The sequence below is a fragment of the Lepisosteus oculatus genome, chromosome 18, assembly GCF_040954835.1.
Source record: "Lepisosteus oculatus isolate fLepOcu1 chromosome 18, fLepOcu1.hap2, whole genome shotgun sequence".
Classification (NCBI taxonomy): domain Eukaryota; kingdom Metazoa; phylum Chordata; class Actinopteri; order Semionotiformes; family Lepisosteidae; genus Lepisosteus; species Lepisosteus oculatus.
In genome coordinates this window covers 15,240,964-15,313,052 of record NC_090713.1, presented here as the reverse complement: position 1 = coordinate 15,313,052, position 72,089 = coordinate 15,240,964, and the positions used below count along the sequence as shown (strand labels likewise).

The window sequence follows — 72,089 nt, the reverse complement described above, 5'->3', positions numbered from 1 at the left end:
CCACAGCCTTCTGCTTGCTCTCCTGATGAGCTTGTTCAGCCTGTTAGAATCCACTGCTCTAATCCCAGAGCCCCAGCATACCACCGCATAGAAAATGGCGCTCGCTACCACCAACTGATAGAACATATGTAGCATCTTACTACACACATTGAAGAACCTGAGCCTCCTCAAGAAGTAAAGTCAGCTCTGATCCTTCTTGTAAATAATCTCGATGTTCTTAGACCATTCCAGTCTATCATCGATGTGCACTCCCAGGTACTTGTATGAATCCACCATCTCCACGCCACTCCCATGGATGTAGACAGGAGTAGGTTTGACCTTTTTCCTCCTGAAATCTACCACTAGTTCCTTTGTCTTTGTTATATTCAATTGCAGGTGGTTCTCCCCACACCACTCCACAAAGCTGCTGACCAGTCCTCTGTACTCTTCCTCCTGCCAACATTTGATACATCCCACAATTGCAGAGTCATCTGATAACTTCAGCAGGTGGAATGACTTTGAGTTGTACTTAAAGTCTGAAGTATAGAGGGTGAAGAGGAACAGAGAAAGAACCATCCCCTGAGGAGCCCCTGTGTTACTCACTACCTGTTTAGACACAAAGTTCTGAAGTCTCACAGACTGTGGTCTGCCTGTCAGGTAGTCAGTGATCCACGAGATCATGGAGGCACCGACTTGCATCTCCTCCAGCTTCCTCCTTAGAAGTAAGGGCTGGATAGTATTGAAGGCACTGGAGAAATCGAAAAACATAATCCTTAGGGTGTTGCCAGCCCTGTCCAGCTGTGAGTAGGCCCTTTGCAGCATCATGTAGATGATTGCATCCTCCACACCAACACTGGGCTGGTAGGCGAACTGTAGGGTGTCCAGTGATGAGCTAACCAGGGGTCTTGGGTGGGATAAGACCAGCCTCTCCAGTGTCTTCATGACGTGAGAAGTCAGCGCAACTGGTCTGGAGTCATTGAGGGCAGAGGGGGGCCCTTTCTTTGGTACCGGTACCATGCATGATGTCTTCCAGAGTACAGGGACTTTCTCCAAGTGCAGGATCAGGTTGAACAGTAGCTGGAGCACTCCGCTCAGCTGATCAGCACAAGCCCTCAGAACTCTTGGACAGACGTCATCTGGTCCTGTGGTCTTACCCTGGTGCAGCCTCTTCAGCTCCCTCTTCACCTGGTCAGCCGTGATGGTCAGCCTGGCCTGGGGGATGGTGCTCATAGCACTTTCAGTGCTGCAGGTTGGAGAGTGGCAGCTGTGGGGGATGGGGGGGGTGAGTAGCTGTTGGGGGTTGTAGCTGTAGGCGGCCATGTTTGTGGGGGGATGGAGGAGGTGTTGGGCAGTCGTAGCTGTGAAGGGTTAGGAAGCGTGTGGCTGTGGGGGGATTGGTGTGATTTGATTCAGAGGGCCCTGAATCAAACCTGTTAAAAAACTGGTTCAACTCGTTGGTCATCTCCAGGTTCCCCTCCATTGCACCAACAGCCTGTTCGAAGCCAGTGATCTCTCTAATGCTGCTCCATACATCCCTCACCCTATTCCTTTGCAGCTTGTCCTCTACCTTCCTCCTGTAGGCGTCCTTGCTCTCTCTTAACTTCTGCTTTAGTTCCCTCTGTGCACGCTTGACCTCTTTCTTATCCCCCCTCCTAAAGGCTCTCTTCTTGTCATTAAGAAGAGCCTTCAGGTCACTGGTGATCCAGGGTTTGTTATTAGAAAAGCAATGTACGTCTTTGGTGGGGATGGTGTTGTCAACATAGAACTTAATGTAGTCAGTGACACAGTCCACCATGCTGTCTATGTCGTCCCCATGTGGTTCGCACAGCACATCCCAGTCAGTAGCCTCCAAAGCACCACGTAGATCCTCCATAGCCTCCTGAGACCATCTTTTTACAGTCCTCATTGTTGCAGGTTGGCGCTGGACAATAGGCATGTATAATGGTGTAAGCAGGACAAGGTTGTGATCTGATCTGCCAAGGGGGGGAAGGGCTGTGGAATTATATGCATCCTTAGCATTGGCATATAATAAGTCCAGTGTTTTGTTTTCTCTGGTCAGGCACTTAACTAACTGGTGGAAAGTAGTTTTACAGAGTTTTATATAATGGGAAAAATGTTCCTCCTGGTTGAAACTATCGATGTCTATTCACAGATGTATGCGGAAGGGTATTCACATATCTTTCAGACAATATGGAAAACAATAAAAAGTATACAAATTTAAGGCTATAGTATATAGTCAAAAGTGTGAAATTTGAATCAAGGGATATTATTTTAAATCTGTATAACATTGGTGAGACTTAATTAAGAATCTTACAATTTTGGCCACCACATTATAAAACATGTGTTGCTTCTCTGGAATCAGTCCAGAGAAGTGAAAACAGATCTATTCTAGGATTTAAAAGAATCTCATAATCTGACACGCTGCAAGAATTGAACATTTTTAGTCTTGAGCAAGAGTCTTGGGTGCTGTGAGATGTGAAACAGCCCTGTATGAATAATCTTTGCTTTGATTTTTTGTATAATTTCACATCTGTTATGATATATATAAATTGTACTATATTTCCAACATTGTCTGCATAACTTACAATAAAATACTACATAAGTTATTTCAGAAATGTTTTTTATTTTAATTTTCTGTCTTATTAAAAAAATGTATTGTACAGACCTACAGATGCAGCTAAGTGGAATGTGCAAGGTTTAACGCGGTGAGCGAGGAGTCAAGAAGAACAGCACTGTGTCACAATGTTTATATATTTTTAATCATCTGATTCACTTCTCTGTAAAACTGCCAGGTTAATTCATGGTTGCCAGACAAATTGTTAAAGTATTAAATCTCTGTTATTAAAATATTATTAATTTAAAACCTGGTATGTCCACATTCTAGATGATTAAAGATGGCCCAGCACCTTTTTTTATTTTTACACAGTGTTTAAAATGGAACAGGAAGTAGTTCCTTCACAGCATGTAGTTTTTATATGTCAATGATATGAGGTGAATACATTAACAAAATGACTACATATCCCTATGTGCCACACACATTAAAGAATCACATGAGCTCATTATCCAAGGATATCCATACAGTAAAGTATAGTACATCAACCACATCAGAGTACCGATTAGCTTCATTCTTGCAGGCTACTTACATGCACTCACACCAGTGTTTTGCAAGCGATTGTTTAAATTATACTATATAAATGTTTAGAGCAGAGCATACTGTACAGTACCTCAATGGCAAATTCTGATATTAACAATTTAAATATACTGATGTAAATATAGTGCAAATTTACATTAGCTACAATGTAACTTACTGTACAGTATTCAACAGTCATTCAAGTCAGTACTCATTATTTTAATCTGGCCTTTGTTTTGTTTTTTGTATGTTTACTTGCTTTTAAATACATTATGATACTGTATGGCTTTAATGACACTGCAGTGTTTATATAATACATATTTTATTATCAAAATCTAAAACAAAATTATCTTTCATGATTTCTAGGTTACAAACTTTCTGCATACTGAGTAATAAACAAAATGATAATCCTATAAAACAGGGGAGTGAGACGATATTACGTTATATGGTACAGAGACATATTGTACAGTATATTATTGCACATATCGTTGTGGTGACAATATGGTAACAACAATCTATCTCAACAATGTAATCATTGTATTTAATGAAATTGTTTGTCGCTATTACAGTACACATTGCACTAATGGGTTAAGAACTTACTGCCAACAAAGTATAAAACAGTGTGTACGTGACTCAAGAGTAATATCAAATTTATAGAATGATTTCCAGAATCAAACTCTTACACTAGTTAAAGTTTGTCTGTACTACTATTTATTGTTTAGTCAACTGTGTTGTTTTTGTAACTGCCATGTGTATTTGGATTTGCTTAACTTTTCTTAATTTGTCTTTTTTTTTAGTTTGAGAGAGGAGTTAATATAGACACACTGACAGTGCTGAAGTTACATAGATTGAGGGCTAAATACACACAGACTTCGGGGTTAATACAGATATCTGAGTGAGCAGAAACCCTTGACAAACCTGTTTGAAAATTCACTTAATTCTTGCACAAAACTGTGTAGTATAAGTGTTCACACAGGTAAATCATATTTTAAGTGACAGACATGGGAAAATGAAATATAGGCAGAATGAAATAATTTTTCCTCTGAAAACTGCATTGTGAACAATGTTTCTATCTTCTATGGAAAAGGTGTGTCAGTGTAAAAATATAAAAAGCTTGTTTGGACAGATTCCAAAATGAAATATTTCTGTCAACTATGTGCACCAAACCTATTCCTGATACATTTCCAGAAAACTCTTCACTTCTTCATTACTTTTCCATCTACTATTCTCTTTGTCATTTTTGTTGTTCATTGTAAAATGCAAATGGCCTAATTTTCATGTTTTCTGTTGCAACCTTCATGTTAAAACAAACCCCAAACCAAACAGATTTAAATGGGTTCCTAGTGCTTGAGGAAAAAAAGTTTTTATTTTTTCCAGAAGGACTGGACGGTAGTCAGAGATCATCTTTTGTAGGACAAACTTGGTAGCAAACTCTAGAGCTAACATGGGTGATAATCTGTAAAGTCCTCCCTCTCTTCTGTGGCAGTAGTGAAGGTCATGGCCCAGTGATCTCTCCCAGTATTTCAGAGATGTTGGAGCAGATACCAACATACCCCTGCTCCCATAATGCTGCTGGGGGAATAGGGGCAGATGCTGTCCTGATACAATTTTGTTCTACTGCTCCAGGAAATATAGGGGTAAATGATAGAGTTCATGTGATGTCTTTCCATTTACTTTTGAGAATATACAGTATGGGGTGAGGCTATTCCTTCACTTCGTTGGCATTGCAAGATAGGAATAGCAGCTCATCATCACCCAGCTCCTCTGGAGATTTGAGCCAGGGCATTTTGTCATCAGTTTCTGGTCTTATTCTGGTCCCTCCAGGGACTCAGAGACCTCTTGGCCCTCTTGGACACTCTAGACACCACATCTGCTTCTTTTGATGCTCATGACCTTGCTCAGCTTGTGAGCTACTAATTTCCCCATTCAGAAATTTGACTATTGTGACTCTACACCAATTTCTTCTTTACAACAGTGAAAATAATTTAGAGAGTTTAGCCTACATTCAGTTTTAACATTCTGTGCTGCTCTTTACCAGTAAAATATAATGAGATTCTTGCCTCATTTTGTTTTATCAGTCAAGCTTTGTGTCAACTCTGCTCTGCATCTTTGGGAATCAAATAGAAAAGTTTCTGAAGGTCTAACTCATTTCTGTCTGCCACTGGGTCAACTACTGTTTAGCAAAACCCTCGAATGTTTAGCCAGAATTGAATATCACCCCAAGGCTTTTCAATTTAGACTAAAGCTCAAGTTCAGAACCATCTACAGATAGGGTTACAGGATTAGTTTTACGATGTTCATGGGGGGTGCCACTAAGCATGACTTAAGTCTTGTCACAAGAAACACATTTTCAGGCCAAAGTCTCACTGGCTGAGAGCATGTGCACCTGTTTTTCTTACTTCTTGTCTTCAACACAAATAGTAACAGGATACACAGTTGCAGTTGAATGCAGTCTGGGTGCTGATGTCTGGCCAGTATGTACGTTTCAGACATTCTGCTCTCAAACAGAGGTAAAAGGTGGAAATTAAAAGCATTTAAGTACAGTCATGGCAAGAACAAAGAGCACTGAGGTGAATCAGCTTTAAGAGAAACAGCCCTACTGTAAGTGAAGTACAACTGCATGATTTTGGCTCATTGCAAATCTGTGCAAAGTTGATCAGTTATGGGTATCTGCAAGTAAAAAAAATGAATGTGTAAAAATGCACAATATTTTATAAGATACAGACTACATTAAATTGTTTGAACAAAAATATAACACTCTTTTGGTAAGACTAAACGTTTTTGTTAAAATCTTTGACTCCTGCATCACTCACATCTGCACATACTCTAGGTATTCCTTTCAACAGACATAGAGGTGTATCTCTGTCTGGTTCACAATGCATTAAGTTGTAGAGTTAATGCATTGAATGCTGTTTGTTGGGTAAACAGCATGCACTGAAAGGTTCAGTGGAGTGAATATCTGGGGACTTCACTTTCAATCCTGTAGATTTCCTTTTCTCACTAAATAGATCATATCAGGCTTTTGTTTGGGGCTATTGATTTACAGTATTGAAAAACAGACCATGTCATCCATAATCCTAGTGACATGTGTACTGAAACTCTCAGGAGACTCAATATCCATCCATCCACCCATTTAAAAGTGCTTTATCCAATACAGAGTCACAGAGAAGCCAGATCCCAGCAAGCAACATATACAAGCCTGGATACTGTATACCCTGGAATGGACACCAATCCATCACAGAGCACATACAGACACGGACACAGATACACACACATCAGGGCCCATTTCCCAGCAGTAAATAAACCTACCAGTATGTCTTTGAACACTGGGAGGAAAGCAGAGTGCCAAAAGGGAACCCATGTGAATGTGGGGGAACAAACAAACCCCTGGCAGATAGCACTTCAGGTCTGGAACTGAATCCAGGGCCATCGTGCTGATCTCATCTCGAATTATATTTTATAGGCAGTTCCCATTCCTATGAATGAAATATACAGTACTTAAAGATAGAATTAATAGGCTAAAGAAGAGTCACTGCAGTATGCTTGGAATTGTATGTATGCTTTTTCTATCCTTGTTTTCACTCAGGAATTATAAGTATCTGATTCCTTGTATCTGATTTCTGTGGAGTTTTACTGTACATGTGGTGGCCAGTAGGGATGAAGGTGTACAGTATATATAGTGAAAAGCTTAGAGAATTGCTTTCTTTGATTTGCAACTAAATATCTATGGTTCCGTTTATCATTTCACAACTTAAATCACATTATGTATATTTATGTAAAGCATATAAGACACCTATGTGCTTCATATAAAAAAGGCCTGCATATTATTATAGGCATCAATCTGTACGTACAGTAATGTACTCTCAACAGATGTAAAATACACTTGAACTTACTTTTCTGTCTATTCTCTTCGGTAGATGCTAGATAGAGGTACATTTTGAGGACAGCAAATAGATGAAAATACAGTGGTATTCTTTCAGTTGCTTTTTAATAGAAAAATGCTGCCTAATTGAAATTATCTATTAATTGAGTGAGAAAATAAACTTAAAAAAATAATAATTTCCTTGAAAAACTATATAAATTTCCAACCCAAAGCTATTTACAGTTTAGAGGCTATGTGGCTGTGGATTCTTTAAAACCTGATTACAGCTTTATATGAAGGATTTTGTCTTACTCTTACTTTCACTCTAAACTATGACTGTACTGTGTGTTTCCTTTTCTGCTTGTGAGCATTGTGTCCACTCTAGTACAATGCTTTTAGTTTTGAAAATAGCTCTCATGAAAGGCATTGTTTTTTTTTAAAATAGGAAATTGACATTACCATGATGAAAGGCACAGGCAAGTTTCGAACCAAGAATATTAAAATCGCTGGCTGTGCTGTCACAGCCCTGGAGCTGCCATTAAATGGAGATGCACTTGGATTCTACATATTGATGACAGAGGATGTCAGCAAGGTAGGTCCTGCCCTTCTAATAATAAATACACACTCTAAGGTAAATACTGATGTGAAGGGAATCATAAAATACAGTATTCTTACTATATTTTGTCTACACAAGTAAATAGAAATTACATCATATAATTCAAAGGTTTTACTAATGCATCATAATTTATACAATAATACTATAGCTATAATACTATTAGCTATAAAATACTGTACAGGACTGACAGTTTGCTCAGTGGCAACCATATGTCCACTCTGGTCTCAGAAAGGAGATCATTAGACCCATCTGATTTTAGTAGCTTGAAGGACAAAGCTCATTATCTCCAGTGCTTGTGCTTTCTCTTCTTGATCTCACCTTTCATGGATCTCTTCTTGATCTCGCTTACTTTATCCTAAGTAAAATCAGACTGAGTTCCATAGTCTCCTTCCTTATGGGCAGTGTTATGGAATCTGGAGGCAGTTCAGTGCAATTCATACTCAATTCTAAATAACAAAGGAGCTGAAATGATTGATTGTAATTTCAAGCAATGCTTCCACTTAAGGAATTCAAATTAGTTGGATATGGTTTCATATACATCAGTTATATAGAACAATCATGTTAATGTAGGTCCTTCATGGTAGTCAGGTCAGAAAAGTGTTTTGGTTTGACAAATAAAGATTTGATACTTTATGTGAAACGTGACTTTTTTGTATTTGTACCACCATTTTGAAAATATTTTTTCAGTGCCATCAGGTAATTTATCGTACATTTTCATGTTATAGCTGCAAACAGTTGAGAAACACCTTCATGAAATCAACCTGGAAGAGGTCCTGAAGGCGTCTGTGCAAGAGATGCAGGTCAAAATGCCACACTTTATAGCTGAGACCGATTTAGTGTGCCAGCTGACTACTAATCATGTGGACATTGGGAAAACGTTTACACGTAAGTCATTAGAGCATCATCATTTTCTTTCATGTGGAAATGTTGAGAGACTGCAGTCCTATTCTAGGACTTTCAATACTTCATTGTACTTAGCTTGAATGAGCTGTGCACATTCACAATCCCACCCGGTACTGTATTCATAAATGCCTAAATAATCACTTTTCACCTTTTGAAGGTTGTAGTGATGTACAGTATTGGGGAAATGTCTGATTTTGTATTCAGATTGGTCATTTAATATTTTTTATGAACTATTCATTTTAACACTATATTTATTAAATATGTGAATAAATGAATATTAGGATTTACATTATGTTACATTATGTGTTTCTGGCCATAATAATTTGTAGTAAGATTGAAGGTGTGTGAAACGGAGTGTGTATGAAGACAGTAGTGTAGTGAAAAGGGAAACACGCAACAATATACTGTACATCCCTGCGATAGAAGGCACAGTGAGCACATTCCTTCAGAGTACAACTTTAGTCAGCTTGCCTGCATCCTCTAGTGGGAACTAGAAATCTGGTGTCTATGGCCTTACTTGTACATGCATCCCATGAGATATCAAACTTTGCAATTACTGTCTATGTTATATTTATGATAGGTACAGATTAATAATGTTTATTCTGCATTTAATTTTCATTCATTTATGTTTCCTCAGCTGCTCCTGGTCCACAGTACAAGCCAAAAGTGACAACAGGTGTCAAAATAAGTGTTACACCCTCTGGAATAATTTGTGAATCTGCGTCAGCGGGAGAAAATATTCCCATAGATTCACAGGTAACAATGCAGACACTTCAAAGTCTCACAATGCAACGTTTATCCAGCATCACAATCAATCGTTCATTTGTTTTCATAGTGGGTGTGAACAGAGTGCCTCTGAAACCTGGAGACCCCAGTGTTATTCCCATTTTTATTGGTCGCTGTGAAGATCCTACAAAAGAGCCTCTTACAGTGAGGCTTGTTGTTCCACTGGATGACAAAGTACTGGAATAAATGAATCCTGCTGGATTCTGTTCTATCCATTCAATTGGATAAATTAAAGCAACTGTCAATGATTTTAATGGATAGCCTTCAAACAACCTTTTCATAATTTGGAACCAGGTGAAGGTTTATATAGTTTAACAAATTAAGTTTTGCTTGGTAATACTGTATGAATAATCATCAAAGTGGCTGAAAATAAAATGATTTTGAATAGGGAAGATGATTTTTATATAATGGACTCGATTTAATCAGATATATTCCAGGTGTTTGTTCATTCTGTGCCTGCCTTTTCTTTTAAATTGTAAATTAAAAGCCTGTTGCTGTGCTGTAATAAATTCTTTATATTCTTTCATCTGCTTTTTTTAGAATTTCTTAAACATAATGCTTTAAAGCATGCAAAAAAAAACAACACTTCCCTCATCCCACGAATATTACCATAATCTCTGTGCAGACCAACTGAAAAATCTGGTGTCAGAGAGCAAGTTTCACTAGTGATTTAGCAAGAGTGTCTCATGATAAGGAATAATAACAAAAAAAGCAACTGCAGAGAACTGTAGCCTAACCCTACAGGTACAGGGAGCAAGATGGAAACCCTGGATGGGATGCTACTCTATTCTGGAGCAATATTTTTCAATCACAAATATACTGGGATGGAAATTTAGAGACAACAATTGATTTAGATAGCAAGGGAGTATAAGAGCACACTGGATGGATCATATGACAGAACCAAGCTGGTCCTGACATTTCCGATCTGGAAATATTTTCTACAGTAAATTGCACAAATACAGTTGCAGCTATCTACTGTATAATGCATGTCAAATTTCACATTAACGGTAACTAGACCGTATTACACTACAGTTTGGGCTAGTGTGCTACAACCTGCCTTTCACTGCTTGATAGGTGGATCTTGTGTTGTAATGTTAGTTGTGAAATAGTGAAATAGAAGCTTCATTTAATCTATGTTTTTATTAGTCTTGTTGTAACAGAAAAAATAAGGTTCTGGATCCCAGGATGAAGTTAAACAGATGAGTTTATTGCATGCAAGGAACAATAAAGCCGAAGTCTTGTTTCCTGCAAGAAACAACAAAACCAAAGTATTGTTCAAGGTGCTGGTACAAACTTTAGGTTTATATAGTCCTTCCTTGCTGCATCGGATGTCATTCATTCTTATAGTAAAGAGGGGGTCATGGTATTTTGCCAGTTAAGAGATCCTGGCCAAATGGTCAGTTTAAGATTACACCCCCAGGGGGTTCTTAGCTCGCATCTGGAATCCTTATCAGTTAACCCCCTTTCCTGCCATAAACTCCAGCTTGTTGTTTAGAAGTCTAATCTTCATGCAGAAAGGACTTAAAATGAACCCTGTCTTCACATCTTACTTCAGTCTAATAATCATACAGTATGTCTTTAAAATATGGCAGATTGTATATGCTATATAAAGATATAAAATACATACCACCATTCGAAGGACTTCTTTCATATATTAGGAACACTAACCATGCTCTCCAGCTTTTAGACAACTACCATCTTTGAGGGCACAGAATGTTTCATTTTCACCATGAACATCAATCTCTGCACACTGTCATTTCCCACAATGATAGCCCTTAAGCACACAAATAGCGACTCCTGGACAATCACATTCCACTGGTACTTCCTTACCACCCCAATAAACTTTCTTTTCTCAGGACCATTAATGATGACCTCCCCATCTTACAAGATGATCCCTCCACTGCAACCCTCATGTGCACACAGAGAGGTTTCAGAACTCCTATTGCAGAAAGAAATCTGAAACAAAAAATATCCTTAAACTTGGATCCACAGTGACTAAGGTGTCAATTTTGAATCTGAGATTGTAGCTAAATTGTGTAAACTGTCAGGGGTCAAATCACATACTACACCTTATCACCTGGAGGGAATTGTCATGGAAGCCAGGTCTGACTCCTGTGTAGTGCACAGTTAAGGACCCTATGCATGACGGTATAATCCAGAAGGGTATGGAGAAGGACATCAGTGAAGATACAGCAGGGTCAGGATGGGATGACAGACAGGGTGAAGGTGACCAAGTCCAAAGGGGTCCAAAAAGGGGTTATCAGGGCACAGTCTGTTGTCAAGAGACTGGGAGATCCATCTGGGAATGGAGACAGTTAAAATCCCTGGGAAAGGGAACCAAGACCAGCAACACAGTACTAAAACCTTAACGGGACCAGGCGCTCCGAGCCCCGGACTCAGAAGGCCAGGACGCCAGGGTGAAGCCTATGCTGTCAGGTCACTCCTGGACCCACTGGTAGGCGGGTTTCCGGGAGTCTGTCTTTCAATGCTGAGCCAGGACCTGTGGAGACGCTAGGCTTTCAACCAAAATTCAAACAAGACACACCACTAAATAATAGAAGCTAATCTTAACAGAAAAGGGTAGGAGTGCCCTCTAGAGGAGGGATGTGGAACAGGAATCCACTGGATATGTTCAATAAGATATTGCTGGATCTTCTGGAAGCACACAGTGAAAGACAGAGCACTGGCAAAAATTTGCCACATGCTCTTGTCTACACTTATAATTGTACTCGTAATGAAGCAACCGAGGAGACATCCTTTCTTTCAACGTTTGGTATGCAACCTTGGTTTCCTATTGATCTCTGTTTTGGAATCATTCCAGAGGGACACAATCCCAAAACTTGTTATGTGCAGGATTTGAAAAACAGCCTTAAATATGCCTATAATCTTGTCTCCAAACTTGCAGAGAAAAGACATTTAATGAATAAGAGGCGTTGTGATGCCAAAGTAACCAGTTCTACCATTGACATGGGTTAACAGGTGTACGTATGAAATGTGGGCCTTAGAAAGCAGCTCGAGAGTGCTGTGCTGAGCCAACAGTGTAAATTGTGGTGAAAAGCCCAATAAAGATATTTCACTTTGTGGTGAGCCTTGAGGATTGAGATGTTCTAAATAGGGAACTTTTGCTTCCCTGTAGATTCTTACCAGTGAACCTGGATACTAAAGAGCAGCCAGAAACTCAGGGCTCGTGTCAGTTAGAAGGGGAGTTTATGTCTGCAAATGAAGAAGACACCTAACCTAGTAGTGTTAGCACCTAGTAGTGCTAACCTTCAGACTCTTAATCAATATGCACCTGAGTTCTTCATGGGTTATCAAGACATATCCATGACTCAGGAGGTGGAGTATTACAGCCTATAGCCATATCACTCTGCAACTCATAACTGAAAACCCCCTCAAGCTAAGCAGGTGTGAGCCTGGTCAGTACCTGGATGGGAGACCTCCTGTGGAAAACTATGGTTGCTGCTGGAGGAGGTGTTAGTGGGGCCAGCATGGGATGTTTTGTGTGGAGTGTCCAGAAAAGCGCTATATAAGTATTAGCAATTATTATTATTATGATGATAGTTAATTCCAAGGAAGAAAAATCCAGTGGAGCAACTCTTACTGAAGATCAAGTCCCCTACTCTAGTAGGCGCAGTCACATAATCGCATACCTTGCTGATTATTAAATTGGTTATAGTGATGGTTTGGGCAATAGATTGATGTTTTCAACTGTTGCAAAATAATATTGGTATTATATCAATTGGGGAACAAGCACAACAAATCACAGCAGCTCAGTCACTGAGGAGTGCCCAGTGCTCGAGATGAATAGCTAACAGTAACTCTCCCAAATTCCTTAAACTCTCTCCTGTCACCTGAATGTACACACCTAAATTATCTTCTCCCGTATTGGTGTTGGGTCAAGACAGAGGACTCATTGGAGTATTAGTCATCTTTTCTGTGGAGATTAGAAACAGAAAGGAAATTGACAGACTACCAGATTATTGTTTACATTTTGTAAATAAGATTAGAGATTATTGAGTGGAAGGTGGATACCTTGACTATTTCTTCATCAGGAATTATTTGAAAGTAAAAGAATGATGCTGTTGAACTGAATTGGGGGAAATATATATTTGAGGCTGTATGCAATATACAAACACAAAGCTGCAGGTTGTACTGTATGTGTTTCATTCTGCATCGTGAGTAGGCTTGTTCTTAAAGAGTGTGTAATAAAATACATACAAGTAATTGTGTACGTTTACTTTTACATATTGTGAAACGTAAGCTTTGAAACAAGGCGCAAATACTTAATCATATAGTTGTGCTGACGTTCTATAAGCTCCAGTCTGAAGAAATTATTTTTGGATTTTTCTTTGGACTTAAGGTGGTATATATATATCTGACCTTGAAATAAAGTTCTCTTAGTTATCATTTACATCAACAGCTGTGTCACCAGTTTTGAGCGGGGTTACATATAAACTCTAAAGCTTCATCCCTTAATGTTTATGCAACACGTGTAGATCCAATAAACAAATTAAATATGAGCTGCTTTTACATTAATGAGTTTATTAATTGTGTAAATATACTGATGGCAAAAAGAAACACAACACCTTCCCCTCCACACACTAGCCCTCCATTAGGTTTTGTTCTCCAAACACAAAATATTTGATCAAATTAAATTAACACACAGAATGTTTTACAGTAAGCTTTTCAGATATAAATACAGATATTTGCTGTAGATGTTTATTACATGTCCTAAGGGTTTATTTTTTTAAATAAAATATGATAATAATTTTTATTCTTTCCATTTTATCTCCCCGAATAATTTTAAATAGTACCTTTTCTGATTGTAAACTGACATCTATTCAATTTAATTTAGTTTCGGCACACAATCACACACAAAGCCAATTTTCCCAGAAGCCCCTCACAGGAAACCCATGCAACATGAAGAACATACAGACTCCACACAGATAGCACCTGAGGACTTGAATTAAACCCCAGCAATGCTAATGAATGTGCCTGCCCTTATATTGTAATATTAACTATCAAAAATGTTTTTCTGTATATTATATTATAAAATTTATAATACATTTTAAATTTAAATTCACTTAAAATTTTAAGAATCTTGAAATTCTATAAAAGTAGTTAGGAAACCATGTTTTTGCCTTTTTTCTACTTTTTGCGTGGGAATTCACACAAATTCACATTTAATACATATATTGTCTTAAATTCGTAGTGAGGGTTATTTTTACTGATTTCAATAGGTTCAGAGTGGTAGAACGAATGAGCTCTATATAGGACTTTCTTATATTGTTGCAGGCTATCAGTCCATGCTGACTTGAATAGTAGACCAGTAGACCTCCATTTGCACTCTCGTTTGCGGCACTCTTTTTTAAGGGATCATGTGGGATCATTATACCATGGAGAGTGTATAGTGGCTTTAACTACCTTAGTGTTTAACGGGGCAATTTCATCAAGGGCCTGTCTGACCACTGTATTATAGTTACAGATGCAGCCATTCAAAACGCGTGGGGTATTTCACGATACACCACAGTGGGCGTGTCGCATGAAAACGCAGTATCACGCGGTGTAACGCGTCATTTGACGTCATGCCGGAAAGTATCTGGCATCACCTTGTAAAACCGCCAGGAGGAGCCAATAAAGCTTAACCTCTCATGTACAGCATTTGAGCTTTTAAATTTAAACTGTGTATTACAGCATGTTAATCATCAGTCATTAAAAAGTTGGTATATTTTATGAAAGCAAGATTGCTCAGTTGGACAAAAGTACACAACCTACCTTTATCAGAAATATTTATGCATCAAAGCCTTTACTGAAGATATTACTAATTGTATTAATAATGAATGACTTTGGACAAGCTGTAAACTCAAAGTATTACTCTGGTCCACATTCTTTCTAACCTTCATTTTAAACGGAAATACTTTTATTTTTTTCTTTGACAAACACCACTAGATTTTGTTGACCTAACTAACAGGACATTAGCTAGCCAATATGTTAAAGGAATTAATGACATTTTTTGCTAATTTCTTTAGCACATTTGTAGAAGCACTTGGAATCTGTCCAAGCCCTACTTTGTCAGGCATTTTCTTTTACTGTAACGGACATAAAAACTCCCTTGCAATGTCTAACAACGAAAATTATTTAAACTGCAACGCATCATTCAACCAGAGCACAAAATATCACAAGGATCCTCAAGAGCACAGCAAAGACTGTATTAAAAGATACTTGTATAAGATACATGAAAATCCAAGCTTTTTTATCTACACTTTCTTTTCCGTATACCAGAGATTATGGTACCACTTCAGAAGGGTGTCAGCCAGTCAGATTCCAGGAATCGGTACTTTAAAGAAAAAATACACACCAGTATTCCATTTCTCCCTAAACATTTTAAGCATCGAAGTCTTTAACTAACATGTGAAATAGCAGGTATAAAAAGTGGTAGTTTTAAGCTTTTCTGCTAATATAATATGGAATCGCGTATCTAAAGAAATTAATAACGATATAATTATATTCATATACTGCAACGCAGTAGTACATGCTGTACAACGTCTGTTGATTCTGTATGTGTAGGGCTGTTTCACTGTTTCTTATGTGACCTTTGCTGGTGGTACTGTGGTCTATGTTCCTGCCTTGTAAACCAGAAATTGTGTGTTCAAATCCAGCCCATCCTGTGTCTCTTCTCTTAAACAAAAAGTTGTTCTCTTTTCTCTTTGGTTTCTGTCAAAGTGCAATGAAACCTTTAATTTGATTCTTATGGATGCCCGGTCCCGCCAGGGATTTAAAAAAAACATGCAATCACATATCTAAAGAAATATGTAACAGTATGACTATGTTCATGCACAAATAGTAGCATGTGACACTTAGACTTGACTTTTTTTAGGGTAGACTTGACTTTATTGCCATGAGATATACAATATATTGTCATTATATAACCTTATGTTTATTAATCTTCCTTGTTATGCACAGTGGGAATGGTAATGTAATGGGAATTAATTTAATCAAAGAGATCTCTCTGGGTGGGGCGCGGGACAGCCGGCAGGCAGGCGGTGGGTGACAGAGAAGAAAAGAAAGGCAGCTTTTAACTCTGCAAGTCTGAGTTTTTGTGTCCGTCATCGTTACACTATCATTCTTTCCATCGAAAACCTGTTCATATATGACCTTTCAGAACACCTATCTGTTTTCTTCCTAGCACAATTTATGAGCACTCTGTGATTAAATTAATTCTCATTACATTATCATTCTCACTGTGCATAACAAGGAAGATTAATAAACATAAAGTTGTTTAATGACAAACTATTGTTTATCTCATGGCTAGATAGTAAAGTCTAGCCAAAAAGAGAAAACATCGACTTTATTTAAACTCCAGCGAAAGTATTAATTACCATACTTTTATGGTACATGACTTTGCTAAAATGTATTTAAAAATAAAAATGATTACGCTTTGAGTGGAGTGTCCAGATAAAGTGCTATATTAGTGTAAGCAATTAATTAATTAAATTACAAATGCCAGCGGAGAGAGAGAGAGAGACACAGCTTTTCATTGTCAAAAAGTAATTGTTTTTTAATTTGTCAGCACCCAGACAAACGCAAACGCGTTTTAAATAAAATGCTTTATTCATTCTTAATCAGACTCACATTCCCGAATGTCCCCCCCCGCCCCGCCCCGCCCCGCCCCGCCCTGCCCCACTCAACAATCCTAGGAAGAACATAAAACAGCCTGTTAATAAAATGGTTACAATTTTGTTCGGTCAGTTATTTCTCCCAGAATTTGTAAATCGCATTGATCAGTTCTTGCTTTGTGCTGGCTTTAGCTCGATGACATTGGAACACAGCGACTCAGACACCCATTGAATGGAAAGGGACACTTTAATTTTTTGTACGGCTGGCACAGCACCCCACCACACCCATGCGCCAGCAGAGAGAGAGAGACACACACACACCGGTTTTCACTGTCAAAAAGAAATTGTTTTTTTTACTTTTGTACCATTTTGTTTTTTACATTCCTCTTGTTTAACAGGAATGTTTTGTTTCTGGACATACTGTTAGACTAGGGGAAAAGAGCGCCTCCTTCTTCGAAGTATTTCGTTGATTCGATCACAAATTCTTTTCCAGTCGCACAAAGTAAGTGTTGAGATTCTCCGATTCACCATGCTACTAATGGTTTCTCGGAGATTGCAAAGCATGGCACTTTTGCCTCTGGACCCATCGAAATTTACCGATGTGGTCCACGCCCAGTAAATTTCAAAAGCCACAGGATTTCGAAACACGAGAGAGACAGAGACACACACAGTTTTTCATTGTCAAAAAGTAATTGTTTTTTACTTTGTCAGCACCCAGACAAACGCAAATGCGTTTTTAATAAAATGCTTTTATTCCTTCTTTATCAGACTCACATTCCCGAATGTCTCCCGCCCCGGTCAACAATCCACATCTCTCCCCTTTTTACAAAATGACATTGTTGAAAACTGTTCCAGAGCAACTGTTGTTTCATCGGTGAAAAGTACATCATGAAATGTCTCCCCCTGTTCAATCCATTGGAGCACTTGTTTGAGTCTTTCCTCTTTGTTTTTTACCCTTATAATGGGGCATGTGTTGTTTTTTTTTTGTATCTCCATCGAAGCCTTCTGCGCACTCTTCTTATCGATGTCAGACTAACGCAAATACTGTACAATGTCTCGTGTTGACTTCCCGTTTCTTTTCATCTTCATTATTTGGTGTGAGATAGTCTTCATGATTTGGCCACAGTCCGTCTCCTTACCAAAGCGATTCAGTGGTGCAGCTTGAAGTCTGTACCTGTATACACATATCTTGATTTAAATACTTTTATTTTTTCACAATCTGGCAATGCCAGACAGAATTCACATTCGCTGCAGCCAAATGGCCTTGCAGATCAGAAAATCAAGGATCGCAACAATTATTGCCCGGGTCCTCAATGGGATAGCTTTAACGTGCTAATGCGTTGGTTTAACAGTCCGGGTGTGGCAAGCTTCTAATGTCTCCCGACTTCCGGGAAAGGAACTTGTCTTTCATTGGAAGACAATGAACACATTCTAACCGTACATGAGAATATACAGATGCAGCCATTCAAAACGGGTGGGGTATTTCGTGGTATACCTCGGTGGCGTGTCGCATCAAAACGCGGTATCACCCGGTGTATCGCATCATTTAACGTCATGCCGGAAAGTATCCGGAATCACCTTGTAAAACCGCCAGGTGGAGCCAATACAGCTTAACCTCTCATGTACAGCATTTAAGCTTTTAAATTTAAACTGTGTATTACAGCATGTTAATCATCAGTCATTAAGAAGTTGGTATATTTTATGAAAGTACGATTGCTCAGTTGGACAAAAGTGCACAACCTACCTTTATCATAAATATTTTAATGATGCAGAAATATTTTATGCATAAAAGCCTTTACCGAAGATATTACTATAGTATTAATAACAGCCTGGACTCCTGTGATGGTCAGAGTGAAGTCAGTCCCAGATCCTCTGCCACTGAAACGCTCTGGGATCCCAGTCTGACATAGTTGCTGCATAAATCAGGAATTTATTAGTTTCTCCAACTTTCTTTTGGTACCAGGCTAGGAATCTGTTATTGTATAGTGCTGCACTGGTCTTACAGTTCACAGTGACTGTCTGTCCAGGGAGAACAGATTTCATTGCTGGAGTCTGAGTCACAGTTACCTGTCCTCTGGATTCTGCAAATGAGAAAGTAGTAAATATCATTAAAATATCATTAAAAATTTAATTGATTTCCTGTTTTATACAAAACATTTCATTTTTACCTATAGTTGTAAACTACGTTCATCAAATATTTCAGACCCATTCCTACCTCGAGCAGAGACTAGGAGTGTCCAGATGAAAATAGTGATGAAGGTCATTGTTGCTGTGGGTTGTGTTTCCCTGAAGGGCAGCTCTCAGTCTTGAAGTGTTAAACTCACAGGGCTATAAACACTCCCAGAGCATGTACTGCCAATGCAAAGTGTCTTTTCTATGCAAATTGTCTTCCTGGCTTTAGCAGCACTTGTAGCCAGTCAGTGCTGGAAACACAGGCTTGGTGGTGTTTGTTGTGACAGAAAAAGATTAACAGTTTAGCATGAACACTCCCAGAACCGCAGGACTAGACAGAGAGCAGCTCTATAAGGAAACGAGAATGAGACACAATCAGCTGAGACCTTTTTCCATTCAGCATAGCATGAATGGATTGGGGTGTTGAGAGTTTGGTTAAATCAGCACTTGGCTCTGTGTGTTTAGACACATTACTGGTGGAGGTGATACCATGTTTAACAGAGACTGAAGTTTGCAAATACACAGTTTGTATTTCATATTCTACAGCTATTGGAATATTAATAAACAGCTATTACTTAAAATCACATTTTACTTAAGCTAAACACTTACAGTAAATACAGGCTTTTTGTTTAATTAGGGCTGCACAGTTTATGACTCAGACAGAGGTTCGATCTGTCTTCCCTTGGCTGGCTAAGGGCTGAATTCTCTAAAACGTGAGATTGCATAATTGATTTTTAGTGCTTTCAACACAGAAGCTGTCAAAAATACTCATGTCCAGACTGACTCTGTCTATCATTGTCGTGAAAAGAGCATGTTTATAAAGGGCTGTGCCTCAGACCTCTTTAGAGATTCATCAGCCTTACTCTGCTGACCACACTCAGCTGAGAACCTCATCCACCCCTGTCAACCCTTCACTTGCGACCCCAAGTGGTTTAGTCCTATATCTACAGTCTCTCCACAGTTTCCTATTGCCAACTAGGGACTCTATGTCACAAACCATCGTTCCACTTATACTATAGTTAACTAGCTATTGAAGTTAATTGGCCAGTTTTGAACGTAGTGGGCACCACCATTAGCATTGTCAACTCTAAGCTCTAAGATCATACAAATACTGATCTCTGGGTTTACATCAGAAACATTTAGGCACACACTGCTCTCTGGGTTTACATTATGTACACTTAGACACAGTCTGAGATACAGTATATCAGCTATATCACCCTGTAACTCCTGGAAGAGAAGAAGGTTACTGCTGGAAAGGTGAAAATTGGACCAGTAGGGGGAGCTAACTCTGTGGTCTGTGTGGGTCCTAATGCCCCAGTATAGTGACAGTCAACATATACTGTACAAAGGAGCCGTTCTTCGGATGAGACCTTAACAAGGTGCTGACTCTCTATGGTCATTAAAAATCTCAGCGTGTTTATTGAAAAGAGTAGGGGTGTTACCCCTGGCATCCTACCTAAATTTCCCATGTCCTCTACTCATCATGGCCTCCTCCTGGGACACTTTGGCTGCTGTTGCATCATCCAGGTGAGGCTACACTTTGGTGGCGGTGGAGGGGAGTCCCCATTCCCTGTAAAGCTCTTTGAGTGTCAAGAGAAGAGCCGTATAAATTAAATATTAATGAAAATGGAGGTGGACCTTGTCAGGCAGCTCCAATCCCCCTAGGGAAATCTGCAACACAACATTGTGTCCTGATATTGTCATGCCCTCTTCATCTGGAGGGCGCTCCTACTCTGTCCTGTCCCTAGTTCCCTGTACTTTGCTTGTCCATCCGCTGTGTCTTTGTCTGGGGCTATATATTTCTGGGTCACACTTTCCTCCTCACACAGCATTGAGGTTTAGAATTTCTTGAGACTCGCCTAGCACCAGGTCGCTCCATGTCCGTGGCCTGAGGGCATAGGTTTCTATATAGCATTTCCTGGACAGCTGAACCCGGGCTAAACCCTGTTCCGCCACTACGCATAGGGTCTTTTTTCACTTTGGGCAGAAGAGACCAAAGACTATACTCCTCATGGAATTGACAGTCTTGTCTCTTTGTGTTCAGATACAGCAAGATTACTGTATGCAAACAGAAACAAACATAATCTAAAAGTAAACTAGCAGTCAGCAGTGTCTTTCAATTACATGACTTGCAGACAGAGACAGAGAAGTCTTAGCTCCTGCCAATGACTCTAAAACTGCACCAGAAGGTATCACTACTGTGTCTCCTAGTATGTAAATGCAGGTAACTAGATAACTAGCTACTGTAAGTGCCTGTATAGTGTTAAATAACAACAGCTCCTTCTAGATACAGTCAGAAGAACATAAAAACATGTTACAAACTATAAGAGGATGTTTGACTCATCTATCTCAGTTCACAAATGAAGCATTTGTGCTGAAATCAGTATAGTTAAAGTGCTAATAATTAATTATTAAGTGTAAAACAAAAAAAACACTGAAAGTTTAAATTATGTAAATAAGTGTTAAATGAATTGTTCCAAATATTTTACCATATGCTGTTTGATTTTTTTATTTCGTAATCCGGTGAACAGCAGTGTAAGTTTATGACTCCAAGCACAGACTAGCCTGGTATCGAAGATGCCAGGCTGAAGATGCAACAGATTGTTACTGTCAGAGTTACCATGAGCTCAATAATAGCTGTCTCTCCCTCCAGTGTTACACACATAGAAATAACTCCCTCAGCAGGTCAGCTGCGACCTGAAGCTGAGGCTGAAAGTAATGACACTGTCACGATTATAGTTCCCCCTCCTTAAGGGTGCTCCAGCCCTTTCACTTAAGACTTTATTCTATGCACCTGCTCCCTATTCCCAGCCCACCTTAAAAGCCAGGCGCTGACGCTCATCCGGGTTCTGCATCTGATTTCCATATCGTGCGAGTCCGGGACCTGGAAGCGCCTGGTCCCGTTAAGGTTTTAATCTCTGTTCCTGTTCCCGTTCCTGTTCCCCGTCCGCCGGTTCCGACCCGGCCTTCATGGTTTTTAATTCCTTCTTCTAATGGATCTTCTGGTTTTGGACTTTCTCGTGTGTTTTTGGATACTCTAAGGATTACTCTTTGGGATTGTTCGCCTCGGCCACACCTCCCCCGTGCACCAGCGCAACTTGGACACGACCCCCTGTCTTCAGCCCCGTATTCCTGCATGACGTTTCCCAGTGTTTCCCCACTCCGTCGGATTGTGTCGTACGCATAGGGTCCGGAAAGAACTGTTCGTTACAGACACAGGACATAGCCCATGGAGGAGCTCAGCTTTTTGTTTAGAAGTAGTCTGAAATGGTGGCAAGTAGAGGTGTTCTCAACAACTTGGAAATTAAAATATTATAATATTCATTTAGATTTAAATTGTAGGATCATACAGATATGTCTGTGCTGAGGAAAAGATGAAGGGAAATAAAATATTTTTCTCATGTTGAAGTAAAAACTGATAATAACCAAACCAATATATTGTGACAGGTTAAAGAATAGAAGTAAACAGGCCTTCGTTGTACCTTTTTCACATCATATCACAACTCTTTCAATAATTGCTTGTCCAATTTAGGGCTTCTGTGGCCCAGAGCTTATCCTGCAAAGCACCGGGCACATGGTGGGATACACACTGGTGGAGAAGGGGGTTTTCATTTGCTGTTACAATTAGAAATTGTAACAACAAATTGCAAGAGGATTTGTGTCACGATCGTCATCCCTCCTCTAAAGGGCGCTCCGACCCTTTCCTATTTTAGTTCATTATGTGCAGCTGTCCATGTTTTCCTTGTTATTATTTAAAGCCTGGCACTCCCACTATTCCACGCTCTGCATTGGAATACGTACGCCCAGAAGCCCGCATACCAGCGGATCATGGAGGGACCCAACGGCATAGGCTTCATCAGGCATCCTGACCTGCTGAGTCCAGGGCTCGGAGCACCTGGCCTCATTACTGTTTTTATCCTCCTGAATCCCTGTCACTATTCCTGTTCCAGATCCCATTCCGGTTTTAATCTTGTCTGTCTCGGATTGGATCTCCCAGCTCCTGGACCCTGGACTGTGACCCGATTTCCCCTTTGGACTGCCTTAGGACTTGTCATCAGATCACAGCCGTCACGCCCCCCCGTCTGCCATCCCGTCCTGCTCTTGCTGTGTTTCCCTTGAGGTCTTATTCCAGTCACTTCCGGATTATAGCGTCTGCATAGGGTCTAAAGTACGCACTACCTGGGAGTCAGGACCAGCTCCCGTGACAATTTGACGACTTTTAGAAACCAATCAAACATCATAATTTACAGTCTCATGCAGGAATTCCGAATAAACAACATACAGTTTATTAATACAGTATTATCAATACGTGCATAACAAACAAGCGTAACAAAATACATCTGAGAAATGATCTGCTGTGATATGAATGACTGATTACAAGGGGATTACAAAGAAAAGAGTTAATAATTTCAGAGTTAAAATATGCAGAGATGATAATGTTTTACAGTCTAGCTCGTAGGTTGTATCAGTCTCGTAAAACTAAATCATATTCATATTCTCAGACACAAGTGAATATGCATTAACTATCATGAACTAAACATCAAATGTGTGTTTGGAATAATAGCACACCTCTTGAGAATTATGATGTGAATAATGATATTTTACTTTGGTCTTTTAAAGCAGTTTGTGCACAGTTTTCTCTCTAGATATCTGCAAGGTAGGCAACAGAGGAACTTAGGTCATTCCGTGTTATAGTTTTTATTCAGTGTGTGCTTGGATATTCTGGATGTCGACAAAGAGTCTAGCTGTCTGATTTTGTTGATCGTCGAAGATAGCGTTGGGTTTACAAACAGAATATTTCTTCTGTTTCAGGAAGAATATCTTGGAATTCTGCACTTTACTGACACACTCTCTCAGCCTGGCTTCTCTGAGAAAAGTTTAAGTCCTGACTCGGACTGCTTGCAGTCCCATGGTTGAAAATTCAGTTTGCCAGTTTAGATGAAGAGATTGAGTCAGTGAGTTAACCAATGGAAAATGACTTGAGTTACAGTTTTGTAGTATCGCATCAGAAGTTGGTGATTGTCTGAGATGCCATCAGGTATACCACTAGGGCCCACCTTAAAGGTCACTCATCGGTGGATCTTCCTTTGGGTGATTGAACGTGCCCTGTGACTTTAAAGATCAGATCCAGATGTACCTATGGCTCTCAACTAGACATCCAGGCACTAGCAGTGGACATCCATCATGGGAGTTTAGATCGCCTCTGTTGTAGGAAGGATCGTTATCCAGAAGACAAAGTCATCTCTCTTACTTTCCCACATGTGAAAACCACCAGGTCATTCTTAGGCTGAGATCATAAGGATAACAAGCTTTTTAGCTGCATTCCTATGTAGAGTATTTACACAGGCAGGCACCAGGTTATATGGTCAAGGTACACAAAGATTATTAGAAATCTTTAATTGCACCTTAATTCTAATTATAAGAAAGATAGTTCCGGTCCTGAAATCTAATTGGCTGACACACTTTTGAAGCTGTGTTATATTCTCTGATATACGCACACCCTGGAAGGAATTTTGACATTTTACTGTGTGATAAAGGAATATCAATGCGCTGACTGATAAATAACTGTCAATCAAATCAATTGCATAGGCTTTTTTTTGCTGTCTTTGTTGCACTCTGCAGGATCCTTGTGATATTTTGTGCTCTCGTTGAATGATAGTGTCACATAGTTTAAATCATTTTCATTCTTAGAAATTATGATATGCTTGGTTAAAAGCAAGGGAGATTACAGTATGTCTGTTATAGTAGACATGAAAACAAGAGTTCACTTCCACATTATTGGAAACCCAATTTTAATGACAAAGCGCTGGGGTAATATCCTGGCAGCAGGCACTAAAACCAGCACAAGTGGGAGCACTCCCACGGCGAAAAAAAATGCCTGACAAACTAGGGATTGGACAGTTTTTGAAAATGTTCAAATGTGCTAAACAAAAAACAAAAAAGAAGTCATTTTTATCATATTGGCTAACTAATGTCCTCTCTTTGCTGCTGCTGCTCCGCAAAAAGTCTCCTTGAAACTTAAATGTCTGGGTTACCAAGCCATGGAGCTTGTGTTCGGGGTGGATGTTGGTCATCCCTGTTTCAAACCATGCTTTGATTTTTCCCTAAACCCCCCTCCCCAATTTTCAAATCTTCACCTCTGGGTTCCAGTGGAGCTTCACTTTCTTCTTTCTTGTCTCGGGAAAAGAGCTGTGCTGATAAATCGATGTGACAAACAAGTTCCTGCTCCCTATTTACTTTTCAGAGTTTCATGAAGCAACTTTATTTTTTAAAATTTAGATTTTCAAAAATTTACTTTTTTTCAAATTTTATTCTGATTTTATTCTGTCTTTTCAATACACAGATATTCAATGCTTATTCCCATGTACCTGACCTGAATCATCTCTGAGGGTTTCTTGGGGTGCAGACTGTGGGATAGAATGAACCCAGAAACAAAAAGATGTTTTGTAAAGTGAATCTCACCTTTCATTTAATATAATGTAATTAATTTAATTCATTCACTAATTAATTGTTTTTAACAACTGTTGTCTAACTTCCCCAGTGCTGGTTACAAACATACACAAGAGGATCAATAAGAAGGACTTTGAGAATAAAATGACACCAAAGGCCCAGGGTGAACAGAATGTATTCACACTAATACTTTTCAATGATAATCATGAATAATTGCTGAATCCATGGCTTTACACCCACTGCATAGTCATTACTATGATCTCTTTAATGTAAAGGACTATGCTATGATACTGATCAACTCGTCCAAAATATGCATGCATTGGAATTATAGCTGGTGATCATACTGTATACCCCTTACAGTACATGAAGTTAAAAGTCAATGATTAGCAAGGGTTAGAGTAAGATACACCATTAATCTTCAGTATTCATATTGTTAAGTTTATTCAATTATCACAGTATGAGGAACACTTCCAGCGCCTGCTTGTACAAGTAAATACATAGCACCAGTGCTACAGTGCCTATAATCCCACACTAAGCAGAGCTGTAACATTGACTGAAGATGAGGATTAAGAAGAGTTCTAACTACTGCTACCACTACTCCAGGTATTCCAGGTATAGAAGATCTAGAGAACATATTTTAGTAAAAGATGCCAAAATGAATTAATATAATTACACACATCATTCTTAAATATATGATGGTTTATCAGGGCGCATAACACATTGTAACTGTGCATTTCTACATTTCAACCTCTGCTATAAAAAAATTACTTCAATAAAAAGTTGGGTTCAATTTTTGTTTTAATTCCTGTAGTGCGTTTAACCTTTAAAACTCACTGGGTATTAATAATCCTGCTATATCTTAGCAAGGCAGTTTCAACCAGTCTCTCCACTCTCTACTCCATTCCACCTGTGTTGAGTGGAGTAAGGGCTCGGCCGATTGTATCTCATCCTCTGCTCCTTATAAAGCTGCTCTCTGTCTAGTCCTGCTGTCCTGGGAGTGTTCATGCTAAACTGTTCATGTTGGCCCTGAATCCTGATGTTGGAGAAGTGAGCTTCACTTACCCCCCAGTTGGGAACCTGGATACAAAAATAAAGAGAGAATAGAAAGAGGAGAGGGAGGGAGTTGGAAACTTTAGACCTGAGGGTCTGAATGTTTGAGGTTTTAATACAGACACAATTGAGAAAGAGGACTGACCCCTTCAACTGTCGGTTATATAGAAGAACAGAAGACTGTCATGCAAAGAGAGAGCACACTCCCCATGAACATTAAAATAAGTTTTCAGTGTCTCTCCAGCCCCATAGATAAAACATGTCTTTCCTTCAACACTGTGAGGAATGTCCCATGGGACCACAAACATATAACAAGGTATTTTGTCAGATCTGAACTGAACATTTTGCCTCTCTTGTATTGCCCCAAAAGTATTAAGAGTGTTTAAGTCAGTGCAGTTAGTAATTGTGCTGCATCTGAACAAACAGAGCCAAGTGCAGTTTTAACCAGATTTTCTGCACTCCACCCCATTCCAGCTATGTTGGGTGAAATGCGGACATAGCTGATAAGTGGATTTGTGACAGTGTAAACTTATATAAAATGTGGGTTGCATGACTGTTTTTAATATGTGCATTTGCATGCTTCAGTCTCTGTAAAATACGTTTTTAGTTCAACTATTGATCCTGCTGTACCTGAACACACAAAACCAAGTACTGCTTTAACCAGACTCTCCACACTCCACTCCATTCAAGTTGGACTCAGCTGATTGTGTATAATCCTCTGCTCCTTATAAAGCTGCTTTCTGTCTAGTCCTGCTGTCCTGGGAGTGTTAATGTTAAACTGCTCATCTTGCTCTGTCACATCACGCAGCACCAAGCCTGTTTTTCTAGCACTGACTGGCTACTAGTGCAGCCTAACCCAGAAAGATAATTTGCATAGAAGACACTTCTGGGAGTGTTTATAGCCTTGTGAGTTTAACACTTCCAGACTGAGAGCTGCGCTTCATGGTAACAGAACCCACAGGAACAATGACTTTCTTCATCATATTTATCTGGACACTCCTCATCACTGATCAGGGTAGGAATGGGTTTGGATATTTTATAGAATTTAAAACATTTTTGTATTATGTGAAGAAGAAATCAAGATTTATGTTAATTTAAAAATAAAAAATATTAAAGCATCATAATAAATATCTTATTAATTTATTCTGTTTTCATACTGTATGTCTATCATATAATGTATTACTGATTTACAGAATAAATTGGTATTTTCAATACTTTCCCACTTTTTGCAATGTTTTCTTCATTTTCAGAATCTAGTGGACAGATTTTTGTGACCCACGCTCCTACAATATTGACTGCTCCAGGACAGACAGTCACTGTTAGCTTTAAGACCAGTCCTGCAGTGTACAATAATGATCGCCTCAGCTGGTACCAACAGAAAGCTGGAAAAGCTCCTAAACTCCTGATCTATCTTGCAACTACCCGTCGGACTGGGATCCCAGAGCATTTCAGTGGCAGTGGCAGTGACCATCACAGGAGTCCAGGCTGAAGAGGCACACAAACAAACTGAACTTCAATAAAATATATACTGTATATACAGTGGTGTGAAAAAGTGTTTGACCCCTTCCTGATTTATTTTTTTTTTTCATGTTTGTCACACTGAAATGTTTCAGATCGTCAAACAAATTGAAGTTTTAGACAAAGATAACACAAGGAAACACAAAATGCAGTTTTTAAATGAAGGTTTTTATTATTAAGGGAAAAAAAATCCAAACCCACATGGCCCTGTGTGAAAAAGTGATTGCTCCCCCTGTTAAAACATAAATCAACTGTGGTTTATCACATCTTTGGATAGCTGAGTTCAATTTCTCTAGCTACACCCAGGCCTGATTACTGCCACACCTGTTCTCAATCAAGAAATCACTTAAATAGGACCTGCCTGACAAAGTGAAGTAGGCCAAAAGATCCTCAAAAGCTAGACATCATACTGCGATCCAAAGAAATTATGGGAACAAATGAGAAACAGAGTAATTGAGATTTATCAGTTTGGAAAAGGTTATAAAGCCATTTCTAAAGCTTTGGGACTCCAGCGAACCACAGTGAGAGCCATTATCCACAAATGGCGAAAACATGGAACAGTGGTGAACCATCCCAGGAGGGGCCAGTTGACCAAAATTACCCCAAGAGCGCAGCAACGACTCATCCAAAGTAGAGAGTCAAAGTAGAGAGTCAAAATGACAGGAGAAGTGTTATGACAGTGATATTGCCATCAGCCTAGAGTAATTCTGTAATATTAATAATCTCCTTTTCTCATATTCTGTTTCAGACTTCATTACAGATGCAGCCATTCAAAGTGCGCGGTACAGACACGTACCTGAGGTAATTGGCTACGGCGTCGCGCATCATGATGCAAGATGACGCGGGGTACCGCTGTACGTGATTGGTTGACCGACAGTTGGTCTGTCGTAGAAAGACTTACAGTAAACGTCTTTACTGTGCCCGTTGTAGATATTGAATTTAACCACTGAAGGGAAATCTTAGTAGCTGAGCATAAAAAGAATAGGAGCATACTGTAACGTGTGTGAAGGCCATAAACGATATTAATTTTGGAACATAAATATACAGTATATGGCTGGTCTTGGTACTTTAAAGAAAAACTACACACCAGTATTTCATTTCTCCCTAAACATTTTAAGCATCGAAGTCTTTAACTAAAGAGATACCGGATTCAACAAGCATACTTTTAGAATTTGATTAAAAGGGAATATAATATGGAATCGCATATCTAAAGAATTTAATAACGATATGATTAGTGTACTGCGACAGGGCTGTGTAGGGCTGTTTCGCTTCTCTTTTCATGTGACTTCCCTTGTAGTCTACTGGTCTACATGCCTGCCTACTAACTGTTGGGTTGTGTGTTCAAATCCAGCTGGTGCTGGACTTCTCTTTTAACAAACATTTCTTCGAAAAGATAGAATAGCAATATTATGGACAATCAATTGACTTTTTTATTTCAAAATATCACAACATGATCGATTCTAAGTCATTTTTGATAACAACAATAACAATAATAAAAACTCCCTTGCTTTTAACAGAACGTTTCATAATGTCTAACAACGAAAATTATTTAAACTGCAACGCATCATTCAACCAGAGCGCAAAATATCACAAGGATCCTCAAGAGCACAGCAAAGACTGTATTAAAAGATACTTGTATAAGATACATGAGAATCCAAGCTTTTTTATCTACGCTTTCTTTTCCGTATACCAGAGATTATGGTACCACTTCAGAAGGGTGTCAGCCACTCAGATTCCAGGAATCGGTACTTTAAAGAAAAAATACACACCAGTATTCCATTTCTCCCTAAACATTTTAAGCATCGAAGTCTTTAACTAACATGTGAAATAGCAGGTATAAAAAGTGGTAGTTCTAAGCTTTTCTGCTAATATAATATGGAATCGCGTATCTAAAGAAATTAATAACGATATAATTATATTCATATACTGCAACGCAGTAGTACATGCTGTACAACGTCTGTTGATTCTGTATGTGTAGTGCTGTTTCACTGCTTCTCATGTGACCTTTGCTGGTGGTACTGTGGTCTATGTTCCTGCCTTGTAAACCAGAAATTGTGTGTTCAAATCCAGCCCATCCTGTGTCTCTTCTCTTAAACAAAAAGTTGTTCTCTTTTCTCTTTGGTTTCTGTCAAAGCGCAATGAAACCTTTAACTTGATTCTTATGGATGCCCGGTCCCGCCAGGGATTTAAAAAAAACATGCAATCACATATCTAAAGAAATATGTAACAGTATGACTATGTTCATGCACAAATAGTAGCATGTGACACTTAGACTTGACTTTTTTTAGGGTAGACTTGACTTTATTGCCATGAGATATACAATAGATTGTCATTAAACAACCTTCTGTTTATTAATCTTCCTTGTTATGCACAGTGGGAATGGTAATGTAATGGGAATTAATTTAATCAAAAAGATCTCTCTGGGTGGGGCGCGGGACAGCCGGCAGGCAGGCGGTGGGTGACACAGAAGAAAAGAAAGGCAGGTTTTAACTCCGCAAGTCTGAGTTTTTGTGTCCGTCATCGTTACACTATCATTCTTTCCATTGAAAACCTGTTTATATGTGACCTTTCAGAACACCTATCTGTTTTCTTCCTAGCACAATTTATGAGCACTCTGTGATTAAATTAATTCTCATTACATTATCATTCTCACTGTGCATAACAAGGAAGATTAATAAACATAAAGTTGTTTAATGACAAACTATTGTTTATCTCATGGCTAGATAGTAAAGTCTAGCCAAAAAGAGAAAACATCGACTTTATTTAAACTCCAGCGAAAGTATTAATTACCATACTTTTATGGTACATGACTTTGCTAAAATGTATTTAAAAATAAAAATGATTACGCTTTGAGTGGAGTGTCCAGATAAAGTGCTATATTAGTGTAAGCAATTAATTAATTAAATTACAAATGCCAGCGGAGAGAGAGAGACACAGCTTTTCATTGTCAAAAAGTAATTGTTTTTTAATTTGTCAGCACCCAGACAAACGCAAACGCGTTTTAAATAAAATGCTTTATTCATTCTTAATCAGACTCACATTCCCGAATGTCCCCCCCCGCCCCGCCCCGCCCCACTCAACAATCCTAGGAAGAACACGAAACAGCCTGTTAATAAAATGGTTGCAATTTTGTTCGGTCAGTTATTTCTCCCAGAATTTGTAAATCGCATTGATCAGTTCTTGCTTTGTGTTGGCTTTAGCTCGATGACATTGGAACACAGCGACTCAGACACCCATTGAATGGAAAGGGACACTTTAATTTTTTGTACGGCTGGCACAGCACCCCACCACACCCATGCGCCAGCAGAGAGAGAGAGACACACACACACCGGTTTTCACTGTCATAAAGAAATTGTTTTTTTTACTTTTGTACCATTTTGTTTTTTACATTCCTCTTGTTTAACAGGAATGTTTTGTTTCTGGACATACTGTTAGACTAGGGGAAAAGAGCGCCTCCTTCTTCGAAGTATTTCGTTGATTCGATCACAAATTTTTTTCCAGTCGCACAAAGTAAGTGCTGAGATTCTCCGATTCACCATGCTACTAATGGTTTCTCGGAGATTGCAAAGCATGGCACTTTTGCCTCTGGACCCATCGAAATTTACCGATGTGGTCCACCCCCAGTAAATTTCAAAAGCCACAGGATTTCGAAACACGAGAGAGACAGAGACACACACAGTTTTTCATTGTCAAAAAGTAATTGTTTTTTACTTTGTCAGCACCCAGACAAACGCAAATGCATTTTTAATAAAATGCTTTTATTCCTTCTTTATCAGACTCACATTCCCGAATGTCTCCCGCCCCGGTCAACAATCCACATCTCTCCCCTTTTTACAAAATGACATTGTTGAAAACTGTTCCAGAGCAACTGTTGTTTCATCGGTGAAAAGTACATCATGAAATGTCTCCCCCTGTTCAATCCATTGGAGCACTTGTTTGAGTCTTTCCTCTTTGTTTTTTACCCTTATAATGGGGCATGTGTTGTTTTTTTTGTATCTCCATCCAAGCCTTCTGCGCACTCTTCTTATCGATGTCAGACTAACGCAAATACTGTACAATGTCTCGTGTTGACTTCCCGTTTCTTTTCATCTTCATTATTTGGTGTGAGAGAGTCTTCATGATTTGGCCACAGTCCGTCTCCTTACCAAAGCGATTCAGTGGTGCAGCTTGAAGTCTGTACCTGTATACCCATATCTTGATTTAAATACTTTTATTTTTTCACAATCTGGCAATGCCAGACAGAATTAACATTCGCTGCAGCCAAATGGCCTTGCAGATCAGAAAATCAAGGAACGCAACAATTATTGCCCGGCTCCTCAATGGGATAGCTTTACCGTGCTAATGCGTTGGTTTAACAGTCCGGGTGTGGCAAGCTTCTAATGTCTCCCGACTTCGGCGAAAAGGAACTTGTCTTTCATTGGAAGACAATGAACACATTCTAACCGTACATGAGAATATACAGATGCAGCCATTCAAAACGGGTGGGGTATTTCGTGGTATACCTCGGTGGCGTGTCGCATCAAAACGCGGTATCACCCGGTGTATCGCATCATTTAACGTCATGCCGGAAAGTATCCGGAATCACCTTGTAAAACCGCCAGGTGGAGCCAATACAGCTTAACCTCTCATGTACAGCATTTAAGCTTTTAAATTTAAACTGTGTATTACAGCATGTTAATCATCAGTCATTAAGAAGTTGGTATATTTTATGAAAGTACGATTGCTCAGTTGGACAAAAGTGCACAACCTACCTTTATCATAAATATTTTAATGATGCAGAAATATTTTATGCATAAAAGCCTTTACCGAAGATATTACTATAGTATTAATAACAGCCTGGACTCCTGTGATGGTCAGAGTGAAGTCAGTCCCAGATCCTCTGCCACTGAAACGCTCTGGGATCCCAGTCTGACATAGTTGCTGCATAAATCAGGAATTTATTAGTTTCTCCAACTTTCTTTTGGTACCAGGCTAGGAATCTGTTATTGTATAGTGCTGCACTGGTCTTACAGTTCACAGTGACTGTCTGTCCAGGGAGAACAGATTTCATTGCTGGAGTCTGAGTCACAGTTACCTGTCCTCTGGATTCTGCAAATGAGAAAGTAGTAAATATCATTAAAATATCATTAAAAATTTAATTGATTTCCTGTTTTATACAAAACATTTCATTTTTACCTATAGTTGTAAACTACGTTCATCAAATATTTCAGACCCATTCCTACCTCGAGCAGAGACTAGGAGTGTCCAGATGAAAATAGTGATGAAGGTCATTGTTGCTGTGGGTTGTGTTTCCCTGAAGGGCAGCTCTCAGTCTTGAAGTGTTAAACTCACAGGGCTATAAACACTCCCAGAGCATGTACTGCCAATGCAAAGTGTCTTTTCTATGCAAATTGTCTTCCTGGCTTTAGCAGCACTTGTAGCCAGTCAGTGCTGGAAACACAGGCTTGGTGGTGTTTGTTGTGACAGAAAAAGATTAACAGTTTAGCATGAACACTCCCAGAACCGCAGGACTAGACAGAGAGCAGCTCTATAAGGAAACGAGAATGAGACACAATCAGCTGAGACCTTTTTCCATTCAGCATAGCATGAATGGATTGGGGTGTTGAGAGTTTGGTTAAATCAGCACTTGGCTCTGTGTGTTTAGACACATTACTGGTGGAGGTGATACCATGTTTAACAGAGACTGAAGTTTGCAAATACACAGTTTGTATTTCATATTCTACAGCTATTGGAATATTAATAAACAGCTATTACTTAAAATCACATTTTACTTAAGCTAAACACTTACAGTAAATACAGGCTTTTTGTTTAATTAGGGCTGCACAGTTTATGACTCAGACAGAGGTTCGATCTGTCTTCCCTTGGCTGGCTAAGGGCTGAATTCTCTAAAACGTGAGATTGCATAATTGATTTTTAGTGCTTTCAACACAGAAGCTGTCAAAAATACTCATGTCCAGACTGACTCTGTCTATCATTGTCGTGAAAAGAGCATGTTTATAAAGGGCTGTGCCTCAGACCTCTTTAGAGATTCATCAGCCTTACTCTGCTGACCACACTCAGCTGAGAACCTCATCCACCCCTGTCAACCCTTCACTTGCGACCCCAAGTGGTTTAGTCCTATATCTACAGTCTCTCCACAGTTTCCTATTGCCAACTAGGGACTCTATGTCACAAACCATCGTTCCACTTATACTATAGTTAACTAGCTATTGAAGTTAATTGGCCAGTTTTGAACGTAGTGGGCACCACCATTAGCATTGTCAACTCTAAGCTCTAAGATCATACAAATACTGATCTCTGGGTTTACATCAGAAACATTTAGGCACACACTGCTCTCTGGGTTTACATTATGTACACTTAGACACAGTCTGAGATACAGTATATCAGCTATATCACCCTGTAACTCCTGGAAGAGAAGAAGGTTACTGCTGGAAAGGTGAAAATTGGACCAGTAGGGGGAGCTAACTCTGTGGTCTGTGTGGGTCCTAATGCCCCAGTATAGTGACAGTCAACATATACTGTACAAAGGAGCCGTTCTTCGGATGAGACCTTAACAAGGTGCTGACTCTCTATGGTCATTAAAAATCTCAGCGTGTTTATTGAAAAGAGTAGGGGTGTTACCCCTGGCATCCTACCTAAATTTCCCATGTCCTCTACTCATCATGGCCTCCTCCTGGGACACTTTGGCTGCTGTTGCATCATCCAGGTGAGGCTACACTTTGGTGGCGGTGGAGGGGAGTCCCCATTCCCTGTAAAGCTCTTTGAGTGTCAAGAGAAGAGCCATATAAATTAAATATTAATGAAAATGGAGGTGGACTTGTCAGGCAGCTCCAATCCCCCTAGGGAAATCTGCAACACAACATTGTGTCCTGATATTGTCATGTCCTCTACATCTGGAGGGCGCTCCTACTCTGTCCTGTCCCTAGTTCCCTGTACTTTGCTTGTCCATCCGCTGTGTCTTTGTCTGGGGCTATATATTTCTGGGTCACACTTTCCTCCTCACATAGCATTGAGGTTTAGAATTTCTTGAGACTCGCCTAGCACCAGGTCGCTCCATGTCCGTGGCCTGAGGGCATAGGTTTCTATATAGCATTTCCTGGACAGCTGAACCCGGGCTAAACCCTGTTCCGCCACTACGCATAGGGTCTTTTTTCACTTTGGGCAGAAGAGACCAAAGACTATACTCCTCATGGAATTGACAGTCTTGTCTCTTTGTGTTCAGATACAGCAAGATTACTGTATGCAAACAGAAACAAACATAATCTAAAAGTAAACTAGCAGTCAGCAGTGTCTTTCAATTACATGACTTGCAGACAGAGACAGAGAAGTCTTAGCTCCTGCCAATGACTCTAAAACTGCACCAGAAGGTATCACTACTGTGTCTCCTAGTATGTAAATGCAGGTAACTAGATAACTAGCTACTGTAAGTGCCTGTATAGTGTTAAATAACAACAGCTCCTTCTAGATACAGTCAGAAGAACATAAAAACATGTTACAAACTATAAGAGGATGTTTGACTCATCTATCTCAGTTCACAAATGAAGCATTTGTGCTGAAATCAATATAGTTAAAGTGCTAATAATTAATTATTAAGTGTAAAACAATAAAAAACACTGAAAGTTTAAATTATGTAAATAAGTGTTTAATGAATTGTTCCAAATATTTTACCATATGCTGTTTGATTTTTTTTATTTCGTAATCCGGTGAACAGCAGTGTAAATTTATGACTCCAAGCACAGACTAGCCTGGTATCGACAGAAAGCTGAAGAAGCTCCTAAACTCCTGATCTATGGAGCAACTACCTGTCAGTCCTGATTCCCAGAGCATTTCAGGGTTAGTGGATCTGGGACTGACTTCACTCTGACCATCACAAGAGTACAGGCTGAAGATGCAACAGATTGTTACTGTCAGAGTTACCATGAGCTCAATAATAGCTGTCTCTCCCTCCAGTGTTACACACATAGAAATAACTCCCTCAGCAGGTCAGCTGCGACCTGAAGCTGAGGCTGAAAGTAATGACACTGTCACGATTATAGTTCCCCCTCCTTAAGGGTTCTCCAGCCCTTTCACTTAAGCCTTTATTCTATGCACCTGCTCCCTATAACCAGCCCACCTTAAGAGCCAGGCGCTGACGCTCATCCGGGCTCTGCATCTGATTTCCATATCGTGCGAGTCCGGGACCTGGAAGCGCCTGGTCCCGTTAAGGTTTTAATCTCTGTTCCTGTTCCCGTTCCTGTTCCCCGTCCGCCGGTTCCGACCCGGCCTTCATGGTTTTTAATTCCTTCTTCTAATGGATCTTCTGGTTTTGGACTTTCTCGTGTGTTTTTGGATACTCTAAGGATTACTCTTTGGGATTGTTCGCCTCGGCCACACCTCCCCCGTGCACCAGCGCAACTTGGACACGACCCCCTGTCTTCAGCCCCGTATTCCTGCATGACGTTTCCCAGTGTTTCCCCACTCCGTCGGATTGTGTCGTACGCATAGGGTCCGGAAAGAACTGTTCGTTACAGACACAGGACATAGCCCATGGAGGAGCTCAGCTTTTTGTTTAGAAGTAGTCTGAAATGGTGGCAAGTAGAGCTGTTCTCAACAACTTGGAAATTAAAATATTATAATATTCATTTAGATTTAAATTGTAGGATCACACAGATATGTCTGTGCTGAGGAAAAGATGAAGGGAAATAAAATATTTTTCTCATGCTGAAGTAAAAACTGATAATAACCAAACCAATATATTGTGACAGGTTAAAGAATAGAAGTAAACAGGCCTTCGTTGTACCTTTTTCACATCATATCACAACTCTTTCAATAATTGCTTGTCCAATTTAGGGCTTCTGTGGCCCAGAGCTTATCCTGCAAAGCACCGGGCACATGGTGGGATACACACTGGTGGAGATGGGGGTTTTCATTTGCTGTTACAATTAGAAATTGTAACAGCAAATTGCAAGAGGATTTGTGTCACGATCGTCATCCCTCCTCTAAAGGGCGCTCCGACCCTTTCCTATTTTAGTTCATTATGTGCAGCTGTCCATGTTTTCCTTGTTATTATTTAAAGCCTGGCACTCCCACTATTCCACGCTCTGCATTGGAATACGTACGCCCAGAAGCCCGCATACCAGCGGATCATGGAGGGACCCAACGGCATAGGCTTCATCAGGCATCCTGACCTGCTGAGTCCAGGGCTCGGAGCACCTGGCCTCATTACTGTTTTTATCCTCCTGAATCCCTGTCACTATTCCTGTTCCAGATCCCATTCCGGTTTTAATCTTGTCTGTCTCGGATTGGATCTCCCAGCTCCTGGACCCTGGACTGTGACCCGATTTCCCCTTTGGACTGCCTTAGGACTTGTCATCAGATCACAGCCGTCACGCCCCCCCGTCTGCCATCCCGTCCTGCTCTTGCTGTGTTTCCCTTGAGGTCTTATTCCAGTCACTTCCGGATTATAGCGTCTGCATATTGTCTAAAGTACGCACTACCTGGGAGTCAGGACCAGCTCCCGTGACAATTTGACGACTTTTAGAAACCAATCAAACATCATAATTTACAGTCTCATGCAGGAATTCCGAATAAACAACATACAGTTTATTAATACAGTATTATCAATACGTGCATAACAAACAAGCGTAACAAAATACATCTGAGAAATGATCTGCTGTGATATGAATGACTGATTACAAGGGGATTACAAAGAAAAGAGTTAATAATTTCAGAGATAAAATATGCAGAGATGATAATGTTTTACAGTCTAGCTCGTAGGTTGTATCAGTCTCGTAAAACTAAATCATATTCATATTCTCAGACACAAGTGAATATGCATTAACTATCATGAACTAAACATCAAATGTGTGTTTGGAATAATAGCACACCTCTTGAGAATTATGATGTGAATAATGATATTTTACTTTGGTCTTTTAAAGCAGTTTGTGCACAGTTTTCTCTCTAGATATCTGCAAGGTAGGCAACAGAGGAACTTAGGTCATTCCGTGTTATAGTTTTTATTCAGTGTGTGCTTGGATATTCTGGATGTCGACAAAGAGTCTAGCTGTCTGATTTTGTTGATCGTCGAAGATAGCGTTGGGTTTACAAACAGAATATTTCTTCTGTTTCAGGAAGAATATCTTGGAATTCTGCACTTTACTGACACACTCTCTCAGCCTGGCTTCTCTGAGAAAAGTTTAAGTCCTGACTCGGACTGCTTGCAGTCCCATGGTTGAAAATTCAGTTTGCCAGTTTAGATGAAGAGATTGAGTCAGTGAGTTAACCAATGGAAAATGACTTGAGTTACAGTTTTGTAGTATCGCATCAGAAGTTGGTGATTGTCTGAGATGCCATCAGGTATACCACTAGGGCCCACCTTAAAGGTCACTCATCGGTGGATCTTCCTTTGGGTGATTGAACGTGCCCTGTGACTTTAAAGATCAGATCCAGATGTACCTATGGCTCTCAACTAGACATCCAGGCACTAGCAGTGGACATCCATCATGGGAGTTTAGATCGCCTCTGTTGTAGGAAGGATCGTTATCCAGAAGACAAAGTCATCTCTCTTACTTTCCCACATGTGAAAACCACCAGGTCATTCTTAGGCTGAGATCATAAGGAAAACAAGCTTTTTAGCTGCATTCCTATGTAGAGTATTTACACAGGCAGGCACCAGGTTATATGGTCAAGGTACACAAAGATTATTAGAAATCTTTAATTGCACCTTAATTCTAATTATAAGAAAGATAGTTCCGGTCCTGAAATCTAATTGGCTGACACACTTTTGAAGCTGTGTTATATTCTCTGATATACGCACACCCTGGAAGGAATTTTGACATTTTACTGTGTGATAAAGGAATATCAATGCGCTGACTGATAAATAACTGTCAATCAAATCAATTGCATAGGCTTTTTTTTGCTGTCTTTGTTGCACTCTGCAGGATCCTTGTGATATTTTGTGCTCTCGTTGAATGATAGTGTCACATAGTTTAAATCATTTTCATTCTTAGAAATTATGATATGCTTGGTTAAAAGCAAGGGAGATTACAGTATGTCTGTTATAGTAGACATGAAAACAAGAGTTCACTTCCACATTATTGGAAACCCAATTTTAATGACAAAGCGCTGGGGTAATATCCTGGCAGCAGGTACTAAAACCAGCACAAGTGGGAGCACTCCCACGGCGAAAAAAAATGCCTGACAAACTAGGGATTGGACAGTTTTTGAAAATGTTCAAATGTGCTAAACAAAAAACAAAAAAGAAGTCATTTTTATCATATTGGCTAACTAATGTCCTCTCTTTGCTGCTGCTGCTCCGCAAAAAGTCTCCTTGAAACTTAAATGTCTGGGTTACCAAGCCATGGAGCTTGTGTTCGGGGTGGATGTTGGTCATCCCTGTTTCAAACCATGCTTTGATTTTTCCCTAAACCCCCCTCCCCAATTTTCAAATCTTCACCTCTGGGTTCCAGTGGAGCTTCACTTTCTTCTTTCTTGTCTCGGGAAAAGAGCTGTACTGATAAATCGATGTGACAAACAAGTTCCTGCTCCCTATTTACTTTTCAGAGTTTCATGAAGCAACTTTATTTTTTAAAATTTAGATTTTCAAAAATTTACTTTTTTTCAAATTTTATTCTGATTTTATTCTGTCTTTTCAATACACAGATATTCAATGCTTATTCCCATGTACCTGACCTGAATCATCTCTGAGGGTTTCTTGGGGTGCAGACTGTGGGATAGAATGAACCCAGAAACAAAAAGATGTTTTGTAAAGTGAATCTCACCTTTCATTTAATATAATGTAATTAATTTAATTCATTCACTAATTAATTGTTTTTAACAACTGTTGTCTAACTTCCCCAGTGCTGGTTACAAACATACACAAGAGGATCAATAAGAAGGACTTTGAGAATAAAATGACACCAAAGGCCCAGGGTGAACAGAATGTATTCACACTAATACTTTTCAATGATAATCATGAATAATTGCTGAATCCATGGCTTTACACTCACTGCATAGTCATTACTATGATCTCTTTAATGTAAAGGACTATGCTATGATACTGATCAACTCGTCCAAAATATGCATGCATTGGAATTATAGCTGGTGATCATACTGTATACCCCTTACAGTACATGAAGTTAAAAGTCAATGATTAGCAAGGGTTAGAGTAAGATACACCATTAATCTTCAGTATTCATATTGTTAAGTTTTTTCAATTATCACAGTATGAGGAACACTTCCAGCGCCTGCTTGTACAAGTAAATACATAGCACCAGTGCTACAGTGCCTATAATCCCACACTAAGCAGAGCTGTAACATTGACTGAAGATGAGGATTAAGAAGAGTTCTAACTACTGCTACCACTACTCCAGGTATTCCAGGTATAGAAGATCTAGAGAACAGATTTTAGTAAAAGATGCCAAAATGAATTAATATAATTACACACATCATTCTTAAATATATGATGGTTTATCAGGGCGCATAACACATTGTAACTGTGCATTTCTACATTTCAACCTCTGCTATAAAAAAATTACTTCAATAAAAAGTTGGGTTCAATTTTTGTTTTAATTCCTGTAGTGCGTTTAACCTTTAAAACTCACTGGGTATTAATAATCCTGCTATATCTTAGCAAGGCAGTTTCAACCAGTCTCTCCACTCTCTACTCCATTCCACCTGTGTTGAGTGGAGTAAGGGCTCGGCCGATTGTATCTCATCCTCTGCTCCTTATAAAGCTGCTCTCTGTCTAGTCCTGCTGTCCTGGGAGTGTTCATGCTAAACTGTTCATGTTGGCCCTGAATCCTGATGTTGGAGAAGTGAGCTTCACTTACCCCCCAGTTGGGAACCTGGATACAAAAATAAAGAGAGAATAGAAAGAGGAGAGGGAGGGAGTTGGAAACTTTAGACCTGAGGGTCTGAATGTTTGAGGTTTTAATACAGACACAATTGAGAAAGAGGACTGACCCCTTCAACTGTCGGTTATATAGAAGAACAGAAGACTGTCATGCAAAGAGAGAGCACACTCCCCATGAACATTAAAATAAGTTTTCAGTGTCTCTCCAGCCCCATAGATAAAACATGTCTTTCCTTCAACACTGTGAGGAATGTCCCATGGGACCACAAACATATAACAAGGTATTTGGTCAGATCTGAACTGAACATTTTGCCTCTCTTGTATTGCCCCAAAAGTATTAAGAGTGTTTAAGTCAGTGCAGTTAGTAATTGTGCTGCATCTGAACAAACAGAGCCAAGTGCAGTTTTAACCAGATTTTCTGCACTCCACCCCATTCCAGCTATGTTGGGTGAAATGCGGACATAGCTGATAAGTGGATTTGTGACAGTGTAAACTTATATAAAATGTGGGTTGCATGACTGTTTTTAATATGTGCATTTGCATGCTTCAGTCTCTGTAAAATATGTTTTTAGTTCAACTATTGATCCTGCTGTACCTGAACACACAAAACCAAGTACTGCTTTAACCAGACTCTCCACACTCCACTCCATTCAAGTTGGAGTCAGCTGATTGTGTATAATCCTCTGCTCCTTATAAAGCTGCTTTCTGTCTAGTCCTGCTGTCCTGGGAGTGTTAATGTTAAACTGCTCATCTTGCTCTGTCACATCACGCAGCACCAAGCCTGTTTTTCTAGCACTGACTGGCTACTAATGCAGCCTAACCCAGAAAGATAATTTGCATAGAAGACACTTCTGGGAGTGTTTATAGCCTTGTGAGTTTAACACTTCCAGACTGAGAGCTGCGCTTCATGGTAACAGAACCCACAGGAACAATGACTTTCTTCATCATATTTATCTGGACACTCCTCATCACTGATCAGGGTAGGAATGGGTTTGGATATTTTATAGAATTTAAAACATTTTTGTATTATGTGAAGAAGAAATCAAGATTTATGTTAATTTAAAAATAAAAAATATTAAAGCATCATAATAAATATCTTATTAATTTATTCTGTTTTCATACTGTATGTCTATCATATAATGTATTACTGATTTACAGAATAAATTGGTATTTTCAATACTTTCCCACTTTTTGCAATGTTTTCTTCATTTTCAGAATCTAGTGGACAGATTTTTGTGACCCACGCTCCTACAATATTGACTGCTCCAGGACAGACAGTCACTGTTAGCTGTAAGACCAGTCCTGCAGTGTACAATAATGATCGCCTCAGCTGGTACCAACAGAAAGCTGGAAAAGCTCCTAAACTCCTGATCTATCTTGCAACTACCCGTCGGACTGGGATCCCAGAGCATTTCAGTGGCAGTGGCAGTGACCATCACAGGAGTCCAGGCTGAAGAGGCACACAAACAAACTGAACTTCAATAAAATATATACTGTATATACAGTGGTGTGAAAAAGTGTTTGACCCCTTCCTGATTTCTTTTATTTTTTCATGTTTGTCACACTGAAATGTTTCAGATCGTCAAACAAATTGAAGTTTTAGACAAAGATAACACAAGGAAACACAAAATGCAGTTTTTAAATGAAGGTTTTTATTATTAAGGGAAAAAAAATCCAAACCCACATGGCCCTGTGTGAAAAAGTGATTGCTCCCCCTGTTAAAACATAAATCAACTGTGGTTTATCACATCTTTGGATAGCTGAGTTCAATTTCTCTAGCTACACCCAGGCCTGATTACTGCCACACCTGTTCTCAATCAAGAAATCACTTAAATAGGACCTGCCTGACAAAGTGAAGTAGGCCAAAAGATCCTCAAAAGCTAGACATCATACTGCGATCCAAAGAAATTATGGGAACAAATGAGAAACAGAGTAATTGAGATTTATCAGTTTGGAAAAGGTTATAAAGCCATTTCTAAAGCTTTGGGACTCCAGCGAACCACAGTGAGAGCCATTATCCACAAATGGCGAAAACATGGAACAGTGGTGAACCATCCCAGGAGGGGCCAGCTGACCAAAATTACCCCAAGAGCGCAGCAACGACTCATCCAAAGTAGAGAGTCAAAGTAGAGAGTCAAAATGACAGGAGAAGTGTTATGACAGTGATATTGCCATCAGTCTAGAGTAATTCTGTAATATTAATAATCTCCTTTTCTCATATTCTGTTAAGACTTCAGTACAGATGCAGCCATTCAAAGTGCGCGGTACAGACACGTACCTGAGGTAATTGGCTACGGCGTCGCGCATCATGATGCAAGATGACGCGGGGTACTGCGGTACGTGATTGGTTGACCGACAGTTGGTCTGTCGTAGAAAGACTTACAGTAAACGTCTTTACTGTGCCCGTTGTAGATATTGAATTTAACCACTGAAGGGAAATCTTAGTAGCTGAGCATAAAAAGAATAGGAGCATACTGTAACGTGTGTGAAGGCCATAAACTATATTAATTTTGGAACATAAATATACAGCATATGGCTGGTCTTGGTACTTTAAAGAAAAACTACACACCAGTATTCCATTTCTCCCTAAACATTTTAAGCATCGAAGTCTTTAACTAAAGAGATACCGGATTCAACAAGCATACTTTTAGAATTTGATTAAAAGGGAATATAATATGGAATCGCATATCTAAAGAATTTAATAACGATATGATTAGTGTACTGCGACAGGGCTGTGTAGGGCTGTTTCGCTTCACTTTTCATGTGACTTCCCTTGTAGCCTACTGGTCTACATGCCTGACTACTAACTGTTGGGTTGTGTGTTCAAATCCAGCTGGTGCTGGACTTCTCTTCTAACAAACATTTCTTCGAAAAGATAGAATAGCAATATTATGGACAATCAATTGACTTTTTTTATTTCAAAATATCACAACATGATCGATTCTAAGTCATTTTTGATAACAACAATAACAATAATAAAAACTCCCTTGCTTTTAACAGAACGTTTCATAATGTCTAACGAAAATTATTTAAACTGCAACGCATCATTCAACAAGAGCGCAAAATATCACAAGGATCCTCAAGAGCACAGCAAAGACTGTATTAAAAGATACTTGTATAAGATACATGAGAATCCAAGCTTTTTTATCTACGCTTTCTTTTCCGTATACCAGAGATTATGGTACCACTTCAGAAGGGTGTCAGCCACTCAGATTCCAGGAATCGGTACTTTAAAGAAAAAATACACACCAGTATTCCATTTCTCCCTAAACATTTTAAGCATCGAAGTCTTTAACTAACATGTGAAATAGCAGGTATAAAAAGTGGTAGTTTTAAGCTTTTCTGCTAATATAATATGGAATCGCGTATCTAAAGAAATTAATAACGATATAATTATATTCATATACTGCAACGCAGTAGTACATGCTGTACAACGTCTGTTGATTCTGTATGTGTAGGGCTGTTTCACTGCTTCTCATGTGACCTTTGCTGGTGGTACTGTGGTCTATGTTCCTGCCTTGTAAACCAGAAATTGTGTGTTCAAATCCAGCCCATCCTGTGTCTCTTCTCTTAAACAAAAAGTTGTTCTCTTTTCTCTTTGGTTTCTGTCAAAGCGCAATGAAACCTTTAACTTGATTCTTATGGATGCCCGGTCCCGCCAGGGATTTAAAAAAAACATGCAATCACATATCTAAAGAAATATGTAACAGTATGACTATGTTCATGCACAAATAGTAGCATGTGACACTTAGACTTGACTTTTTTTAGGGTAGACTTGACTTTATTGCCATGAGATATACAATAGATTGTCATTAAACAACCTTCTGTTTATTAATCTTCCTTGTTATGCACAGTGGGAATGGTAATGTAATGGGAATTAATTTAATCAAAGAGATCTCTCTGGGTGGGGCGCGGGACAGCCGGCAGGCAGGCGGTGGGTGACAGAGAAGAAAAGAAAGGCAGCTTTTAACTCCGCAAGTCTGAGTTTTTGTGTCCGTCATCGTTACACTATCATTCTTTCCATTGAAAACCTGTTTATATGTGACCTTTCAGAACACCTATCTGTTTTCTTCCTAGCACAATTTATGAGCACTCTGTGATTAAATTAATTCTCATTACATTATCATTCTCACTGTGCATAACAAGGAAGATTAATAAACATAAAGTTGTTTAATGACAAACTATTGTTTATCTCATGGCTAGATAGTAAAGTCTAGCCAAAAAGAGAAAACATCGACTTTATTTAAACTCCAGCGAAAGTATTAATTACCATACTTTTATGGTACATGACTTTGCTAAAATGTATTTAAAAATAAAAATGATTACGCTTTGAGTGGAGTGTCCAGATAAAGTGCTATATTAGTGTAAGCAATTAATTAATTAAATTACAAATGCCAGCGGAGAGAGAGAGAGAGACACAGCTTTTCATTGTCAAAAAGTAATTGTTTTTTAATTTGTCAGCACCCAGACAAACGCAAACGCGTTTTAAATAAAATGCTTTATTCATTCTTAATCAGACTCACATTCCCGAATGTCCCCCCCCCACCCCTCCCCGCCCCACTCAACAATCCTAGGAAGAACACGAAACAGCCTGTTAATAAAATGGTTGCAATTTTGTTCGGTCAGTTATTTCTCCCAGAATTTGTAAATCGCATTGATCAGTTCTTGCTTTGTGCTGGCTTTAGCTCGATGACATTGGAACACAGCGACTCAGACACCCATTGAATGGAAAGGGACACTTTAATTTTTTGTACGGCTGGCACAGCACCCCACCACACCCATGCGCCAGCAGAGAGAGAGAGACACACACACACCGGTTTTCACTGTCAAAAAGAAATTGTTTTTTTTACTTTTGTACCATTTTGTTTTTTACATTCCTCTTGTTTAAAAGGAATGTTTTGTTTCTGGACATACTGTTAGACTAGGGGAAAAGAGCGCCTCCTTCTTCGAAGTATTTCGTTGATTCGATCACAAATTCTTTTCCAGTCGCACAAAGTAAGTGTTGAGATTCTCCGATTCACCATGCTACTAATGGTTTCTCGGAGATTGCAAAGCATGGCACTTTTGCCTCTGGACCCATCGAAATTTACCGATGTGGTCCACCCCCAGTAAATTTCAAAAGCCACAGGATTTCGAAACACGAGAGAGACAGAGACACACACAGTTTTTCATTGTCAAAAAGTAATTGTTTTTTACTTTGTCAGCACCCAGACAAACGCAAATGCATTTTTAATAAAATGCTTTTATTCCTTCTTTATCAGACTCACATTCCCGAATGTCTCCCGCCCCGGTCAACAATCCACATCTCTCCCCTTTTTACAAAATGACATTGTTGAAAACTGTTCCAGAGCAACTGTTGTTTCATCGGTGAAAAGTACATCATGAAATGTCTCCCCCTGTTCAATCCATTGGAGCACTTGTTTGAGTCTTTCCTCTTTGTTTTTTACCCTTATAATGGGGCATGTGTTGTTTTTTTTGTATCTCCATCCAAGCCTTCTGCGCACTCTTCTTATCGATGTCAGACTAACGCAAATACTGTACAATGTCTCGTGTTGACTTCCCGTTTCTTTTCATCTTCATTATTTGGTGTGAGAGAGTCTTCATGATTTGGCCACAGTCCGTCTCCTTACCAAAGCGATTCAGTGGTGCAGCTTGAAGTCTGTACCTGTATACCCATATCTTGATTTAAATACTTTTATTTTTTCACAATCTGGCAATGCCAGACAGAATTCACATTCGCTGCAGCCAAATGGCCTTGCAGATCAGAAAATCAAGGAACGCAACAATTATTGCCCGGCTCCTCAATGGGATAGCTTTACCGTGCTAATGCGTTGGTTTAACAGTCCGGGTGTGGCAAGCTTCTAATGTCTCCCGACTTCGGCGAAAAGGAACTTGTCTTTCATTGGAAGACAATGAACACATTCTAACCGTACATGAGAATATACAGATGCAGCCATTCAAAACGGGTGGGGTATTTCGTGGTATACCTCGGTGGCGTGTCGCATCAAAACGCGGTATCACCTGGTGTATCGCATCATTTAACGTCATGCCGGAAAGTATCCGGAATCACCTTGTAAAACCGCCAGGTGGAGCCAATACAGCTTAACCTCTCATGTACAGCATTTAAGCTTTTAAATTTAAACTGTGTATTACAGCATGTTAATCATCAGTCATTAAGAAGTTGGTATATTTTATGAAAGTACGATTGCTCAGTTGGACAAAAGTGCACAACCTACCTTTATCATAAATATTTTAATGATGCAGAAATATTTTATGCATAAAAGCCTTTACCGAAGATATTACTATAGTATTAATAACAGCCTGGACTCCTGTGATGGTCAGAGTGAAGTCAGTCCCAGATCCACTGCCACTGAAACGCTCTGGGATCCCAGTCTGACATAGTTGCTGCATAAATCAGGAATTTATTAGTTTCTCCAACTTTCTTTTGGTACCAGGCTAGGAATCTGTTATTGTATAGTGCTGCACTGGTCTTACAGTTCACAGTGACTGTCTGTCCAGGGAGAACAGATTTCATTGCTGGAGTCTGAGTCACAGTTACCTGTCCTCTGGATTCTGCAAATGAGAAAGTAGTAAATATCATTAAAATATCATTAAAAATTTAATTGATTTCCTGTTTTATACAAAACATTTCATTTTTACCTATAGTTGTAAACTACGTTCATCAAATATTTCAGACCCATTCCTACCTCGAGCAGAGACTAGGAGTGTCCAGATGAAAATAGTGATGAAGGTCATTGTTGCTGTGGGTTGTGTTTCCCTGAAGGGCAGCTCTCAGTCTTGAAGTGTTAAACTCACAGGGCTATAAACACTCCCAGAGCATGTACTGCCAATGCAAAGTGTCTTTTCTATGCAAATTGTCTTCCTGGCTTTAGCAGCACTTGTAGCCAGTCAGTGCTGGAAACACAGGCTTGGTGGTGTTTGTTGTGACAGAAAAAGATTAACAGTTTAGCATGAACACTCCCAGAACCGCAGGACTAGACAGAGAGCAGCTCTATAAGGAAACGAGAATGAGACACAATCAGCTGAGACCTTTTTCCATTCAGCATAGCATGAATGGATTGGGGTGTTGAGAGTTTGGTTAAATCAGCACTTGGCTCTGTGTGTTTAGACACATTACTGGTGGAGGTGATACCATGTTTAACAGAGACTGAAGTTTGCAAATACACAGTTTGTATTTCATATTCTACAGCTATTGGAATATTAATAAACAGCTATTACTTAAAATCACATTTTACTTAAGCTAAACACTTACAGTAAATACAGGCTCTTTGTTTAATTAGGGCTGCACAGTTTATGACTCAGACAGAGGTTCGATCTGTCTTCCCTTGGATGGCTAAGGGCTGAATTCTCTAAAACGTGAGATTGCATAATTGATTTTTAGTGCTTTCAACACAGAAGCTGTCAAAAATACTCATGTCCAGACTGACTCTGTCTATCATTGTCGTGAAAAGAGCATGTTTATAAAGGGCTGTGCCTCAGACCTCTTTAGAGATTCATCAGCCTTACTCTGCTGACCACACTCAGCTGAGAACCTCATCCACCCCTGTCAACCCTTCACTTGCGACCCCAAGTGGTTTAGTCCTATATCTACAGTCTCTCCACAGTTTCCTATTGCCAACTAGGGACTCTATGTCACAAACCATCGTTCCACTTATACTATAGTTAACTAGCTATTGAAGTTAATTGGCCAGTTTTGAACGTAGTGGGCACCACCATTAGCATTGTCAACTCTAAGCTCTAAGATCATACAAATACTGATCTCTGGGTTTACATCAGAAACATTTAGGCACACACTGCTCTCTGGGTTTACATTATGTACACTTAGACACAGTCTGAGATACAGTATATCAGTTATATCACCCTGTAACTCCCGGAAGAGAAGAAGGTTACTGCTGGAAAGGTGATAATTGGACCAGTAGGGGGAGCTAACTCTGTGGTCTGTGTGGGTCCTAATGCCCCAGTATAGTGACAGTCAACATATACTGTACAAAGGAGCCGTTCTTCGGATGAGACCTTAACAAGGTGCTGACTCTCTATGGTCATTAAAAATCTCAGCGTGTTTATTGAAAAGAGTAGGGGTGTTACCCCTGGCATCCTACCTAAATTTCCCATGTCCTCTACTCATCATGGCCTCCTCCTGGGACACTTTGGCTGCTGTTGCATCATCCAGGTGAGGCTACACTTTGGTGGCGGTGGAGGGGAGTCCCCATTCCCTGTAAAGCTCTTTGAGTGTCAAGAGAAGAGCCGTATAAATTAAATATTAATGAAAATGGAGGTGGACCTTGTCAGGCAGCTCCAATCCCCCTAGGGAAATCTGCAACACAACATTGTGTCCTGATATTGTCATGCCCTCTACATCTGGAGGGCGCTCCTACTCTGTCCTGTCCCTAGTTCCCTGTACTTTGCTTGTCCATCCGCTGTGTCTTTGTCTGGGGCTATATATTTCTGGGTCACACTTTCCTCCTCACACAGCATTGAGGTTTAGAATTTCTTGAGACTCGCCTAGCACCAGGTCGCTCCATGTCCGTGGCCTGAGGGCATAGGTTTCTATATAGCATTTCCTGGACAGCTGAACCCGGGCTAAACCCTGTTCCGCCACTACGCATAGGGTCTTTTTTCACTTTGGGCAGAAGAGACCAAAGACTATACTCCTCATGGAATTGACAGTCTTGTCTCTTTGTGTTCAGATACAGCAAGATTACTGTATGCAAACAGAAACAAACATAATCTAAAAGTAAACTAGCAGTCAGCAGTGTCTTTCAATTACATGACTTGCAGACAGAGACAGAGAAGTCTTAGCTCCTGCCAATGACTCTAAAACTGCACCAGAAGGTATCACTACTGTGTCTCCTAGTATGTAAATGCAGGTAACTAGATAACTAGCTACTGTAAGTGCCTGTATAGTGTTAAATAACAACAGCTCCTTCTAGATACAGTCAGAAGAACATAAAAACATGTTACAAACTATAAGAGGATGTTTGACTCATCTATCTCAGTTCACAAATGAAGCATTTGTGCTGAAATCAGTATAGTTAAAGTGCTAATAATTAATTATTAAGTGTAAAACAAAAAAAAACACTGAAAGTTTAAATTATGTAAATAAGTGTTAAATGAATTGTTCCAAATATTTTACCATATGCTGTTTGATTTTTTTATTTCGTAATCCGGTGAACAGCAGTGAAGTTTATGACTCCAAGCACAGACTAGCCTGGTATCGAAGATGCCAGGCTGAAGATGCAACAGATTGTTACTGTCAGAGTTACCATGAGCTCAATAATAGCTGTCTCTCCCTCCAGTGTTACACACATAGAAATAACTCCCTCAGCAGGTCAGCTGCGACCTGAAGCTGAGGCTGAAAGTAATGACACTGTCACGATTATAGTTCCCCCTCCTTAAGGGTGCTCCAGCCCTTTCACTTAAGACTTTATTCTATGCACCTGCTCCCTATTCCCAGCCCACCTTAAAAGCCAGGCGCTGACGCTCATCCGGGTTCTGCATCTGATTTCCATATCGTGCGAGTCTGGGACCTGGAAGCGCCTGGTCCCGTTAAGGTTTTAATCTCTGTTCCTGTTCCCGTTCCTGTTCCCCGTCCGCCGGTTCCGACCCGGCCTTCATGGTTTTTAATTCCTTCTTCTAATGGATCTTCTGGTTTTGGACTTTCTCGTGTGTTTTTGGATACTCTAAGGATTACTCTTTGGGATTGTTCGCCTCGGCCACACCTCCCCCGTGCACCAGCGCAACTTGGACACGACCCCCTGTCTTCAGCCCGTATTCCTGCAGGACGTTTCCCAGTGTTTCCCCACTCCGTCGGATTGTGTCGTACGCATAGGGTCCGGAAAGAACTGTTCGTTACAGACACAGGACATAGCCCATGGAGGAGCTCAGCTTTTTGTTTAGAAGTAGTCTGAAATGGTGGCAAGTAGAGCTGTTCTCAACAACTTGGAAATTAAAATATTATAATATTCATTTAGATTTAAATTGTAGGATCACACAGATATGTCTGTGCTGAGGAAAAGATGAAGGGAAATAAAATATTTTTCTCATGTTGAAGTAAAAACTGATAATAACCAAACCAATATATTGTGACAGGTTAAAGAACAGAAGTAAACAGGCCTTCGTTGTACCTTTTTCACATCATATCACAACTCTTTCAATAATTGCTTGTCCAATTTAGGGCTTCTGTGGCCCAGAGCTTATCCTGCAAAGCACCGGGCACATGGTGGGATACACACTGGTGGAGATGGGGGTTTTCATTTGCTGTTACAATTAGAAATTGTAACAGCAAATTGCAAGAGGATTTGTGTCACGATCGTCATCCCTCCTCTAAAGGGCGCTCCGACCCTTTCCTATTTTAGTTCATTATGTGCAGCTGTCCATGTTTTCCTTGTTATTATTTAAAGCCTGGCACTCCCACTATTCCACGCTCTGCATTGGAATACGTACGCCCAGAAGCCCGCATACCAGCGGATCATGGAGGGACCCAACGGCATAGGCTTCATCAGGCATCCTGACCTGCTGAGTCCAGGGCTCGGAGCACCTGGCCTCATTACTGTTTTTATCCTCCTGAATCCCTGTCACTATTCCTGTTCCAGATCCCATTCCGGTTTTAATCTTGTCTGTCTCGGATTGGATCTCCCAGCTCCTGGACCCTGGACTGTGACCCGATTTCCCCTTTGGACTGCCTTAGGACTTGTCATCAGATCACAGCCGTCACGCCCCCCCGTCTGTCATCCCGTCCTGCTCTTGCTGTGTTTCCCTTGAGGTCTTATTCCAGTCACTTCCGGATTATAGCGTCTGCATAGGGTCTAAAGTACGCACTACCTGGGAGTCAGGACCAGCTCCCGTGACAATTTGACGACTTTTAGAAACCAATCAAACATCATAATTTACAATCTCATGCAGGAATTCCGAATATACAACATACAGTTTATTAATACAGTATTATCAATACGTGCATAACAAACAAGCGTAACAAAATACATCTGAGAAATGATCTGCTGTGATATGAATGACTGATTACAAGGGGATTACAAAGAAAAGAGTTAATAATTTCAGAGTTAAAATATGCAGAGATGATAATGTTTTACAGTCTAGCTCGTAGGTTGTATCAGTCTCGTAAAACTAAATCATATTCATATTCTCAGACACAAGTGAATATGCATTAACTATCATGAACTAAACATCAAATGTGTGTTTGGAATAATAGCACACCTCTTGAAAATTATGATGTGAATAATGATATTTTCCTTTGGTCTTTTAAAGCAGTTTGTGCACAGTTTTTCCTCTAGATATCTGCAAGGTAGGCAACAGAGGAACTTAGGTCATTCCGTGTTATAGTTTTTATTCAGTGTGTGCTTGGATATTCTGGATGTCGACAAAGAGTCTAGCTGTCTGATTTTGTTGATCGTCGAAGATAGCGTTGGGTTTACAAACAGAATATTTCTTCTGTTTCAGGAAGAATATCTTGGAATTCTGCACTTTACTGACACACTCTCTCAGCCTGGCTTCTCTGAGAAAAGTTTAAGTCCTGACTCGGACTGCTTGCAGTCCCATGGTTGAAAATTCAGTTTGCCAGTTTAGATGAAGAGATTGAGTCAGTGAGTTAACCAATGGAAAATGACTTGAGTTACAGTTTTGTAGTATCGCATCAGAAGTTGGTGATTGTCTGAGATGCCATCAGGTATACCACTAGGGCCCACCTTAAAGGTCACTCATCGGTGGATCTTCCTTTGGGTGATTGAACGTGCCCTGTGACTTTAAAGATCAGATCCAGATGTACCTATGGCTCTCAACTAGACATCCAGGCACTAGCAGTGGACATCCATCATGGGAGTTTAGATCGCCTCTGTTGTAGGAAGGATCGTTATCCAGAAGACAAAGTCATCTCTCTTACTTTCCCACATGTGAAAACCACCAGGTCATTCTTAGGCTGAGATCATAAGGATAACAAGCTTTTTAGCTACATTCCTATGTAGAGTATTTACACAGGCAGGCACCAGGTTATATGGTCAAGGTACACAAAGATTATTAGAAATCTTTAATTGCACCTTAATTCTAATTATAAGAAAGATAGTTCCGGTCCTGAAATCTAATTGGCTGACACACTTTTGAAGCTGTGTTATATTCTCTGATATACGCACACCCTGGAAGGAATTTTGACATTTTACTGTGTGATAAAGGAATATCAATGCGCTGACTGATAAATAACTGTCAATCAAATCAATTGCATAGGCTTTTTTTTGCTGTCTTTGTTGCACTCTGCAGGATCCTTGTGATATTTTGTGCTCTCGTTGAATGATAGTGTCACATAGTTTAAATCATTTTCATTCTTAGAAATTATGATATGCTTGGTTAAAAGCAAGGGAGATTACAGTATGTCTGTTATAGTAGACATGAAAACAAGAGTTCACTTCCACATTATTGGAAACCCAATTTTAATGACAAAGCGCTGGGGTAATATCCTGGCAGCAGGCACTAAAACCAGCACAAGTGGGAGCACTCCCACGGCGAAAAAAAATGCCTGACAAACTAGGGATTGGACAGTTTTTGAAAATGTTCAAATGTGCTAAACAAAAAACAAAAAAGAAGTCATTTTTATCATATTGGCTAACTAATGTCCTCTCTTTGCTGCTGCTGCTCCGCAAAAAGTCTCCTTGAAACTTAAATGTCTGGGTTACCAAGCCATGGAGCTTGTGTTCGGGGTGGATGTTGGTCATCCCTGTTTCAAACCATGCTTTGATTTTTCCCTAAACCCCCCTCCCCAATTTTCAAATCTTCACCTCTGGGTTCCAGTGGAGCTTCACTTTCTTCTTTCTTGTCTTGGGAAAAGAGCTGTGCTGATAAATCGATGTGACAAACAAGTTCCTGCTCCCTATTTACTTTTCAGAGTTTCATGAAGCAACTTTATTTTTTAAAATTTAGATTTTCAAAAATTTACTTTTTTTCAAATTTTATTCTGATTTTATTCTGTCTTTTCAATACACAGATATTCAATGCTTATTCCCATGTACCTGACCTGAATCATCTCTGAGGGTTTCTTGGGGTGCAGACTGTGGGATAGAATGAACCCAGAAACAAAAAGATGTTTTGTAAAGTGAATCTCACCTTTCATTTAATATAATGTAATTAATTTAATTCATTCACTAATTAATTGTTTTTAACAACTGTTGTCTAACTTCCCCAGTGCTGGTTACAAACATACACAAGAGGATCAATAAGAAGGACTTTGAGAATAAAATGACACCAAAGGCCCAGGGTGAACAGAATGTATTCACACTAATACTTTTCAATGATAATCATGAATAATTGCTGAATCCATGGCTTTACACCCACTGCATAGTCATTACTATGATCTCTTTAATGTAAAGGACTATGCTATGATACTGATCAACTCGTCCAAAATATGCATGCATTGGAATTATAGCTGGTGATCATACTGTATACCCCTTACAGTACATGAAGTTAAAAGTCAATGATTAGCAAGGGTTAGAGTAAGATACACCATTAATCTTCAGTATTCATATTGTTAAGTTTTTTCAATTATCACAGTATGAGGAACACTTCCAGCGCCTGCTTGTACAAGTAAATACATAGCACCAGTGCTACAGTGCCTATAATCCCACACTAAGCAGAGCTGTAACATTGACTGAAGATGAGGATTAAGAAGAGTTCTAACTACTGCTACCACTACTCCAGGTATTCCAGGTATAGAAGATCTAGAGAACATATTTTAGTAAAAGATGCCAAAATGAATTAATATAATTACACACATCATTCTTAAATATATGATGGTTTATCAGGGCGCATAACACATTGTAACTGTGCATTTCTACATTTCAACCTCTGCTATAAAAAAATTACTTCAATAAAAAGTTGGGTTCAATTTTTGTTTTAATTCCTGTAGTGCGTTTAACCTTTAAAACTCACTGGGTATTAATAATCCTGCTATATCTTAGCAAGGCAGTTTCAACCAGTCTCTCCACTCTCTACTCCATTCCACCTGTGTTGAGTGGAGTAAGGGCTCGGCCGATTGTATCTCATCCTCTGCTCCTTATAAAGCTGCTCTCTGTCTAGTCCTGCTGTCCTGGGAGTGTTCATGCTAAACTGTTCATGTTGGCCCTGAATCCTGATGTTGGAGAAGTGAGCTTCACTTACCCCCCAGTTGGGAACCTGGATACAAAAATAAAGAGAGAATAGAAAGAGGAGAGGGAGGGAGTTGGAAACTTTAGACCTGAGGGTCTGAATGTTTGAGGTTTTAATACAGACACAATTGAGAAAGAGGACTGACCCCTTCAACTGTCGGTTATATAGAAGAACAGAAGACTGTCATGCAAAGAGAGAGCACACTCCCCATGAACATTAAAATAAGTTTTCAGTGTCTCTCCAGCCCCATAGATAAAACATGTCTTTCCTTCAACACTGTGAGGAATGTCCCATGGGACCACAAACATATAACAAGGTATTTTGTCAGATCTGAACTGAACATTTTGCCTCTCTTGTATTGCCCCAAAAGTATTAAGAGTGTTTAAGTCAGTGCAGTTAGTAATTGTGCTGCATCTGAACAAACAGAGCCAAGTGCAGTTTTAACCAGATTTTCTGCACTCCACCCCATTCCAGCTATGTTGGGTGAAATGCGGACATAGCTGATAAGTGGATTTGTGACAGTGTAAACTTATATAAAATGTGGGTTGCATGACTGTTTTTAATATGTGCATTTGCATGCTTCAGTCTCTGTAAAATACGTTTTTAGTTCAACTATTGATCCTGCTGTACCTGAACACACAAAACCAAGTACTGCTTTAACCAGACTCTCCACACTCCACTCCATTCAAGTTGGACTCAGCTGATTGTGTATAATCCTCTGCTCCTTATAAAGCTGCTTTCTGTCTAGTCCTGCTGTCCTGGGAGTGTTAATGTTAAACTGCTCATCTTGCTCTGTCACATCACGCAGCACCAAGCCTGTTTTTCTAGCACTGACTGGCTACTAGTGCAGCCTAACCCAGAAAGATAATTTGCATAGAAGACACTTCTGGGAGTGTTTATAGCCTTGTGAGTTTAACACTTCCAGACTGAGAGCTGCGCTTCATGGTAACAGAACCCACAGGAACAATGACTTTCTTCATCATATTTATCTGGACACTCCTCATCACTGATCAGGGTAGGAATGGGTTTGGATATTTTATAGAATTTAAAACATTTTTGTATTATGTGAAGAAGAAATCAAGATTTATGTTAATTTAAAAATAAAAAATATTAAAGCATCATAATAAATATCTTATTAATTTATTCTGTTTTCATACTGTATGTCTATCATATAATGTATTACTGATTTACAGAATAAATTGGTATTTTCAATACTTTCCCACTTTTTGCAATGTTTTCTTCATTTTCAGAATCTAGTGGACAGATTTTTGTGACCCACGCTCCTACAATATTGACTGCTCCAGGACAGACAGTCACTGTTAGCTTTAAGACCAGTCCTGCAGTGTACAATAATGATCGCCTCAGCTGGTACCAACAGAAAGCTGGAAAAGCTCCTAAACTCCTGATCTATCTTGCAACTACCCGTCGGACTGGGATCCCAGAGCATTTCAGTGGCAGTGGCAGTGACCATCACAGGAGTCCAGGCTGAAGAGGCACACAAACAAACTGAACTTCAATAAAATATATACTGTATATACAGTGGTGTGAAAAAGTGTTTGACCCCTTCCTGATTTATTTTTTTTTTTCATGTTTGTCACACTGAAATGTTTCAGATCGTCAAACAAATTGAAGTTTTAGACAAAGATAACACAAGGAAACACAAAATGCAGTTTTTAAATGAAGGTTTTTATTATTAAGGGAAAAAAAATCCAAACCCACATGGCCCTGTGTGAAAAAGTGATTGCTCCCCCTGTTAAAACATAAATCAACTGTGGTTTATCACATCTTTGGATAGCTGAGTTCAATTTCTCTAGCTACACCCAGGCCTGATTACTGCCACACCTGTTCTCAATCAAGAAATCACTTAAATAGGACCTGCCTGACAAAGTGAAGTAGGCCAAAAGATCCTCAAAAGCTAGACATCATACTGCGATCCAAAGAAATTATGGGAACAAATGAGAAACAGAGTAATTGAGATTTATCAGTTTGGAAAAGGTTATAAAGCCATTTCTAAAGCTTTGGGACTCCAGCGAACCACAGTGAGAGCCATTATCCACAAATGGCGAAAACATGGAACAGTGGTGAACCATCCCAGGAGGGGCCAGCTGACCAAAATTACCCCAAGAGCGCAGCAACGACTCATCCAAAGTAGAGAGTCAAAGTAGAGAGTCAAAATGACAGGAGAAGTGTTATGACAGTGATATTGCCATCAGCCTAGAGTAATTCTGTAATATTAATAATCTCCTTTTCTAATATTCTGTTTCAGACTTCAGTACAGATGCAGCCATTCAAAGTGCGCGGTACAGACATGTACCTGAGGTAATTGGCTACGGCGTCGCGCATCATGATGCAAGATGACGCGGGGTACCTCGGTACATGATTGGTTGACCGACACTTGGTCTGTCGTAGAAAGACTTACAGTAAACGTCTTTACTGTGCCCGTTGTAGATATTGAATTTAACCACTGAAGGGAAATCTTAGTAGCTGAGCATAAAAAGAATAGGAGCATACTGTAACGTGTGTGAAGGCCATAAACGATATTAATTTTGGAACATAAATATACAGTATATGGCTGGTCTTGGTACTTTAAAGAAAAACTACACACCAGTATTTCATTTCTCCCTAAACATTTTAAGCATCGAAGTCTTTAACTAAAGAGATACCGGATTCAACAAGCATACTTTTAGAATTTGATTAAAAGGGAATATAATATGGAATCGCATATCTAAAGAATTTAATAACGATATGATTAGTGTACTGCGACAGGGCTGTGTAGGGCTGTTTCGCTTCTCTTTTAATGTGACTTCCCTTGTAGTCTACTGGTCTACATGCCTGCCTACTAACTGTTGGGTTGTGTGTTCAAATCCAGCTGGTGCTGGACTTCTCTTTTAACAAACATTTCTTCGAAAAGATAGAATAGCAATATTATGGACAATCAATTGACTTTTTTATTTCAAAATATCACAACATGATCGATTCTAAGTCATTTTTGATAACAACAATAACAATAATAAAAACTCCCTTGCTTTTAACAGAACGTTTCATAATGTCTAACAACGAAAATTATTTAAACTGCAACGCATCATTCAACCAGAGCGCAAAATATCACAAGGATCCTCAAGAGCACAGCAAAGACTGTATTAAAAGATACTTGTATAAGATACATGAGAATCCAAGCTTTTTTATCTACGCTTTCTTTTCCGTATACCAGAGATTATGGTACCACTTCAGAAGGGTGTCAGCCACTCAGATTCCAGGAATCGGTACTTTAAAGAAAAAATACACACCAGTATTCCATTTCTCCCTAAACATTTTAAGCATCGAAGTCTTTAACTAACATGTGAAATAGCAGGTATAAAAAGTGGTAGTTCTAAGCTTTTCTGCTAATATAATATGGAATCGCGTATCTAAAGAAATTAATAACGATATAATTATATTCATATACTGCAACGCAGTAGTACATGCTGTACAACGTCTGTTGATTCTGTATGTGTAGGGCTGTTTCACTGCTTCTCATGTGACCTTTGCTGGTGGTACTGTGGTCTATGTTCCTGCCTTGTAAACCAGAAATTGTGTGTTCAAATCCAGCCCATCCTGTGTCTCTTCTCTTAAACAAAAAGTTGTTCTCTTTTCTCTTTGGTTTCTGTCAAAGCGCAATGAAACCTTTAACTTGATTCTTATGGATGCCCGGTCCCGCCAGGGATTTAAAAAAAACATGCAATCACATATCTAAAGAAATATGTAACAGTATGACTATGTTCATGCACAAATAGTAGCATGTGACACTTAGACTTGACTTTTTTTAGGGTAGACTTGACTTTATTGCCATGAGATATACAATAGATTGTCATTAAACAACCTTCTGTTTATTAATCTTCCTTGTTATGCACAGTGGGAATGGTAATGTAATGGGAATTAATTTAATCAAAAAGATCTCTCTGGGTGGGGCGCGGGACAGCCGGCAGGCAGGCGGTGGGTGACACAGAAGAAAAGAAAGGCAGGTTTTAACTCCGCAAGTCTGAGTTTTTGTGTCCGTCATCGTTACACTATCATTCTTTCCATTGAAAACCTGTTTATATGTGACCTTTCAGAACACCTATCTGTTTTCTTCCTAGCACAATTTATGAGCACTCTGTGATTAAATTAATTCTCATTACATTATCATTCTCACTGTGCATAACAAGGAAGATTAATAAACATAAAGTTGTTTAATGACAAACTATTGTTTATCTCATGGCTAGATAGTAAAGTCTAGCCAAAAAGAGAAAACATCGACTTTATTTAAACTCCAGCGAAAGTATTAATTACCATACTTTTATGGTACATGACTTTGCTAAAATGTATTTAAAAATAAAAATGATTACGCTTTGAGTGGAGTGTCCAGATAAAGTGCTATATTAGTGTAAGCAATTAATTAATTAAATTACAAATGCCAGCGGAGAGAGAGAGACACAGCTTTTCATTGTCAAAAAGTAATTGTTTTTTAATTTGTCAGCACCCAGACAAACGCAAACGCGTTTTAAATAAAATGCTTTATTCATTCTTAATCAGACTCACATTCCCGAATGTCCCCCCCCGCCCCGCCCCGCCCCACTCAACAATCCTAGGAAGAACACGAAACAGCCTGTTAATAAAATGGTTGCAATTTTGTTCGGTCAGTTATTTCTCCCAGAATTTGTAAATCGCATTGATCAGTTCTTGCTTTGTGTTGGCTTTAGCTCGATGACATTGGAACACAGCGACTCAGACACCCATTGAATGGAAAGGGACACTTTAATTTTTTGTACGGCTGGCACAGCACCCCACCACACCCATGCGCCAGCAGAGAGAGAGAGACACACACACACCGGTTTTCACTGTCATAAAGAAATTGTTTTTTTTACTTTTGTACCATTTTGTTTTTTACATTCCTCTTGTTTAACAGGAATGTTTTGTTTCTGGACATACTGTTAGACTAGGGGAAAAGAGCGCCTCCTTCTTCGAAGTATTTCGTTGATTCGATCACAAATTTTTTTCCAGTCGCACAAAGTAAGTGCTGAGATTCTCCGATTCACCATGCTACTAATGGTTTCTCGGAGATTGCAAAGCATGGCACTTTTGCCTCTGGACCCATCGAAATTTACTGATGTGGTCCACCCCCAGTAAATTTCAAAAGCCACAGGATTTCGAAACACGAGAGAGACAGAGACACACACAGTTTTTCATTGTCAAAAAGTAATTGTTTTTTACTTTGTCAGCACCCAGACAAACGCAAATGCATTTTTAATAAAATGCTTTTATTCCTTCTTTATCAGACTCACATTCCCGAATGTCTCCCGCCCCGGTCAACAATCCACATCTCTCCCCTTTTTACAAAATGACATTGTTGAAAACTGTTCCAGAGCAACTGTTGTTTCATCGGTGAAAAGTACATCATGAAATGTCTCCCCCTGTTCAATCCATTGGAGCACTTGTTTGAGTCTTTCCTCTTTGTTTTTTACCCTTATAATGGGGCATGTGTTGTTTTTTTTGTATCTCCATCCAAGCCTTCTGCGCACTCTTCTTATCGATGTCAGACTAACGCAAATACTGTACAATGTCTCGTGTTGACTTCCCGTTTCTTTTCATCTTCATTATTTGGTGTGAGAGAGTCTTCATGATTTGGCCACAGTCCGTCTCCTTACCAAAGCGATTCAGTGGTGCAGCTTGAAGTCTGTACCTGTATACCCATATCTTGATTTAAATACTTTTATTTTTTCACAATCTGGCAATGCCAGACAGAATTCACATTCGCTGCAGCCAAATGGCCTTGCAGATCAGAAAATCAAGGAACGCAACAATTATTGCCCGGCTCCTCAATGGGATAGCTTTACCGTGCTAATGCGTTGGTTTAACAGTCCGGGTGTGGCAAGCTTCTAATGTCTCCCGACTTCGGCGAAAAGGAACTTGTCTTTCATTGGAAGACAATGAACACATTCTAACCGTACATGAGAATATACAGATGCAGCCATTCAAAACGGGTGGGGTATTTCGTGGTATACCTCGGTGGCGTGTCGCATCAAAACGCGGTATCACCCGGTGTATCGCATCATTTAACGTCATGCCGGAAAGTATCCGGAATCACCTTGTAAAACCGCCAGGTGGAGCCAATACAGCTTAACCTCTCATGTACAGCATTTAAGCTTTTAAATTTAAACTGTGTATTACAGCATGTTAATCATCAGTCATTAAGAAGTTGGTATATTTTATGAAAGTACGATTGCTCAGTTGGACAAAAGTGCACAACCTACCTTTATCATAAATATTTTAATGATGCAGAAATATTTTATGCATAAAAGCCTTTACCGAAGATATTACTATAGTATTAATAACAGCCTGGACTCCTGTGATGGTCAGAGTGAAGTCAGTCCCAGATCCACTGCCACTGAAACGCTCTGGGATCCCAGTCTGACATAGTTGCTGCATAAATCAGGAATTTATTAGTTTCTCCAACTTTCTTTTGGTACCAGGCTAGGAATCTGTTATTGTATAGTGCTGCACTGGTCTTACAGTTCACAGTGACTGTCTGTCCAGGGAGAACAGATTTCATTGCTGGAGTCTGAGTCACAGTTACCTGTCCTCTGGATTCTGCAAATGAGAAAGTAGTAAATATCATTAAAATATCATTAAAAATTTAATTGATTTCCTGTTTTATACAAAACATTTCATTTTTACCTATAGTTGTAAACTACGTTCATCAAATATTTCAGACCCATTCCTACCTCGAGCAGAGACTAGGAGTGTCCAGATGAAAATAGTGATGAAGGTCATTGTTGCTGTGGGTTGTGTTTCCCTGAAGGGCAGCTCTCAGTCTTGAAGTGTTAAACTCACAGGGCTATAAACACTCCCAGAGCATGTACTGCCAATGCAAAGTGTCTTTTCTATGCAAATTGTCTTCCTGGCTTTAGCAGCACTTGTAGCCAGTCAGTGCTGGAAACACAGGCTTGGTGGTGTTTGTTGTGACAGAAAAAGATTAACAGTTTAGCATGAACACTCCCAGAACCGCAGGACTAGACAGAGAGCAGCTCTATAAGGAAACGAGAATGAGACACAATCAGCTGAGACCTTTTTCCATTCAGCATAGCATGAATGGATTGGGGTGTTGAGAGTTTGGTTAAATCAGCACTTGGCTCTGTGTGTTTAGACACATTACTGGTGGAGGTGATACCATGTTTAACAGAGACTGAAGTTTGCAAATACACAGTTTGTATTTCATATTCTACAGCTATTGGAATATTAATAAACAGCTATTACTTAAAATCACATTTTACTTAAGCTAAACACTTACAGTAAATACAGGCTTTTTGTTTAATTAGGGCTGCACAGTTTATGACTCAGACAGAGGTTCGATCTGTCTTCCCTTGGCTGGCTAAGGGCTGAATTCTCTAAAACGTGAGATTGCATAATTGATTTTTAGTGCTTTCAACACAGAAGCTGTCAAAAATACTCATGTCCAGACTGACTCTGTCTATCATTGTCGTGAAAAGAGCATGTTTATAAAGGGCTGTGCCTCAGACCTCTTTAGAGATTCATCAGCCTTACTCTGCTGACCACACTCAGCTGAGAACCTCATCCACCCCTGTCAACCCTTCACTTGCGACCCCAAGTGGTTTAGTCCTATATCTACAGTCTCTCCACAGTTTCCTATTGCCAACTAGGGACTCTATGTCACAAACCATCGTTCCACTTATACTATAGTTAACTAGCTATTGAAGTTAATTGGCCAGTTTTGAACGTAGTGGGCACCACCATTAGCATTGTCAACTCTAAGCTCTAAGATCATACAAATACTGATCTCTGGGTTTACATCAGAAACATTTAGGCACACACTGCTCTCTGGGTTTACATTATGTACACTTAGACACAGTCTGAGATACAGTATATCAGTTATATCACCCTGTAACTCCCGGAAGAGAAGAAGGTTACTGCTGGAAAGGTGATAATTGGACCAGTAGGGGGAGCTAACTCTGTGGTCTGTGTGGGTCCTAATGCCCCAGTATAGTGACAGTCAACATATACTGTACAAAGGAGCCGTTCTTCGGATGAGACCTTAACAAGGTGCTGACTCTCTATGGTCATTAAAAATCTCAGCGTGTTTATTGAAAAGAGTAGGGGTGTTACCCCTGGCATCCTACCTAAATTTCCCATGTCCTCTACTCATCATGGCCTCCTCCTGGGACACTTTGGCTGCTGTTGCATCATCCAGGTGAGGCTACACTTTGGTGGCGGTGGAGGGGAGTCCCCATTCCCTGTAAAGCTCTTTGAGTGTCAAGAGAAGAGCCGTATAAATTAAATATTAATGAAAATGGAGGTGGACCTTGTCAGGCAGCTCCAATCCCCCTAGGGAAATCTGCAACACAACATTGTGTCCTGATATTGTCATGCCCTCTTCATCTGGAGGGCGCTCCTACTCTGTCCTGTCCCTAGTTCCCTGTACTTTGCTTGTCCATCCGCTGTGTCTTTGTCTGGGGCTATATATTTCTGGGTCACACTTTCCTCCTCACACAGCATTGAGGTTTAGAATTTCTTGAGACTCGCCTAGCACCAGGTCGCTCCATGTCCGTGGCCTGAGGGCATAGGTTTCTATATAGCATTTCCTGGACAGCTGAACCCGGGCTAAACCCTGTTCCGCCACTACGCATAGGGTCTTTTTTCACTTTGGGCAGAAGAGACCAAAGACTATACTCCTCATGGAATTGACAGTCTTGTCTCTTTGTGTTCAGATACAGCAAGATTACTGTATGCAAACAGAAACAAACATAATCTAAAAGTAAACTAGCAGTCAGCAGTGTCTTTCAATTACATGACTTGCAGACAGAGACAGAGAAGTCTTAGCTCCTGCCAATGACTCTAAAACTGCACCAGAAGGTATCACTACTGTGTCTCCTAGTATGTAAATGCAGGTAACTAGATAACTAGCTACTGTAAGTGCCTGTATAGTGTTAAATAACAACAGCTCCTTCTAGATACAGTCAGAAGAACATAAAAACATGTTACAAACTATAAGAGGATGTTTGACTCATCTATCTCAGTTCACAAATGAAGCATTTGTGCTGAAATCAGTATAGTTAAAGTGCTAATAATTAATTATTAAGTGTAAAACAAAAAAAACACTGAAAGTTTAAATTATGTAAATAAGTGTTAAATGAATTGTTCCAAATATTTTACCATATGCTGTTTGATTTTTTTATTTCGTAATCCGGTGAACAGCAGTGTAAGTTTATGACTCCAAGCACAGACTAGCCTGGTATCGAAGATGCCAGGCTGAAGATGCAACAGATTGTTACTGTCAGAGTTACCATGAGCTCAATAATAGCTGTCTCTCCCTCCAGTGTTACACACATAGAAATAACTCCCTCAGCAGGTCAGCTGCGACCTGAAGCTGAGGCTGAAAGTAATGACACTGTCACGATTATAGTTCCCCCTCCTTAAGGGTGCTCCAGCCCTTTCACTTAAGACTTTATTCTATGCACCTGCTCCCTATTCCCAGCCCACCTTAAAAGCCAGGCGCTGACGCTCATCCGGGTTCTGCATCTGATTTCCATATCGTGCGAGTCCGGGACCTGGAAGCGCCTGGTCCCGTTAAGGTTTTAATCTCTGTTCCTGTTCCCGTTCCTGTTCCCCGTCCGCCGGTTCCGACCCGGCCTTCATGGTTTTTAATTCCTTCTTCTAATGGATCTTCTGGTTTTGGACTTTCTCGTGTGTTTTTGGATACTCTAAGGATTACTCTTTGGGATTGTTCGCCTCGGCCACACCTCCCCCGTGCACCAGCGCAACTTGGACACGACCCCCTGTCTTCAGCCCCGTATTCCTGCATGACGTTTCCCAGTGTTTCCCCACTCCGTCGGATTGTGTCGTACGCATAGGGTCCGGAAAGAACTGTTCGTTACAGACACAGGACATAGCCCATGGAGGAGCTCAGCTTTTTGTTTAGAAGTAGTCTGAAATGGTGGCAAGTAGAGGTGTTCTCAACAACTTGGAAATTAAAATATTATAATATTCATTTAGATTTAAATTGTAGGATCATACAGATATGTCTGTGCTGAGGAAAAGATGAAGGGAAATAAAATATTTTTCTCATGTTGAAGTAAAAACTGATAATAACCAAACCAATATATTGTGACAGGTTAAAGAATAGAAGTAAACAGGCCTTCGTTGTACCTTTTTCACATCATATCACAACTCTTTCAATAATTGCTTGTCCAATTTAGGGCTTCTGTGGCCCAGAGCTTATCCTGCAAAGCACCGGGCACATGGTGGGATACACACTGGTGGAGAAGGGGGTTTTCATTTGCTGTTACAATTAGAAATTGTAACAACAAATTGCAAGAGGATTTGTGTCACGATCGTCATCCCTCCTCTAAAGGGCGCTCCGACCCTTTCCTATTTTAGTTCATTATGTGCAGCTGTCCATGTTTTCCTTGTTATTATTTAAAGCCTGGCACTCCCACTATTCCACGCTCTGCATTGGAATACGTACGCCCAGAAGCCCGCATACCAGCGGATCATGGAGGGACCCAACGGCATAGGCTTCATCAGGCATCCTGACCTGCTGAGTCCAGGGCTCGGAGCACCTGGCCTCATTACTGTTTTTATCCTCCTGAATCCCTGTCACTATTCCTGTTCCAGATCCCATTCCGGTTTTAATCTTGTCTGTCTCGGATTGGATCTCCCAGCTCCTGGACCCTGGACTGTGACCCGATTTCCCCTTTGGACTGCCTTAGGACTTGTCATCAGATCACAGCCGTCACGCCCCCCCGTCTGCCATCCCGTCCTGCTCTTGCTGTGTTTCCCTTGAGGTCTTATTCCAGTCACTTCCGGATTATAGCGTCTGCATAGGGTCTAAAGTACGCACTACCTGGGAGTCAGGACCAGCTCCCGTGACAATTTGACGACTTTTAGAAACCAATCAAACATCATAATTTACAGTCTCATGCAGGAATTCCGAATAAACAACATACAGTTTATTAATACAGTATTATCAATACGTGCATAACAAACAAGCGTAACAAAATACATCTGAGAAATGATCTGCTGTGATATGAATGACTGATTACAAGGGGATTACAAAGAAAAGAGTTAATAATTTCAGAGTTAAAATATGCAGAGATGATAATGTTTTACAGTCTAGCTCGTAGGTTGTATCAGTCTCGTAAAACTAAATCATATTCATATTCTCAGACACAAGTGAATATGCATTAACTATCATGAACTAAACATCAAATGTGTGTTTGGAATAATAGCACACCTCTTGAGAATTATGATGTGAATAATGATATTTTACTTTGGTCTTTTAAAGCAGTTTGTGCACAGTTTTCTCTCTAGATATCTGCAAGGTAGGCAACAGAGGAACTTAGGTCATTCCGTGTTATAGTTTTTATTCAGTGTGTGCTTGGATATTCTGGATGTCGACAAAGAGTCTAGCTGTCTGATTTTGTTGATCGTCGAAGATAGCGTTGGGTTTACAAACAGAATATTTCTTCTGTTTCAGGAAGAATATCTTGGAATTCTGCACTTTACTGACACACTCGCTCAGCCTGGCTTCTCTGAGAAAAGTTTAAGTCCTGACTCGGACTGCTTGCAGTCCCATGGTTGAAAATTCAGTTTGCCAGTTTAGATGAAGAGATTGAGTCAGTGAGTTAACCAATGGAAAATGACTTGAGTTACAGTTTTGTAGTATCGCATCAGAAGTTGGTGATTGTCTGAGATGCCATCAGGTATACCACTAGGGCCCACCTTAAAGGTCACTCATCGGTGGATCTTCCTTTGGGTGATTGAACGTGCCCTGTGACTTTAAAGATCAGATCCAGATGTACCTATGGCTCTCAACTAGACATCCAGGCACTAGCAGTGGACATCCATCATGGGAGTTTAGATCGCCTCTGTTGTAGGAAGGATCGTTATCCAGAAGACAAAGTCATCTCTCTTACTTTCCCACATGTGAAAACCACCAGGTCATTCTTAGGCTGAGATCATAAGGAAAACAAGCTTTTTAGCTGCATTCCTATGTAGAGTATTTACACAGGCAGGCACCAGGTTATATGGTCAAGGTACACAAAGATTATTAGAAATCTTTAATTGCACCTTAATTCTAATTATAAGAAAGATAGTTCCGGTCCTGAAATCTAATTGGCTGACACACTTTTGAAGCTGTGTTATATTCTCTGATATACGCACACCCTGGAAGGAATTTTGACATTTTACTGTGTGATAAAGGAATATCAATGCGCTGACTGATAAATAACTGTCAATCAAATCAATTGCATAGGCTTTTTTTTGCTGTCTTTGTTGCACTCTGCAGGATCCTTGTGATATTTTGTGCTCTCGTTGAATGATAGTGTCACATAGTTTAAATCATTTTCATTCTTAGAAATTATGATATGCTTGGTTAAAAGCAAGGGAGATTACAGTATGTCTGTTATAGTAGACATGAAAACAAGAGTTCACTTCCACATTATTGGAAACCCAATTTTAATGACAAAGCGCTGGGGTAATATCCTGGCAGCAGGTACTAAAACCAGCACAAGTGGGAGCACTCCCACGGCGAAAAAAAATGCCTGACAAACTAGGGATTGGACAGTTTTTGAAAATGTTCAAATGTGCTAAACAAAAAACAAAAAAGAAGTCATTTTTATCATATTGGCTAACTAATGTCCTCTCTTTGCTGCTGCTGCTCCGCAAAAAGTCTCCTTGAAACTTAAATGTCTGGGTTACCAAGCCATGGAGCTTGTGTTCGGGGTGGATGTTGGTCATCCCTGTTTCAAACCATGCTTTGATTTTTCCCTAAACCCCCCTCCCCAATTTTCAAATCTTCACCTCTGGGTTCCAGTGGAGCTTCACTTTCTTCTTTCTTGTCTCGGGAAAAGAGCTGTACTGATAAATCGATGTGACAAACAAGTTCCTGCTCCCTATTTACTTTTCAGAGTTTCATGAAGCAACTTTATTTTTTAAAATTTAGATTTTCAAAAATTTACTTTTTTTCAAATTTTATTCTGATTTTATTCTGTCTTTTCAATACACAGATATTCAATGCTTATTCCCATGTACCTGACCTGAATCATCTCTGAGGGTTTCTTGGGGTGCAGACTGTGGGATAGAATGAACCCAGAAACAAAAAGATGTTTTGTAAAGTGAATCTCACCTTTCATTTAATATAATGTAATTAATTTAATTCATTCACTAATTAATTGTTTTTAACAACTGTTGTCTAACTTCCCCAGTGCTGGTTACAAACATACACAAGAGGATCAATAAGAAGGACTTTGAGAATAAAATGACACCAAAGGCCCAGGGTGAACAGAATGTATTCACACTAATACTTTTCAATGATAATCATGAATAATTGCTGAATCCATGGCTTTACACTCACTGCATAGTCATTACTATGATCTCTTTAATGTAAAGGGCTATGCTATGATACTGATCAACTCGTCCAAAATATGCATGCATTGGAATTATAGCTGGTGATCATACTGTATACCCCTTACAGTACATGAAGTTAAAAGTCAATGATTAGCAAGGGTTAGAGTAAGATACACCATTAATCTTCAGTATTCATATTGTTAAGTTTTTTCAATTATCACAGTATGAGGAACACTTCCAGCGCCTGCTTGTACAAGTAAATACATAGCACCAGTGCTACAGTGCCTATAATCCCACACTAAGCAGAGCTGTAACATTGACTGAAGATGAGGATTAAGAAGAGTTCTAACTACTGCTACCACTACTCCAGGTATTCCAGGTATAGAAGATCTAGAGAACAGATTTTAGTAAAAGATGCCAAAATGAATTAATATAATTACACACATCATTCTTAAATATATGATGGTTTATCAGGGCGCATAACACATTGTAACTGTGCATTTCTACATTTCAACCTCTGCTATAAAAAAATTACTTCAATAAAAAGTTGGGTTCAATTTTTGTTTTAATTCCTGTAGTGCGTTTAACCTTTAAAACTCACTGGGTATTAATAATCCTGCTATATCTTAGCAAGGCAGTTTCAACCAGTCTCTCCACTCTCTACTCCATTCCACCTGTGTTGAGTGGAGTAAGGGCTCGGCCGATTGTATCTCATCCTCTGCTCCTTATAAAGCTGCTCTCTGTCTAGTCCTGCTGTCCTGGGAGTGTTCATGCTAAACTGTTCATGTTGGCCCTGAATCCTGATGTTGGAGAAGTGAGCTTCACTTACCCCCCAGTTGGGAACCTGGATACAAAAATAAAGAGAGAATAGAAAGAGGAGAGGGAGGGAGTTGGAAACTTTAGACCTGAGGGTCTGAATGTTTGAGGTTTTAATACAGACACAATTGAGAAAGAGGACTGACCCCTTCAACTGTCGGTTATATAGAAGAACAGAAGACTGTCATGCAAAGAGAGAGCACACTCCCCATGAACATTAAAATAAGTTTTCAGTGTCTCTCCAGCCCCATAGATAAAACATGTCTTTCCTTCAACACTGTGAGGAATGTCCCATGGGACCACAAACATATAACAAGGTATTTGGTCAGATCTGAACTGAACATTTTGCCTCTCTTGTATTGCCCCAAAAGTATTAAGAGTGTTTAAGTCAGTGCAGTTAGTAATTGTGCTGCATCTGAACAAACAGAGCCAAGTGCAGTTTTAACCAGATTTTCTGCACTCCACCCCATTCCAGCTATGTTGGGTGAAATGCGGACATAGCTGATAAGTGGATTTGTGACAGTGTAAACTTATATAAAATGTGGGTTGCATGACTGTTTTTAATATGTGCATTTGCATGCTTCAGTCTCTGTAAAATATGTTTTTAGTTCAACTATTGATCCTGCTGTACCTGAACACACAAAACCAAGTACTGCTTTAACCAGACTCTCCACACTCCACTCCATTCAAGTTGGAGTCAGCTGATTGTGTATAATCCTCTGCTCCTTATAAAGCTGCTTTCTGTCTAGTCCTGCTGTCCTGGGAGTGTTAATGTTAAACTGCTCATCTTGCTCTGTCACATCACGCAGCACCAAGCCTGTTTTTCTAGCACTGACTGGCTACTAATGCAGCCTAACCCAGAAAGATAATTTGCATAGAAGACACTTCTGGGAGTGTTTATAGCCTTGTGAGTTTAACACTTCCAGACTGAGAGCTGCGCTTCATGGTAACAGAACCCACAGGAACAATGACTTTCTTCATCATATTTATCTGGACACTCCTCATCACTGATCAGGGTAGGAATGGGTTTGGATATTTTATAGAATTTAAAACATTTTTGTATTATGTGAAGAAGAAATCAAGATTTATGTTAATTTAAAAATAAAAAATATTAAAGCATCATAATAAATATCTTATTAATTTATTCTGTTTTCATACTGTATGTCTATCATATAATGTATTACTGATTTACAGAATAAATTGGTATTTTCAATACTTTCCCACTTTTTGCAATGTTTTCTTCATTTTCAGAATCTAGTGGACAGATTTTTGTGACCCACGCTCCTACAATATTGACTGCTCCAGGACAGACAGTCACTGTTAGCTGTAAGACCAGTCCTGCAGTGTACAATAATGATCGCCTCAGCTGGTACCAACAGAAAGCTGGAAAAGCTCCTAAACTCCTGATCTATCTTGCAACTACCCGTCGGACTGGGATCCCAGAGCATTTCAGTGGCAGTGGCAGTGACCATCACAGGAGTCCAGGCTGAAGAGGCACACAAACAAACTGAACTTCAATAAAATATATACTGTATATACAGTGGTGTGAAAAAGTGTTTGACCCCTTCCTGATTTCTTTTATTTTTTCATGTTTGTCACACTGAAATGTTTCAGATCGTCAAACAAATTGAAGTTTTAGACAAAGATAACACAAGGAAACACAAAATGCAGTTTTTAAATGAAGGTTTTTATTATTAAGGGAAAAAAAATCCAAACCCACATGGCCCTGTGTGAAAAAGTGATTGCTCCCCCTGTTAAAACATAAATCAACTGTGGTTTATCACATCTTTGGATAGCTGAGTTCAATTTCTCTAGCTACACCCAGGCCTGATTACTGCCACACCTGTTCTCAATCAAGAAATCACTTAAATAGGACCTGCCTGACAAAGTGAAGTAGGCCAAAAGATCCTCAAAAGCTAGACATCATACTGCGATCCAAAGAAATTATGGGAACAAATGAGAAACAGAGTAATTGAGATTTATCAGTTTGGAAAAGGTTATAAAGCCATTTCTAAAGCTTTGGGACTCCAGCGAACCACAGTGAGAGCCATTATCCACAAATGGCGAAAACATGGAACAGTGGTGAACCATCCCAGGAGGGGCCAGCTGACCAAAATTACCCCAAGAGCGCAGCAACGACTCATCCAAAGTAGAGAGTCAAAGTAGAGAGTCAAAATGACAGGAGAAGTGTTATGACAGTGATATTGCCATCAGTCTAGAGTAATTCTGTAATATTAATAATCTCCTTTTCTCATATTCTGTTAAGACTTCAGTACAGATGCAGCCATTCAAAGTGCGCGGTACAGACACGTACCTGAGGTAATTGGCTACGGCGTCGCGCATCATGATGCAAGATGACGCGGGGTACTGCGGTACGTGATTGGTTGACCGACAGTTGGTCTGTCGTAGAAAGACTTACAGTAAACGTCTTTACTGTGCCCGTTGTAGATATTGAATTTAACCACTGAAGGGAAATCTTAGTAGCTGAGCATAAAAAGAATAGGAGCATACTGTAACGTGTGTGAAGGCCATAAACTATATTAATTTTGGAACATAAATATACAGCATATGGCTGGTCTTGGTACTTTAAAGAAAAACTACACACCAGTATTCCATTTCTCCCTAAACATTTTAAGCATCGAAGTCTTTAACTAAAGAGATACCGGATTCAACAAGCATACTTTTAGAATTTGATTAAAAGGGAATATAATATGGAATCGCATATCTAAAGAATTTAATAACGATATGATTAGTGTACTGCGACAGGGCTGTGTAGGGCTGTTTCGCTTCACTTTTCATGTGACTTCCCTTGTAGC

The 72,089-nt window shown here is 39.6% G+C and overlaps 4 long non-coding RNA genes across 4 annotated transcripts; all 4 read left to right on the top strand.

Moving 5' to 3' along the window:
- The first annotated feature begins 27,425 nt into the window (after positions 1 to 27,425).
- LOC138223933 (uncharacterized) lies at positions 27,426 to 28,116 on the top strand. Its single transcript, XR_011182352.1, has 2 exons — positions 27,426 to 27,579; positions 27,815 to 28,116. It is a non-coding gene; the product is annotated as an uncharacterized lncRNA (long non-coding RNA).
- Positions 28,117 to 41,779: 13,663 nt separating this feature from the next.
- Positions 41,780 to 42,431, top strand: LOC138223927 (uncharacterized). Its single transcript, XR_011182345.1, has 2 exons — positions 41,780 to 41,894; positions 42,130 to 42,431. It is a non-coding gene; the product is annotated as an uncharacterized lncRNA (long non-coding RNA).
- Positions 42,432 to 55,938: 13,507 nt separating this feature from the next.
- Positions 55,939 to 56,629, top strand: LOC138223932 (uncharacterized). The gene is made up of 2 exons (XR_011182351.1): positions 55,939 to 56,092; positions 56,328 to 56,629. It is a non-coding gene; the product is annotated as an uncharacterized lncRNA (long non-coding RNA).
- Positions 56,630 to 70,174: 13,545 nt separating this feature from the next.
- On the top strand, positions 70,175 to 70,826 carry LOC138223926 (uncharacterized). Its single transcript, XR_011182344.1, has 2 exons — positions 70,175 to 70,289; positions 70,525 to 70,826. It is a non-coding gene; the product is annotated as an uncharacterized lncRNA (long non-coding RNA).
- The last annotated feature ends 1,263 nt before the right edge of the window (positions 70,827 to 72,089 follow it).